This window comes from Coffea eugenioides, chromosome 10, assembly GCF_003713205.1.
Source record: "Coffea eugenioides isolate CCC68of chromosome 10, Ceug_1.0, whole genome shotgun sequence".
Taxonomy (NCBI): Eukaryota; Viridiplantae; Streptophyta; class Magnoliopsida; order Gentianales; family Rubiaceae; genus Coffea; species Coffea eugenioides.
Window position 1 is genome coordinate 33,119,635 of NC_040044.1, and position 72,089 is coordinate 33,191,723.

The window sequence follows — 72,089 nt, forward strand, 5'->3', positions numbered from 1 at the left end:
TTTCTGTAACACAGATGTTTGCAAGGGTAGAATGAGCGATGTTGTTCATTTTACTTTGTCATGGTCCCCAACGAGTTGACTCCGTAAATTGAAATTTACAAATTCGCCTGCTCAATCATTCAAAAAAAGTTTCATTATGCTCCTTAATTATCCAATTAACACGTCCTGTGCCCGGGATTGTATTGAAAATGAAAATAATAATTTGACATCTTTTTATATTGTGGTACGGAATAATAAATAAAATATATACAGAAAATTTGAAATAAGTGATGCATGACGCCCATAAAAAAATGTAATGTTAAATGATTTCGGGTCAACCCGTGGTGACCCGACATGACCGATTTACGAATTAAAACTAATTTAATAAACACATCTTCATTTCCTTCTTCGTTTATCATGGTACAACTCTCACTAAATATGCGAAGTTGGTTTGAAGTTGACAAGTGGAAGGGTAAATAATAGGAAAGCATTGTCAAACTTATTAGTAACACAAAAAACTTAGCTGTTAATATTTGTAGAAGTTAACTTAATCATCTTAAATAAAAGAATATTGTTTAACTAGCAAATAAAAGGGAAATAATGTCATGCATTTAAAAGATCAAGAAACATGGCAGTATTAAAATCCAAAGTAGTGCGTACAATAGTGTGATAAAACTAATATTGGTATGGAAAGAATTTTAAAATGGTACCATTAGAGAACATTATAGATCGGTACAGAGAGATTATACACTCCACATTCAAAAAAGAAACATTATACTTTAAGAGAAAGATTCATATTTCTTCTACTTTTAATGTCTCTTTTGGGATATATGCCCCTTTTGATAATTTTTTTGTCATTTTTTGCATATTCATCCGCAACATTTGCTTATTGGTTTTCTCACATATATCTTCTTCATCTGACTTTCTTTTTTGCCCAAAAGAGGTATGTGATGCTGTGAAAAATTTTCCCCAAATCTAAACAAACAATTTTGTACTGTTTTATTTTATATTTTTCCTGTCACTACTTCTTCATATTTTAATTTTTGGGAAAATAATAGACTAAGGTTGACAACAAGATGAGTGGTGATTACATGAACAATTTTTAGGCTAACAATGAAAGAATTGTAACTACTTTTCCCTCATAAAATAAATAACACCATTATGCAGATTACCAACCCTTTTTTTTAAAAATTTGTTATGTCATAATAGGGTGATAGTACTACAATAGAGGACAACAAAATCTAATAAATGAAAATCGAAGGTAAACGAGGATCAGGAAGAAAAAAATGATGCTTATTAAATTAAACAATAATCAGAGTCTCTTAATTTGTGGATAGGTAATTATATTTTAATTTATATACAGTTTATTAATTGTGAAAATTGCTTACAAAATGGAGATTGTGGATGACGTGTAAAATAATTGTTAGGGCTAGCGATTTCGAATTCGAAGATAATATTTTATATCTCTTCATTCAACATTTTGGATCACTAGCTTGTATCCATGATAGGTAGTTAATTTTCATGGTTTTACTTATAGCAAATGATAGCTTCGACATAAAGAAGTGCAAAATTAGATTTCAGAATCTTTTACTTAAACTGGTTCTATATGACTTACTCTTATCCCTTTGTATTGCCCATAATGATAGATAATGTAATTAGAGTTTGAGCTGATTGTTAGGCATTGGACCCGACACGTGCAAGGACTTTTTGGCTAAAGAAGTTAATCATATTTTGTTCATTTCACTAGCTAAAACAATTGCACTTTTCAAAGGAATGCATTTGGCGGTGGAAGTTAGTATTGAGGCTTTCAGCTTAGACTGTCACTCTACAAAATATTATTACAAAATTCAATTTTGATTAAGAACACATATTTGCAATCAAACTAATTGTTGGATTTCAAATTGCATATGTACATTTACAAATATGCCAATTCATGTTTTCATTTGAACTTGCTATACATATTCTATAACTATTTCGTTAGATAATGTTTTCATCTATTTCTAATGCTATTACACATGATTTAAATGGATAGATTAACTCGCTATTTCTCTCAAAAAACAAACAAAAATATGCAAGTTTGTAAATTTTTTTTTGGATGTTGGAGATAGTGACAGGTTTTTTGTGGCTTTCTATATAGTTTATAATTATTACAATTTTGGAAACATTAGCGCTACTCTTCATTTAATTACAACTACAACTATGCTACTATTAAACGGATAATGCACTCATAATGGATTCCCCATCTTTTCTGGGTTGGTATCATTACGTACAGATAATATTGGTTAAAATTTCTTTTTCCAAATATGATATACTTGGGTTAACTTTATATATGAAATTTCTTTTCACAGCAAATTGTAATTGTTTTTATACTTATTATTTTTCGTATATTTCTATTCATTATGTATTTTAACATTTGTTGCTATGTATTTAACTAATGTTGTACACGTCCCTGGCTGTGCGTTGCACAGCCGAGTACCTCTACTATGAAATATGTTGACGGGTTATTTTGATATCAAATATTAACCCGTGTCACATAGTAGTGTCATTGGAGCTGTGGCAACCCGTATTCGTTTATCGTCCGGACAATCCATTACAGGTTCCTTTTCAATTTTAGCTGTTAATGTCCCAAAATTGCGGTTTCTGTTTTTAAATTCAAAATTTTTCATCTTTTAGTCTAATCCCCAATTTCCCCCCTTGCCATAATGAAACGTTCGGAGACATTTTAATTGCTTACGACGCGCAGGTTGGCCACCTGTTTCCTTAGGCGTCCAAGTAAAACTGAAAGGCCAATGAAAACATGCTTAGCACACGCGCCGTCCGTCACTGTAACACATTTTTCCCAATGTGCAACCCTACTTAGAAAGTACAAGGGCATTGCACGCCCAACCTGGCCACAGCCGTTCAAATTTCTCGCGAAGAAAGACGCCTACGCACCTACAAGGCCGCAACACTTAACGGCAAAGCTGTTCATAATCGCGGGTGGGGCGACAGGGATTTTGTGATAGGCTGCGCCGTCACAATATTCGTCCAAAATCCAACTCCAACAGCCGTGCGATGGGCAGGCTCCATCGCTACCGGCCACCGCGTGATGAACAACACTCGCAAGAACTGCTGCTTGATCGGAAAACCCACATATCACACATTTTCCTTGCACAGGGGGTAAATGTTGCAGAATCAATTGCTGCAATTACTTGTGCTTATTTTGCCCTAACTCCTCATTTGGTTTATACGTACATATAAATGGCTGAATTGGTTGTACATTAATGCACAGGAAGTCTATTCAATTTATCCTAGAGGGTCGTCAGTCGAAATTATGGAGTGGTGGAAGAGGCTGCCTCGTAAGGTGGCCGCGAAAGTTGTTAGTGCTGGGTTTGGGGATTTTCTGAGCCACTTGCCCCTGGCCGATAGGGATAGGAAGTTGCCTGTCGCACTTGCGGAGCGATGGTGGGACTCAACAAACTCCTTCCACTTGCCTTTCGGAGAGATGACACTTACACCCTTGGACTTCACCTGTATAACCGGTGTTGCAGTGGGCGGCTTGCCCATTCCGTGGGATTACAATGTTAGGGAAAATGCCAATTACATCAAGGAGCAATTGGGTTGGGTGCCAGCTTTTGCTTCTGCCGGTGCCATCAGAGTTACCGATATATTGTCATTCTACAAAGACAAGGCGATTGACGAGAACGACGACGTCCAGCTGGCACATCTGACTAGAGCTTTCTTTCTACACATGCTTGGCCGCACTTTACTTAGCAACACGGCCGAAACAATTAACCTGTGCTGTCTGCCTGCGCTGGAGGACGTAGATCGTATAGGGGATTATAACTGGGGAGGGGCGGGGATGGCAACCTTGTACAGATTTATGTCCGCCGTCTCCCGACGCCTGACGAAAAGCCTTGGCGGCTTTTGCTTCGTTTGGGAGGTAAGTCCAGAATTGCCTTCACTCTGTGTCAATTCCACATTTCCATGTTCCGTTACATAAACTTTTCTGTCAGTTAGTGTTCATCTCGAACGGTGGACATAATTTGTACGACCACGTGTAGGTGTGGGCTTATGAAATTCTTCAGTTAAGTCCGTATAAACTCAAACAGGACGAGAGGGACGTATTGCCCACAATGTGGCGATGGCGCTCGTGTAATAGAGCCAACCGACAATCACCGTCTACGGTCGAACATTTTCGCCGCGCAATTGACACCATTAACCCGGAAGACGTTAGTTCCCGTACTTAGAACATCCATTAGTTTCTACCGCTGAAGTGTTATTTTAATGTTATGAATTTGTTCCGCCTGTTGAACAAACCAAATGTACTTACGCAAGTATCGAATTGTGTGTCATAGGTCAACTGGCTGCCCTTCCCTGCAATGGCATTGCCGAGTCGGTATCTCAAATCCAAGGAACTAACTGCAACGAGATTGCTTTTGGATGGCCCCATGGGAAGATTTTACTATCTGGGCGAGAGGGTTATTAGGCAGGTGTATGCAGGTGTATGTGCAAAGCAACCTCCCCATCGGCCATCAGATATGTACAGCACTGATACAATTTCGGGAAACAGGCTACATGATGTGCTTCATGGACTGCCCATTGCAAGCCTATACCCTGATCCCCCTCCATATGCTACGTATGACGAGTTTGTGCGCAGCAGGCTAATGAAACCAATGACTTCCTCCACGTTGGCACCCAGTGGGAAGGAGTGCGTAATTCATATGTGTGACCAGTTGCCACTAAGTGAGGCTACAACACCGTCACTGAAACATCCAATTAATTACCCTCCCTGGTCTGTTTTGTGCATACAAACTGATGGATCACTGGAGCAAGAGGGCATTCACAGAGTTGGTGGCGATGTAATAGGGTTGCCTCTTCCATGTGCTGTTGGTGATGTGGTATGGCATTCTTCGTATTGTACTTCACCCGCCATTTAATTTGCGCAATTTGTGTTAATACACCCATTTGTTCCCGCTTAGGTGCCTAGACACTGGTACGAGGACCTGCTTGTTCAGTGCATGGGCCTGAGAAAGAAAGTCTTAGAAAAAAGTGCAGAAATATTTCGTTTGGCATCCAATGTGTCGGACAACTCACAAGTGCTGGACCAAAGGCTACGTCAAATACAGGTAATTTTGGAAACTGCATTCAAGCTCCAAAAGGCGACAGGGAAACGGTGCCTTCGCGGTGGAGTTGGTGGACGGGAATCATGTGTTTGTAAGCGTCCGAACACAAGTGCCGGGACGCAGACATTTACGGATGAGCTTGGTAGAGGCAAAGCTCACGAATGTCAGCGAATTCATAATGCCAAAGGCTGAGCACCCATGGCCCCTCCCCGCAAACAAGGATGTGTAGCCGGAGGAATGAGTATGCAAACTACTTGGGAGTCCCCACCAACAAAGCCAAGCTGTGAGCAATCGCCACGTGTGTTGTGTAACTCTGACAATTTTAAACTTTAACACAGAATATGTTAACAGTTATACCCACAACTAACTAATTTAGTCCTGTTCTTATTTTTCGTCTGTCCCAGATTGTTCTTCACCTGCAATTGAAGTTTGCAGTGAAATTAAATATTGGGTTAATCGCACTTTATCCCCTTTAAGTATAGGCCGTTTCTCACTTTACCCCCCAACGTTTGTTTTTCCTCAGTCTACCCCAAAAACTAACAGTCAACTCTAATGCACATAACGGAATATTGAATAGACAATAATATCCTTATGAAAACACTAAACAACCCAAAATACCCATATATGCTGGTTTATGAAATGCAAGTTTCCAAAATTACCCCGGAATAATAGAGGGAAATTTCCCTCCATCTGGCACGGGACCAAAAAAAAAAAAAAAGACCAACTCTTTATATACCCATTATTGAATAAAAAACCAGCTCTTTATAACTTTCGTCCATTATACTCACAGAGTACCCATTTTTCTTAAATACTAATTTATTTGTCGGATAACATAAAAATAAACCCGTTGTTGAATAAAAGAGCCCCACTTTTCAAAGCTTTTGTTCATTATAAGAACAGAGTACCCATTTTTCTTAAACAAAAATTTAGTTATCGGATATAATAAAAATTAACTCGTTGTTGAATAAAAAACCAGTTCTTTATGGCTTTCCTCCATTACAACAGCATAGTACCCAAGGTGCCATAAATATAAATTTATTTATCGGATAAAATAAAAATAAATCCATTATTGAATAAAAGACCAACTCTTTATACTTTTCATCCATTATACTCACAGAATACCCAAGGTGCCTTAAATAGAAATTTACTTGTCGGTTAAAAATAAATTTAAATCCATTGTTGAAAAGTGCCCACATGCATGTCGGTTCTAAATAAAAAAAAATAGTTGTTTAAACTCTTTCTAACTTATTCAGGTATAGAACCAAATTAAAGACAATATTAACAAATTATTAATGAAAAATTCTTACATTGTAATTTGAGTAGCCGTAAAATCTTCTTTCCGGATTTTCAAGTGTCCAAGAGGTGCACAATGGTGCCTCTTTACCACATCCCCACATTTTTTGGGGTGATCTTTCAACATTATTTGAAACACTTTGTGACATTTTATGATGCTTTTGGTTGACAAAGAGAAATTTTAGGAACTTTGGAGAGAAATTTTAGGAACTTTGGAATTTGCTAAAATTTATGAGAAAAATTGGCTGCACAATACCACATTTTATAGAACCCAACCAACGGCTAATACCAACCAACGGCTCTTTGAGGGAAAAAGTAGGCTAAAAGCATCAGACACCATTGAGGGGCATTTTTGTCAGCTAAAACCAACGGCCCTTTTCGTATGGCAATTTTGAAATCTTGAAGTTTTTAACGGTGCAATTGCTGACGGAGGGGGTAAACTGAGGAAAAACAAACGTTGGGGGGTAAAGTGAGAAACAGCTTATACTTAAAGGGGATAAAGTGCGATTAACCCTTAAATATTTACAACAAAACAATTTAAATGAAACTTGTTGTTACTATAAATCTTCACATTTAATGCATTACATTTTTCCAGCTTATTTATATCATGACACAAAAGCCTTTTGTATCAATGCAACACGATATATAAGCAGGGTTTCAATTCACTGCGCTAGTTAACCAATTTCTCATATACAAACAAATTTACTAAAATTAAAATAGCGTATTTCAAAGTTGCGCTTCTGTTTCGAAGTCAATTACTCTTAAACAGCTAGTCCTTAACTCATATAATGGAACAAACCCGTAAAGAACTAGTATATTATAGCAAACAATTTATTTTGTTTACTTTAAAATGTTTCATTTATATTAAATATTTCAAAAAATGCTAGTTTTCCTTTCGTAAACATCTCTCATTCCATATATTTGAATTGTATTTGCAAATTTTTAAGTATTTAACAAAATACTTCAAATATTTATAATGAAATGTTCATACAAAACGTGGTACTTCATTCATGTAATACACAAAAGCCATAAAGAGTTGGTACTTTATGGGACATTTCCTTTTTAAACTATTTTTGACTTATATTACGTAGATAACCTACCATTTTTTTGTTTCATAACAAAAAAACTGTACCATTTTCTAAAAATGGTGCCTTACTCCCTAATCCAGCTTTACTTCATGTATTACTCTCTAAGTTTGTGACATTGTTGTTAGGCTTCAGTAATCACTGTAGATGCCTTTTTCCCCAACTAAATGGTAAATAATAATCCCCAACATCACTAATAAATCCCAACTTCATACCATATATTTGTAATTTTCGCCTTCATGATGTCAGCTAAGGGACCCAATAACTCAAAGGCAACGGAGGTCAGTCAAATTTTTACAACCTCAGGGGGTGCCACTGAAAGTGTCACAAATCTCAGGGGAGGTTTCTTAAATTATCCCTAATAAATATATTACAAACCACATCGTAATTGATAGTTATTGGCTAATTAAATATATTAGTACAAATGTATTAGTAAAGTTACTCGAACTAATTAATAATTTCTATTAGTACATTTGTATAATTAGTAGTATAATTTATAATATTAATTATATTACATAAATTAATATACATATATACATATAACTGATAATACCATTGTTATTGGTGCACTGAAGAGACGCATAAGCATTGTGAGCAATGAAAGTAGATCGGGAGAAACAGATGTTACTGTTCCTACACCTGAATGGAACGATGGGCAAGAGAAAAGGCGTTGGGCCTTTTCGGTCATTGGTTTGGATAGCAATGAGAGGAACAAACAGCCCATATCGTAAAAACAGTTTATAGCAGCAGCGTAAGGCACCAGTTTACAAAAGCTGGGCAACTGAAGCTGATTCCCAAGTACCCACTAAGGAAACGTCTATCCCACCAAGAGATTTTGCGCAACATACGCTTCCACTTAATTTCCTATTTACAAAAAAGGAACAACTTTGGTTCCTCTAATAAACAATTTGTCAACTACTTACTCTCCTATTAACCTATAAACAACAGTTACCTGCTTCTGAGGGTTGCTCGGGATTAAGGTTCGTATAAACTGTCAAAAAGGCTTACTGGCTTGACAGAAAGAATATTACCCAAGTGCAGTAGCACTATTTGCTACTGCACTGCTTACGACGCAACCTTCGGTGGAACTACAATGACTTACCCATGGCCTAGCAACCTTGAATACTCTTCACCCCACCGATACATAACAAAAGACAATCCCTCAAGCCGGTGTTGCTCTGTAACCTGTCTGTCGTCACGGCTGCTACTTCCATGCACAACCATACCATCTCTTTCAACCTCTGCATTTCACACATTGTATAAGAATATATAATAGGATTTACACACGCAACAGCAGTGAAATAAGAACAACAATGCCATTTACCAACAGGTACTGCATCAGTACAATGACTGTTTACTACCTTTCAGTGGCTGTCGTCATAACACCTTACAATGGCCCATGACACATTCAAACTTACATTATTTACACTTCAATGGTAACGGAATCACATTTTTTTAAACACCACCACAACCTGTACCCAGCATACCCCCACATTCACGAATACCTTGTAGCCTTCTCATGCTCAAAACAAATTAATGCGAAGGAAAGATACAAACCGTTCCCCTTCTACAGTTTCGTACTTGTTTCATGGAAACACTACTCTTGCACCTCTACTCACCAAAACCTGCCTTATTTATTGCGTAACTGCAAACCGAAGCAAGGCCTCCAGTAGTGCCTCATCTTTCTCCTGGACTTCTTTGTTGGCCAACTGTGCCCCTTCCACCGCTACCCTGTGGTTGTGGTACAACCACAGGTCCTCTCCATTCGCCTGAGTCGCTCCAGCCCGTACCAATTTCAAATGATTTTTCCAGCGAGTCATCCAAACAATTTTCCATATAATCATCATGAACTGCTGTGTTGTGCGAATTCTTTTTGTATGGGCATGTTCGTTGGTTGTGCCCTGCCTGCAATCTTCAACCCATATATCACATGTCAAATAATTTGTGACTACAAGTAATCACGTCAACTAAGCACAATGCTAACATTACACCACTTCAACTTTCTTGCATTGCCAACAACTTTGGATGCACATTTAATTATGTTTTTATTTGCTACTGTTGATAATAAGAACGAAAAATACCCACTTCTTCATTATTACCTTCACTGTCCACTTCATGTATTATATCAATTAACTACTGTATAACTACGTATGCAATTCCGATAGTACCTGCAATGACCACACTTTCTTTTCTTCTTTGCTTCTGCATGCTTGTGATCACCTTTACACCGTGACACCCTGGGATCTAACAGCCCGAATGTTCTTCTACTTCTATCGTTCCTCACTCTTGAATCCATTGCAAATCCGTCTCCCCCATATCCCCTGTCAATCCACTTCTCCTTTAGGTCCACGGAATGCTTGTCAAACATCTGCTGCAGGTCATTAAACGCGTCATCCATGTAGGAGGCATAGTAACACATAGTATTACAGCTGGACTTTAAAGTGCCATATCTGGCCATTTGTGTCAGTTGTTCGTCTGCAACAAATGCTTTCATTCCATTATTACTACAGTAAACTCCCTTTGTCCACCGCTTCGAAATGCATGCTTCTGGGATCCTGTTCATTCCTTCTACCACCATCACGCGAAACATGTGAGCACAAGGAATCCCCTTTGACTCGAATTTCATGCAAGAGCAGATTAGATTCTCCATTGACCTATCATAATCCACCCTCCAACTTATTCCGTGTCCACCATATTTCGAGTAATAATACGTACGACTCCCTCCATCCTCGCTCCAGCCCTCAGAAATTAGAAGTCCTTGCCTGTTCAAATGCTTCCTCACCATGAAGAACACATTCCTTGTAAACACCTCCGCTGCGCTCCACTCTAATTCGGGCAGGATTGTGGTTAAGACTGGTTTTGTGTTTTCGCTTGTGTGAATTGCTTTGCTCTCAGTATGTCGAAGCCACGCTATTGCCAAATCAAAACTTCTAACGAATTCATATAGTCGCATTTTTTCATTCAAGTACTCATTCAAAAAAGCATTCATTTTCTCACACCTTTGAGTACTTCTCATACCTGCAAAAAAATTACCGCGTAAATAGGCCTCTGCCCATAACCTTCTCCTACGGTATAACTCCTTCACCCACTCATTCTCTACCACCCCACATTCATTAACCAACCTAGCCCACCGATCCTCAAACTCAAGAGTGCTACACTTTCTCTCCATCAGGTTATACAACCTGTTATTAAACTCCTCGCAGCGAATATTACTCCGTGCATTTCTATGCAAGTGCCACGAACATAGCCTGTGACAAGCATCTGGGAGAAGATTCTTTATGGCTCTTCGCATTGCACTGTCCCCATCTGTCATCACTGCTACTGGCTTTCTACCTTTCATAGCCTCTACAAATGTACTTAGCACCCATTCATATGTTTCAATCCTCTCATCTGATAGCAGGGCACAGCCAAAAATAGTACTGTTCAAATGGTTGTTTACCCCTGCAAGTACAACTAGTGGCTTGCGGTATTTATTTGTTTTGTATGTTGTATCAAACACCAATACATCTCCAAATACACTGAAGTCCGCACGAGATTTAGAATCTGCCCAAAACAACCTTGCCAATCTTCCTTCGTTATCCACATCATATTTATAAAAGAACATCTCATCGGCATCCTTCTTCGCTGCCAAGAACCCAAGTGCCCCTTCTGCATCGCCATTAAAAATATCTTTTCTACGTTCCTCGTCCATTCGGTTATACAGATCCTTAATGCAAAATCCCACGTTACTATACCCTCCAGCTTTGATAACAAAATGTTTCATTATCTGGCATATTCTGGCCCCAACCAACTTTAGACTTTTTGCCTGCGCATATTCTGCATCGCTCACTTTTCTATGCGACCTAATGTGTTGCACACTTGCCTCTGATGCCAGCGGGTGATTGTGCTCCATAATGAAGCGTGTCACCACATACTTTACCGATTCTATGTCATATTTCACGCGAAAGCAAGCCCCACACCCGGTTCTTGTGATTGGTTTTGCTTCTCTTTTCCGGTCTTCATAATTAAACCACTTTTCATTCCTATAACCTTCACAGCAACATACCCATTTTCTAAATCTTGAAATGCCATCTGCATCTCGTTTGCCATTACTTTTACGAATCCCAAATCCGCTTAGTTTCGCATACAAATTATAGAATTCCCCAGCTTCTTCTTCCGTGTCAAATGTTAATTTCATTACGTCATCCACGCCTATTGCGCCCACCAATTCATTGGCCTCCTCATCTTCGTGTCCTCCTATTGAACCACCGCTTTCTTCAATGAATGTGTGTCGGTCACACTCAGGTTCTTGGTTAAGGTCAAATGACCTTAACCTGCCGCAACCATCCATCCCCATTCTTCCGTTCTCTGTTTCCTGCACCATGTCATGAGTTTCAAAGTTATGGACAAAAGTACTCACCTTTGATTTCTCTACTTCTGTTCCACGCCGCTGCATTCTTTCACCACAGCTTCGGAAGGGCCTTCCTCAGATATATGTACCGTCACCGCCTGCGCCTGAATTTACGCCAGTAGACACCACCTCTGTCTATTCCGCCTTGACTTCTTCTTTACCAAATTTTTGCCTTCGTCCGACCTCACCACCTGTCTGCAAACACACCCATCACTGCGGGCCCCAACATGGCTGTGTGTTTAGTACCTATTACGCTTCCTCTTCGGTGGCCCCACCATGGCTTTGTTTAGTACACAAAGCTTCGTCTTCGATGTTTTATACAACAAAACCGGCACCGGCGTGTTAATTTTTATGCTTTCCGATAAATAATTTTGTATTCAACGAAATTGGGGTCTCCTGACTGTCTGATGGACGAATGCCGTAAAGCGCTGGTCGTTTATAAGACAACCGTTTTAACTACATTTTATCCCATAACCCAACATTTGTATTTAAGGCACGTTGGCAACTCTGTCACTGTAATGGTTGACAGGCACAAAGAGCTGGTCTTTTACTCACCAACGGGTTTTGTTTCATTTTATCCGATAAATCAGTCTGTCTATATGGCACCGTCGGTATTATGTTGTTGTAATGGAAGAAAGCCAAGGGGAGCTCAAACTTTTAAACTGACACACCCGTTTCAATATAATAATGGTCCTCAAAATGGATTTAATCTTTAGTTGTAGTGCAGGAAAGCCATAAAGAGTTGGCTCTTTATTCAAAAATGCATTTGTATTTAAAATTTTCTATTCGCTAACATTTGTATTCGACGAAAATGGGTAGTCCGTTGTTATTATGGACGAAAGTGTTCAAAATTGGGGTTGTTTTAATAAAGTTAACGGGTTCATTTTTACTACTTAGGCCATTATATTTATGTTAATTCCATTTCATCCCAATGCATTTTCAGCTTGTGCTGTACGCTACATTTCCAATGTCCAAACCGCGGTTATAGGTCATCACTTCCTTTTCTACAATTATTCCCTTTTGCGTCCGTACTTGTCAGATTGCAACGTGGAGGCTTCTTTGCCATATTTTTTGCTTTCCACACCTGTTTTCTGAAGTTGCGAATGCACTACAGAAATTACCCATATATGATATATATATATATATATATGTAATAAGCGAAAATTACCGAATCTGCAGGATCAGAAAAAGGAAAAAGAATAAGCAAAGAACCACCATGACTGGATGGATCCTAACACAAGAAGCCAATTACAACCCACAAGTCCACCTTCAAACAGCAGCCCCTGCAGTCGCCCGGTCAAGGCCGTTCACAGCCGACAAGAACCAGGCCAGCCGTGCGCGGACATCAAAGCTAAGGTAAAAACACGTACTACTACTATTCTAAAGTCCCTTGACGAAAACTATGTCCAGAGACATGCAGAGCTGACCTCACAACGTACAGGTCACCAATATGACCCTCTCCAAAGTGATTGGATTAGTGCTATGAAGCTACAAATTTAAGATTAAAAGTGTTCATCTACGTACATGGCAGGCATTTCCTCCTTATTGGCAACGCAGCTTCCTTGTGACTTCAAACTCGCTAAAATTGAACTGCGATGGCCACACAGATCATACGGCCGTGTCATTATAGGACCACCACGTAGTTAGGTTATTAGCGCACAAGCCAAACTTAAATCATCGATCTAACATTTGCTCTATCTATTATTTGTTTGCATGCTGACCCCTCGACTTCATGCGCACAGGTGGTGCAAGCATTGTCATTCGAAATTTTACAAAAATTGGCACGAAACACTCGAATTGTAGAATCTAATAAAGCATTACCCCCAAAAGGTATAGCCTGCCATGCACAGTTTCACTCTTGCACGACCAAAAATAAGGATACAATATACAGCAGTGATGCACAAAGTGCAACAGATATGTATATATACACATATATATATATATAACGTTAAGGGTCAAAAAAGAAGACTCAAAGAGACAGCAATCAGCTGCCAACAGAATTTGGAAAGAAACTACACAACGAAGAAGAGACAATGCTTGACAACTTTAAGCCAAAGTGCTTCACAAAGGTCTCATTGGCATCCACAATGACCAACATAATAACTTCAATCCCTGTTCCCCCTGAATGATAAATGTTGCATGCTCCAAAAATTTACATCCAGCATCCGACCACATGCAAAGAGATCAATGAGGATCAGAGAGAACGTCATTTGTTACTATTGGTGCAGAGTTGTATTTCAGTAAATAGTGCAATTTGGCTAGTATTCCATTGTTGTAATATTTAAGAGTGGAGCGAGGGAGAGTATCTACAGGAATGCAAGAGTGGACTTTTCAACTATTGGAAGTGCTCGTTACACTTGCACTTGAGATAGGATGCTGCTAGCTCTGTGTGCACTCGAATGGATGCAAGCTGCCTTCTGCAAATTCATGCATCCGAAATCTTTCCAAGATTTCAAAGGGCCTGCCAAGTACCAAGGCAAAGGTAGACAGTCAGAAATCTTGTGGAAAGAACGATATTAAAATAGCCAAGAATATTTGACATGAGGACGGCAAAACAAAGAGAAATTGTTTGCTTAGCGTAATTCTTGGACATAGATCCAATTCTTCAATTTTTTTTGCATTCCTTGGAACTTCGTTTTCCCAGGAACTCAGAAATTATAAAGTACGATTTGATTATGGCTATTTTGAGAAGACAGCAATGCAGAAATATTAGGCACGACGACTAGGACAGAAACATCATTAGTGGCTTATGTTTGTGTACTTCTAAGACTGCTACCACTAATCTTTCCAAATGTCTGTATGACCATGCTTTTCTATATCATTTCTTTGGCGAGAAAGAGAGCGAGCGAGACAGAGGCCTTACAAGATTGCTTCCCGACTCTGACTTAACCTTCGCTGATTGTTTTCCATTGCATCTAGAACATCTGAAGTCTCTGGCCCAGCCGCTCCACCAGCTACACTGGAAGGAACTGAAGCACTAGGTGTCCAAATCTGCATCAACACAACAGATGACAAACAAATTAAATCCTCACAGATACATGAAACAAATATGCCTGTTGTTTCTCATTCTAACCTTTATTGTATTGTCAATTCCACTAGTAGCCACAACACAATCAAATGGATGACACTGGATGCAATTCACAACTGTAGATCCACAAGGAGAAGATTCAGATCAAATATACATCAAATCTACATATATATAAATTTTAATGGGAAAAAGACAAGTATTATAGAGCAGATCAATTGCCAATTGTCATTTAGTTTGAGCAAGTAATAGTTACCCGCATCATCTCCATGTAGTATTTTTACTAATCTACCAGTTCTCTTCTCCCATATGAACCATCTGCCATCGTCACTTCCACTAGCAATATATTCACCTGATTTGCAAAGAAAAGGCTGAGAAAAAATTTCACTGAGCATAAACATGACTCCATGATCTAAAATCAGATAGTAGCAGCTAACGCATGTCAAATGCACTCAAGAACCTCAAACTAAATAAACCTCACTTTACTCTCTTCAACAACATTGCACCCATTGCTTTATACCAAACCACTTCCAATACCAAATCGATTACAATAAACAATGAGAGGAGAATCTGTGTGAAAAAAAAACTGTTGCATACATAAGACTGACAAAACAGCAACAAAATGAATCAAATGTATACAGCACCTATGAAAAGATAATTTTAAAAAAGAAATCTTATGTTCCTTAAAATACAATTTCTAGTTTTAGCATGACGAGAATTTATATACACAAGATCAAAGAAGTCCAAGGAAAGTGCATTGAGATTACAATTTAGTCTAAAGCTTATAAAAGGCATATGCCTTATCCAATATATATATATATATATATTATATTTATATATGTATGTATGTATGTATAATATTCCTATTTCCACTCAAATTAATTAAACATGTTATGCTCAAAGATCTTCTAAGTTAGATTCAGCAATTACCTCTTTGCCCAAGAAAACTGGCCTGTTTTATATCAGTGCCAACATTACAGTGGCCAACATATCTTTGCTTCATGTCTGTGACTGCCTCAGGCTGCAAGGAAAAGACAACAAATGAATTACAGAGAAAACAAGACAAGGATAGGTTCTGTCAATAACAGCAAATTGTGATAGTAAGGATATAACTATTGACTCTAATCTGAATCCAAACATGAGAAGATTCCTATATAATCTATTTAGAATGTGTGCATATGTCTGTGAGAGGAGACTACTATCAGATTTGTCCATGATAAATCCTGCACAAGACATTGCCAATGGGATTCAGAAAGCAAAAAAAATATGACGAAGTCCACAGAACATAAATTGAAGATATTAGTTTCTGCACAAAAATTGTGGAGTTAGTATATGCCCAGATAAAGAAAAGAGGTATCCTGGATATAGGATCCACATTATTGTACAAATATTTCCTCGGAAAATGGGGGAGATGGCAGATGCTAAACAGAAGACAATGACAACAACAACAATAAAAAAAAATAGTAAAACCACTATTCACGACCTCATAAGGTGCTTTATCATTTTGACACGATGATGCAGGTGATTCACAAGAACCATTTGCACGTCCAGTCTCCATATTTGCATCATCTCTCCTATGGATCCTTAAATTTAAACTCCCATGAAGAACATTGGACTCAATATCCCGTCCTTCATCTTCTGGTAATGCTGTCTCAAAATCCAGCTCTAATTCCTCATCATAATCTGAATCTTCTCTTTCAGACCTTGGACCATCTTGTGAAGCATCACTATTAGCCTCAGAACGATAAAGTATGTCACTCAACGACAGTAACCTTGCAGATCGAGGTTCAGAATTAGATCCTCCATTGGTAGTCTTGTTTTTCTCAGCTTCAGCTGTCAATTAAATATGTCACGCAACAGGTGAACACATCATTAGGCCTCAATGAAATAGCTACTATGATTACTGTATATGACATATAGATGGCATACTTGAAGCCTCTCAAAAATTAAAATTCAACAGTCCAGCAATACCATGGTAATAAAGCCTTAAACACTTCAAACACGACAAAGTTCAAGTTTTCTTCTGGTTAAGCATGACAGCTTCACCATACGATGATGGAGTACATGCTTTTAAAGCATTAGGGCACTATGGAAACGGGCTACAAAGGTAGCTACAAATGAGATAACAATGGCACATACCATAGCAAATGGAGTTATTGGTGGATAGCAGAAGTAATTGTTTTACAAATATGTGAGGGTTGAAAATGGGCAACATGTCAAAGAGAATTGAGATGGACTGGTACTTCAAGGGCAATCACCTGACAGCTATATAATATTATAATCAGTATCGAGCTATTAGCCACTTACAAATAGTATTTAGTCCACCAAAATTAATAGCGAATCAGGTCACTTCAAAGTGGGCCCCCTTTCCAAGGCGTCCACAACACCCCCCCCCCCCCCCCCCAAAAAAAAAAAACTCCAGAAGAAGAGGAGCGAAGACAGATGTGATTGTAATGCAATCTTGTTTTAGTCCTTTAGAGTAAAACAGTGAAACATGACAAGCAATACACACAGAGAGAGTCCCTTGCCAACGTTTTAAACTTATGACTATATTTTCCATCCACAATATATTCAGTGAAATGCATCTTCTTGCACTTTTACTAGGAACTAAAACTCACCTGCAGCTATGAGATTCTTTATATTCTCAACCTTTTCTAGAACTTCAGAATCAGATGGAGCCAATGTTTGGGCAGCAAAAGCAAAGTCAAGCGCTTCTTTATGCTTCCCCAACTGCTAGATAAGAACAGAAAGACCTTGCAGAATTAAACATAGAGCTACATACCAATGTTCAAGGTTTGCATTTTGAAGAATATTTAAATGCCAAAAAAAAAAGACGCACGTGTCTGCATATGTTATTAGTCTGTCTGTAATAAAAATAGAACAAATGATCCCGATATACCAAACTAATTGAAGCAACATGCACAAAGGACAGCTTATTTAAAGTTAAACATCAAAAAAAGATATGACAATAAACAGACTAACAACTACATCTTAAAGAGTTTCACATAAATTCCATAAAAGAACTCCAGAGAAAATTCGCATATGCTAGAAGTCTATCTGTTCCATATAGCAGCCAAAAATCACAAACCAAGTGCGACCATGAAAATTTAGCCACAACTTCAATCTTATCACTTGTCTCAGATTTAAAAAAAAAAAAATTAAAGCATAAACAGTGCCATCAGTTTCAACCCTTGTCTAGATCAATATTAATCAATGCCCATTCCAAAAATATCAAAGTTCACTTGCCTGAAATAAAGCTTCAGACATACAAAGCAGTGCCTTCAAAGAAGAAGAATTGATTTTCCTAGCTCTATAGCAATCTCTTATTGCCATATGAACATCATTTTTCCATTTCCGCTGAAAAACAGTGACATATATGTTAATCTAAGCAACATTATTAGCAAGTAAAACATTAAATTCTTGGACAATGATTTTTTAATAACCTTAAGCAACAAAGCTGCACGTATACACAAACACTCGAGCATTAATGAAGGTCCAATCTCATGACCGTGGCCATCCAAAACTTCATTACAAGCCTCAATTCCATCATAAGAGCTTGTTTCACCCTTCAGTGATTTTCCAGCAAACTGGATCAGTTTTCTGCACTTGTCAAGCTGGGGAAAACCCAAAAGGGAAAGAAAATTAAGTTCCCATCTCTTAAAGGAAATGACACAAGGCTTTAACAGACCGTACAAACAGAATAAAAATGGAGAACACACAGAAGCACACCCTAGCAGCAACATGGCCTTTACTAGATCCATTAGAGCAGACACGAGGAAATGACTGTTGCAATTCCACTCCATTGAGTATGGGAGTAAAGCTTGTCAGTTTTGTGATATCTCCTACCGTGTACCGCATACTACTTCCAGTTGCTGCAAACACAATGTAGCATCAATAATCTGGTATCCTGTTTTTCATATAATAAAATCAGACCAACAAAAGAAGCTCGACGAAGTTGAGCAGCACGTTGAATGAAAATTTCTAATTCCCAATTTTCCAAATGAAGTGCCCTTAGTAGTTTGCTAAGCAAAGCATAATATACAAAATCAATTTAACATGGATATAAAGGTCTTAAATATGCATATTTTCAATATGTTGTTTTTTTAATTGTCAATACGTGTTATAGTTGACTTGCCATTACAAGGTATTTAACCCTTTTTTTTGTTCAAGGTATTCAAGCCATTTTTCTAAAACCATCAATAATGTAAGCTTGAAGCCCTACTCCACCGATAAAACGATCATCTCTCTTTCAACTTGAGGAATCAGAGCATTTGAAAGAATAGACGAGCAATTGTGCCTAAAAAATGAGGTGCCAGTTTTTCTATAATAATTATATTTTATCCAGGCATTAGTAGTCCTTCCTTTATTTGTTGACATGTTGGACTCAAATTTCAAGTAAAGGTTATCCTCAATTACCGAGGAACATTTTAGATCACTAAAACATAAATCAGAAGACAAAAGCCAGAGTAGAAAAGCTTTTCTAGTACAGAGCACCATCATAAATTAAACAACATGTGAATATATACATACATATGAGTTCCAGTGAAAACTATACCGGGATTTACATCCATCAGGTATACATGCTCCCCACTATAACTGAGAAGAACCTCCTCAGAATTGGGGCTAAAGGCGACGTGGGTTAGATGTATGCTAGAACGCCCCTGGACAAAAACGAGTAAATCAGAATTCGCAGGTATAGACCGATAAGACTCTTAACCCAAAACATAGTGCAATAACTGTCCCCCCAAAAAAAAACTATCAAAATATTACTTTCGTCTATGAATAGATCTAGAAACATCAATCCTGTGGATAAAAAAAATCTAAACACAAGTTTATCATAATGCCAATATTTGTCAAAAACAACCAAAAAATGATCTAAGCCGCTTTTGATCAACTTGAGTTCTTTCTACTAATTAAATCATTCATGTCTCTTCAGGTGAAGAACCAGGATTCTGCTAGAGTTTCTGCTTCTCAAAGAAAAGCCAAACAAGAACCATATTCTTCAAAAATCAAGTTGATTGTCAAGATAACTCAGCTTACAGTTATTTAAAAAGATAAACAATTAAAACACCTATTTCTGTTCACCTATTTCGTTACAACTAAACTCAATCAGTCCGATTTAGACAAGCTATGGTATGGTAAGCCTACAAAACACACTATATCTATCCTGTAAAAATAATTGGATATTACAATTATGGACAAATCACAACCAGCAGAATAGTAACTTACAAGATTCAATGGAAATACAACCAAGATAGTTGTGCTTTTCTTATCATTATACCTTAAGTGAGAAACTTTTTTTTCTTTTATTCCTAGTAATTTGTGCATTACTATACCAAAGTTCTTCAGTATATTTTGCAATTCTATGCGTCACTACAAGAGCACAAGAGCTCACTTAAACAAGGTACTGCAAGGTAATTTTCAATGACTAGGAATAAAAGAGAGCAAGAATTAAAAACCTCAAATGCACCTTCCTGCAACAAAAGATCAACGCAAAGTTTATCCAATATAACAATGTAAATAGTCCGGTGCAAATCTCTATCAACAAGCATAAACAGTAGTTCCGAGCATAATAACAGTGCATACAAGCCAAGTAGAGCTCAGCTGATTTAGCATCAACACCCATAAAATACTAATACAAACTCATAGCGAGACTAATGAAAATCTTAGACAGATATAGAGTTAGGAAATAGCATAAATTGGGCACTATAAACATATAATTATTTGAAAAGGCCAGACTAACACGATCAGAAAGATGCATTGGACAAAAGTAGCTGACACAAGGAGGTGGCGGCAACTTCTTTTCACTGGATGATAATGGTGGCAGCATTCTTCTATCATACAAACGGGCAAATGCATCGCTGCAATTTTAATTGTGGAGATTAGTTTTAGCAGTAACACCTGGAAAACCACATATTCAATTACCATTAACTACAAAGTTTACCTCCCACCAACAAGGAGCAAATGCGGCCTCGTAAAACTGAGATCACAAGACTTCAGTGCAAGAGATTGCTTGGGAGGATCAGCTAATGACTTCTTGGCTCCCCAACGCAAGTCAAGCTGCCATGAATGTCAAACTTTATCATGAATTTGATAACTTTAAACAAACAAAGTTCAAGCACCATAGAGCTAAAAGAACACTAAGGGAAATGCAAATAGAGGCAAAAAGACTGGGTAAGATCAAGATTTAAACTTACTAGATTAAATTCTCAAATAACAAAGCAAAATAAGGATATTTACACTAAAAATAATTAGTTCAAGCTCAAAGCTTGATCAACTAAGAGCAGATATAGATACAACCACCAAATTCAAAAAGAATCTAGGGGAAATACTGTAAAGAAAGGAACCAAAAAGATCATTCTTGATCTCTTAATCACAAGCCTGAAAGGCCCATAGTTTTTGGGACCAATAGAATGAAATGCCACATGACCTAACCCACACTATCTCAGAAAACTTCTACAGAATGCGTTTAGTCCCATCTCAAGTAAACTACAGCATTGAAAAATCCAAGATTGCATCTCAAGAAATATTGGGATAATGGGAACAAAGTGATAGTAGAAACAAAGTGCCTGCAGGAAGGAAAAATCAGGGAGTAGGTGCATGAGGGTTAAGAACTAACTAGAATATTGCGACATTCTTGGTGAGAAGATCCTGCTGGGGGGCATGAAGCACCTTCCCGAAAATCGTGCTGCCTCAAAGTCCCATCTTCACTAGCACTCCACACAACATTTGGGTTTCCAACTTCTACCTGGCAATGAATATGTAATTAAACATAACAGCCGAGGAACAAGATTGCGAACTGTAATTGAACTTTTTCACTTAAACAATACATGACAAAGAATTGGAAATAAAGACCAACACCTTAGGGAGTTACAGTGAGATCTTACAGCTAATTTTTTAACCCTCCTGGTGTGACATTGAAAAATTGCCGAAGGAGTAATCATGTTTTCATCAAGTCCTCTACCACTCAATCGAGACAAATTAAAGAGCCGAACCTGACATACAAGAATATACACTAAGTGAAAATTTCATCCACCCAACTCTTCACAAGTTATCAATATCAATATATAATTACTTCAGCATCTCCGGCCCCAGAAACCACAAGCTCATCTGAAGTCTCAGGAACAAATTTTGTACAGAATATATTAGTAGAATGCCCAGTCTCAATAGAGTGCAAAAGCTTCCGGCTTGAATAACTCCAAATGTTAATCTGCAACAGATAAAAGCATGTATGAAGTAAAACTTGGAAATTTTAAAAAAGGGAAAGTAAAAAGAACGTACAACTAAAATACAAGAAACCAAAATCATCACACCAACTTACAAGCAAGGAGTATTCTTTCATCATGGGAAAAACAGTGCAACACAAGAAGTAGAAAGTTGGCATCAACAATGCACAGTAAGCAAGATAGTAAAACACATCACATGTAAACCAATTCTAGATGACGTGCAAAAGTACTGCAGTGGCACCACATCATTTGTGCATTCATTTATCAGACTAGACATATCACATCACAGCTAATAAATCCAAAATAGATACGTTCACTAATATATTTCAATGGAAGAATCTTAAAAATCCAATTTGAAGAACACAATTCAGAGGAGGAGGTATTCCTCTGATCCAGATAATTATTTTGAGTACAAACCTCATCATCATGATCACAAGTTAAAATTTGAAGCAATCCATAACCATTCTCCTTAAAGGCAGCCAAACCAGCACTAAATCCCTCCAGCATGCCATTTAAAGGCTATATTACCGATTGCTACACAATAATCAAGCAGCAAATACATGGACTGAACAATTATTCAACAATCTCTTCTTAATGCCTATCTAAACAGGTGACCATCATGTAGCCTCAGAATCTTCAGTTTAAAAACTCAAATCCTGTCAATGAGGTAAAAAAAAAAAAAAAAAAAAAAATCTTCCTGTCACAATCAAATAATAGTATTTTTGTGTAATTTTCAGCAATTTTTTTCAAAAAGACCACAACAAAGTTGCATCCGCCCTTTTTCAGCTTAAATCCAATCTTCATCTCAAGAATTCCATCGTGGTACTGTTATTATAAGGCCCATCACTGGCTGACACTACTTTTCATCAGCATAGACAAAACTCCTAAATTGTAACATCCTATCTTTTATCACATATGCACTAAGACACAACTATTAAATACCTTTCTGGTAACAAATTCATACAATTAATACAACGCAAAAATTTTTTCCCCACCAAAAACAGCAACAGCCAACCCAGAATTGAGTAATTTCATGTGCCTTGGCACAAAATTTTGAGCTAAGTTATGCTAAGATGAGTCACATTCAATATTTTTATGCATATCCACATCATGTTCTAATATAGAACAAAGCATCTCCAGAGTTAAGAGCTTCATACTTTTCCTTGTAAACTATGGAGAAAGGGAACAAAAAACTGACTAAAAAAGTATACGAACTAACGAAGAAATGCGATCCTTCATATAATTCCTGAGACATCCAGCTTCAAATTTTAAACAAATGTCTCTACTTTGGGTTATTCATCACATTTTCAATCCAAAGTGCTTCAACTTGTCCTCGTTATGTATGCCATACAAGAGAGAAGTACTTTGTTCAAATTCACACCAAGAGTAACAATTGAACAAAAGCCTCCAACAGTGAATTTGCAAAAGCATGCATCACGGACAATAAATGAAAAAGCCACAAATTCATACCTGTGTATCATCAGATCCAGATATTAAAAGTGAGCCTTCTGAATTCCAAGCCACAGCATTCACACAACCCCTATGCCCCTGACAAAAATATGGAAAAAGTGAATTAGAAACATCATCTAGAACATACCAAAATAAACCCAACATTGTTCTCATAAAAACTTAAAGAGCATAGATTGGCAAGAAGTGTAGCTTCCAATTAAATAAGCAATAATACTCAGGAAATTAGATGTTTAACAAACAAGAAAAATTAGCATTCAGGAATTGGCATCTTTCAGGTGGAGAACTAATGGAAATAATTAAGAGGAAACACAAAGGGACCATAATTTGGCTATCCAAATATATGCATGTTGGCCAGAAACACGACATGAAGAAGCAATATTTTTCTTTTTGTCAAGTTTCTACCAGTAGCAGAGTATCTGTTTAACATTTACACACCTCCAATTCTCTCTCCAAGAACAACCTTCGCACCATTGAGGAGTGCACTTGCAAACTGTGAGTAATGTCCTATTAAGCAACAAAAGCATCAGAAGAGCAAAGATATATATATATATATATTAGAAACATATGTTGTGCAAGAATTTTTTTTTTTTGGGGGGGGGGGGGGGGGGGGGAGACAACAAATGAAACAACCAACACAATTGAATAAAAAAAAGAGTATATACGAATAAAAAAATCAAACCAAAAGGCAAGAGTTCATATTGCTAGCTTGCATGACCTTTTCAAGCTGGAGATATATATATACAGATGTGTACATATACATACATACATACATACATACATATACTGGATATGGAATTATAAAACTTTTGTGATAGAACAGGGATGTATGTAGTTATTATGTGATACAGAATTTCCGTTTAAGCCATTTTGAGCATGAAAAAGTCATGAGTAGACAAGAACCCAAGCATCGTGCTTGGATGAAATTTATCAAGTCTTCAAGAAGCAGCTCAAATATCAGATGGGCCATTCTCAGGAAGCACAAATATCAGATGGAAAACTTTGACAACTCTAAAGGATGATGCATGACTCACTCAAAAAGAATTTGCTTCGTCAAAAAATGACTCTAAGGAAAGTACGAACCAAAATGGGAAATGACAAAACAGCCCATAACCAGTGATGATGTTATCAGAGCTCATCAAAAGTCAATGTGAACAGAAAATACGTATGTTTTAATGTTTTCTCTCCAGCATGCAAATAATGATGATAGTCACGTTTAGATCACATCATCCATGCATGGTGCACACGACTTGCAAAGCAAGTAAAAGGGTTTCCAGGATATAGGTCACTCATCACCTAATCAGCTGATTGAGCCAACTCCTTATTCACTTTATTACACCTCCAACAGGCCAATCTCTCTCAACCTACCTCTTTGTTACAGACCCTCACAAATTCAGCAATTCCACCTTTGAGCCACTTCTTGCTGTCTACTTTTTTATCATCGAGATGGACTCTGGCTATGAAGCTTGTTGAGGACACCTCGACCATGCTTTATGAGGAAATGTAAAGTAGCTCACTTCCATTATGAATGAAAAGATAAAAATACCACTAACACTTAAAATTCATTACTTGTCTCTACAGCATGAACAGTCATTGACCCAAAGAATCTTTTGTAAACACTCCTATTAAACTAATCAAGAATCACTATTGTCCAATTGCTGTATAAAAACAGACGCCAATTCCGCTCCACATTAATTTTCACTAAGCACATTTTAGTCCGAATGCCAGCAATAGCTTTACAAGAAAAACAATCACAACAATCAGCAACTAACTTGATTTAATTATACTCGATCACATTATGACGCAATCAAGGCAGTACAAAAATCCAGTATATCAGAAAAAAAAAAACCAGAATACTACGTCACATTACCACCTGAAATACAAATAACTTCCAACACCAGAAACAAATAAAAATTGAAATTAAAGAGAGAGAGAGATTCCATAATATTCCTATTACAACCAAATTCTAATGCACCATAGCAAATTGAGGAAAAAGCATTGATGAATAATGATCATCAACCAAAAAACAGAGAGAGAGAGAGAGAGAGAGAGAGAGAGAGCATGGATAACGTACGGAACGAAGGCCGAGAATACGAGAATCGATCAAGTCGGTGATGTTACCGTCGTGAAAACGCAGCGACTCCATTTCCGGAACCTTCCAATAATGGAACTTTAGACAGAACTAATTTACTTAAACAGCCCAAAAAAAGGGAGAAAAAAAAAGACGTTTAATTAAAGACGAGAGAAAACAAAAACTCAAGCCCTAACATAGCTCAATTTACAGTAATTGGAATCGAAGATGGTGTTGATGATGATAATTATGGAAAAAAAAAAAAAAGTTTACACTGATGATCAAAATAGACTTGAAGAGCTGGGTGACGGAAGTAAAAAAATGCAGTGAGTCGGCTGGACTGGGCTGGGCTCGGCAGGCCTGGCCTGGGTTGGCGTAATAGCAATACACTGAGAGTGACGACGCCTTTGCTTTAACAACGTCATCTTCGTGGTTTTTCCCGTCCATTTTATGTTTTTTTTTGTTTGTGATATTTTTGCCCCGGCTGGCTTTTCGAGCGTTACGGGAACACGGGTGCAAGGTGCGTGCCTCGTGTGCTAATCAGCTTTGCTTATGGACCACATTAACAGTATACATCAAGTTTCTTTGAATTTTGTAGCCCTGTTTGCCAAATGAATTTTTTGAAAATTTACCTAAAACAATTTATTATAACTTATTGTATTTTTCTTATCAATCGCCATCATCTACTACTATTTTAATCTATTCTAACGGAGTGATTTAATTAGATCGAGGGGAACCGACGGGAACTGAATCACCATCGGATTGCGCACCCTATGAATATAAGAGAATCCACATTAGTGGTAATATGATGGAAGGCAAGGTTTAAACTCTTGATTTCCCATCTCACGAAAACATATGGTGGCAAACTATTCTAGTGGTAGTTGGTTTCCAATAACTTATTGTAGAATTTGTAAAAAAAAAATTTTAAGATGGAAAACTCTTTTTTCTTTTTCTTTTCTCTCCTCTCCTTCTCCCTTACCTCACCACTCACCCACCGTCGGCACCGCAGCAGCAGGCTTTCTTTTTTTCTTTTTCTTTTTTCTTTCTTTCTTTCTCTTCTCCTTCTCCCTTTCCCTCCCCTCTCACCCACCGCCTCTCTCCCCCATCCCTCCCGTGCCACCTTTCCCCTTTCCCTTGGAAGGGTGGCAGGGGAGGGATGGGAGGGAGAGAGCCAGAAGGTGAGAAGGAGGAAGGAAAATGGAAGATAATAGAAAAAAATTTCTCTGTCGGCACCAAAAGAGGTGCCAACTGGTGTTGGCGGGCGACGGAGGTAATGATGGGTTGAAGTGAGGAAAGAAGAAAAAAAAGGGAAGAAGGAAAATTTTTAATTTTTTTGGGTATTTTGAAGTGTATATTTTACAAATTTTGAGAAGTTTTTTAGATTACTGTAACTAAAATTATTAAAAAACTTATAAGAGAAACTAGACAAAAAACCTAGCAGACAAACAGGACCTATGTAATTCTTGCGGCTATTAATATTAGAATTAATCTTCTATACAATGAAAATATATACACTTTTACTATTAGATGCATGACACATAGTCCGAATTTAAATTTAAATCTCAAATTTTGCAGATGTATCGTGTATCCAACCATGATAGTGTATACACCGTCAGTGTATATAATATTTACTCTTAATATAAAATCGTATGTTGAGTATAAATTTAAATAATGAAAACTCAAGTCCCATTTGAATTGCTATTTTTAGGAGTTTTTATAAAAAAAAAAAAAAAATGTACTGTAGCGATTTGATATATGCGACATAAAATATAATTGAAAATTGGGTTTACAAAAAACATGAAATTTTTTACGAAAAATCACAATCCAAACTAAGTTAAATCGATATTGGTTGACATGGTGTTATACTATTGAGTAACAAGCCTTCGACTTTCTATTTATAAAGAATTTGTGTGCTTGGGAGTCCCTGATGATTTAATAATTAAATAAACTGAGATTTTACCATGATTGCAATTTTAGAGAGACGCGAAAGTGAAAGCCTATGGATCGCTTCCGTAATTGGATAACCAGCACTGAAAACCATCTTTACAATGGATGGTTATATTTTTCATAAATACATTTTTCAATCATATTTTGATCTCATAGATATCAAATCGTTACAGTACATCTTTGTTATATAAATTTTAAAAATACCAATCCAAATAGGACCTGAGTTTTATTTATTTAAATCTATACTCAATATAGGAGTTTATATTCAAAGTCGCAAGAATATTGCGTCTTGCAACTTTTAATATAAACCCATATGTCGAGTATAAATTTAAAGAAAACTCAATTCTTTACAACACGATAGATGTAATTCTTACAGCTTTTAATATAAACTTGTATGTTTGGATACAAATATAAATAAACTCAATCTATAGATGTAATTCTTACGACTTTTAATATAAACTCGTATGCTTGAGTGTAAATTTAAAAAAAAATTCTATTCTGTGTCCTTAATGCACAGGATAAACATACAAAATATAAGGGTGGACAAACTTTAAATTTTAAACATTATCATCCCCACCGATTTCAAGAAACTTTAGCCAACTAACACTTGCAACTAACACTTGGTTCCACGGAATTAATTTACAATCACAATCAAAAAGATCATTATGCCTCTAATAAGATTTAAAGCACGAGATTCATTGAAATTAATTTGAATAGAACACGGTTCAGGGTTTTGTCTATAAAAAAGAGAAAATGAAGTCCTTATTTTTTATTTATATATGAACAAGGGATTAATTAGGACGGGTGATTTCATCCAAAAGTTCCCACTAGTAAAAAGTGCTCCATCTTTTTCACAACGTACTTGATTCGAGGTTACAATCAATTTTATCCGAGTGTGGAAATGGAATTTAAAACTCATAATACTATTAAAATGTTTGCATGGTCAAATTGCTTTACTTCCCTCGAGTTTGAGAAATTACATATTTTGTAGCTAGAGTTTAACTTGTATTTGTTCCTTTTCGTCATGGCATAATGAATAATTTCTGTCGCAAAGTTTCGAATTAAATGCTTTAGGTATTTTTGTTGTAAAATAATAATCACAACAGTAGTTCAATAGTATTACATACAACCCCAATTGGGCTTTTTTTTTTTAAGTAATATTTTTACTTTTGTTAGAGTATTTTTAAAATTTTATTTGTTAGAGTACGTTAGTGATGTTGTAGTTTGTTACAAAAAAAGGAACAAACTTTTTTCAAGATGAGTATTGCATGTGCAAAATACTTCTGCATAATTTAGGAAACCACTAAGTTGGATAAGCAAATATGCACACGGTTTGCGAAACTGAAAGTTCCTTAAAACTCTACAAAAAGGGAAAGGAAAAAAGATTTATATGATGTCGAATTCTTCTCATGTGTTTATTCACGAAAACAATAAGAGAATAATGCATGGTGAAATGCAAATCGTGGCTTCAATGTGATATCCTGTTTGATAATCCAATTCAACACTTAAATTTAATGAGTTCAAATCTTAATATGTTCAGACACGTTTGATAATCGAAAATAGAACAACATTTGAATTAATTAATTAAGTGACATTAAATTTTTTAAACAAAACTTGCTCAAAATTAAGTGATAAACTATTCCACTTAATGTATATACACTCAAATGTATCAAATTCAGTACTTATCAATTTAATAACTTAATGGATTTAATGGATTCATATTTGAAATTTCAATTTTCAGACTTCATTTTATTAAATGCACCATACATTTCCAACCAACAATTAAGAAATCTTATATACACTAACAAGCAGTGTATATATGATTTATGAGCTAACGAGACATTGGTCTAATGGGTAAGGTTGAAACTCCAAGTAATATATTATCGTGATTCAAATCTCCTCACTCCCTCGCTACATTTTAAGTCCCATCCATTCCTTACTAGAAAAAAATTAAAAAAAGGATTTATAACACATGTACAAAAAATGCATTTTAAATTCAATTTTTTTTATAATTGTTACCCCCTCCCTACTTTCTAAGTCCCATCCCTTCCTTATTTGGAAAAATTAAAAAAAAAGATTTATAACACATGTACAAAAATTACATTTGAAATTCAAATTTTTTATAATTGTTATTCATCCAATACTAATAGTGCATACAGTCAAAATTAATTAATCTAACAGTTAAAGTAGACTAGATATATGCAGAGTCTTTCTAAGCAATTAAACTTGAATTTTTTTTAGAATAACTAGACTATATGTTATGACATAGTAGATGTTATGATATAGTTTAAGTGTCAACATTTTGAATGAAAAAAGGTTCATAAATATAAGGTAAGATAGTAAAATAATACAAATTATTAGTGTATGTACTCACATAGTCAATAATGTGGGAAAATATTATATGAATTTGGAGCAACTACTTGTCATGTTTAGTAATTTTTGTCATGAGCCGATGAGACATTGATTTAGTGGGTAAGGTTGTGACTCCAGATATTAGAGATCATGATTCAAATCTCCCTACTCCTTTCCTACTTTCTAAGTCCTACCTGTTATTTACTGGACAATAATTTAAAAAATATTTATTACACATGTACAAAAATTATATTTTAAATTCAAATTTTTTATAACTTTTATTGATCCAACGCTAATAGTGTATATACTCAAAATTAATTTATCTAATAGTTAAAGTAAACTAGATATATGTAGAGTCTTTCTAAGCAATTAAACTCAATTTTTTTTTTTATAATATGTAGACTAGATGTTATGATATAGTTTAGGGTAAAATACACTAAACCCCCCTGTGGTTTGGGTTATTATCATAAAGCCTCTTCATTGTTTGAAAACCCCCAAAGAACCCCTTCATGGTTTGGACTAATTTGGACAATGAACGGAAAGATTATTTCGTATTTCAAAAAAAAAAAATTTCCAAGTGAAGCGTTTCAAAACACTAAAAAATTATTTTAAAAGAAGGAATAGAGAGAATGTGGAAAGGAAATTCTAACACTTGGCAGACACTTCTCTTTAATAGTCATTCCTCTGGTTACTTCTGTTTAATCGTCTTTCCTCCAGTTATTACTTCCCATATCCCTTTCCGTTCTTTGAGGCCTTGCGAAAATTGAAATTTTCATAATGTCATCGGATTCAGACCGTATAACTGATGCGGATGATTATGCAGATTTAACTCCAGTTGGGCGTTTCCAGATTGTTTAACTCCAGTTGGACGTTTTCGGCAGTTTCCAGATTGTTTAACTCCAGTTGCTAATCAAGTGAGATTGACTCTTGTTGGGCGTTTCCAATCACTGACATAATCGCAGCTTTTTACTATATTGAACAGGAGGAACACGGAACAAAATTTTAGTGGCTGTCGAGGCAATAGCTCGTAGATAAGGTCCCGGAGATGCTGAAGAAGAATAGGAAATGAGAGATACATGAAGAGAGTTACGCAAATAGTTTAGAAAATGTATTTGAATACGTTCAAAGGAATGGAGTATATCCCCAAAATGCGTATCTAAGTTACGGCTATAGGGAGGTACTAGATCCAGATATATGATGATTGTCGAAAATATACAGTGTCTAGATATATGATGATTTCTAGGGACGAGGCATATTGGAGAATGAAAGACCGACTGGTTGTGGCTAATTTAAGATATGCGACGGTGTTTCAGCTTTGGAAATATTTTATAGAGTATGGAAAGGGGACTGCTTGGCAAGGAGGCAAAGAATTAATGGTTGTTCCAAGTTTCAAGCAAGCGAAAAGAAAGGGATGCATCATCAAATCAGAAGAAAGCCAATAAAAAAATATGTATGTTGTTACTAATTTTTGGTTTAAAATATAATTAGCTCGGTTTTGGTTACTAATTTTGGTTGAAAATTGAAATTGATTTCTTTACTTTCAGGATACATTAGTTATGGATTTGGTCTCCGTCAAACACCATTATCAATAGGTGGCAACAACAATGAGGGTGAGACTGGTTCTTTTAAATCAAAGCACTCTTGAGTTTTTGTAGAATTTTTCTGCTTGCATTTAGACCAAGTGCTTGCCTATTACTCCAAATGGTGACTACACAAGACTAGTGCTAAATGTACTAAAAAATGATAAAAATTTTAGTTAACTTTAGGAATCATTTTTATGTGCTAAATGTACTAAAATATGATAAAAAATTTTAGTTAACTTTAGGAATCATTTGTATGTTCATTGCTTTTGGTCACGCCGAAGTTTGCTGCCCATAGTGGTTTTACCATTGTCTTCAGTCCAGCCTGTCATCAAAGTTCAGAGAAGGCCCAAGGACATAAACACTGAGATTAAAAGGAATAAAATGGACCATCAATTTGAGAAAATGCGCCGTGAAACTTGAAAGCCTACTTCAACCAATGTGGAGGTTTTTTTTTTAAATCTGATTTATTTTTCGGATCACCCCTACTCCTCACGGCCCTCAACCCAGATGTTATGGTAACGAGCGAAAATTTTGAAACCAATAGACAAATACATTAATAGTGGCTTTTTTTTAAGAGTTTATCTTGTATGATGCATTGATAGTACATACACTTGTTACTTTTAAATGCATGCCACATACGCAAAAAAATGATATTCAAATTCAAATTGGGTTTAAGTGGCATACATGCAAGGGTAAAAGTGTATACAAAATTAATATTTTTTCTTATAAGCGTTCAAGAGAGAGTGATTAATAAATAATTTATAGTTAATTCACTATTTAAATATATATATAATATAATATACACATACACATTTGCCATTATTGGCCCTATTTTCTTGTAATTAGTCAATTTAATTTTAGTTTTTGCAAAAGAATTTATAAATCATGAGGTCATTTTTTTATTTTCGCTTAGAAGACAAACCCTTAATAATTGTCTTAGCCAATAATAATGACTGCTGAAGTGCTAGTAAGTGTTACTCCCTTGCCATTTTCTTGAAACCTAAACCCAATCAATCACTTTAACAAGTCCTTGATTTGTCAAAGTGTCTAAATATGAGAAGATATTAAAAAAAAAAAGGCCATATCATGTAAACCCAACCAAAGAAGAAAAAGACACTAACTTATTTTCGAGTCGTGTTCGGGTTGATATGTTGTTTAGGATACCTGAGTCTCAACCTGACTTGCAAACCTACGACTTGATCCAATTGCCACCCCTAGCCCCATGGCCCCCCAACCAACGTGTTACAGTAATGAATGAAAATTTTTAAACCAATAGACATAGAAATTTTTTTAAGAGTTTATCTTGTATATATTGACAATATATACACTTGTTACTTTTAGATACATGCCACATATGTAAAAAATGATATTAAAATTCAAATTGGGATTTAGCAGCAGAAATGCAAGGCAAAAGTGTATATACTATTAGTGTATACAAAATTAATCTTTTTTCTTATGGGCGTTCAAGGGAGTGTGATTATTAAATAAAGTATAGTTAATTCAATATATATATACACATTTACCTTTATTGTCCCTATTTTCTTGTAATTAGTCAATTTAATTTTAGTTTTTACAAAAGAATTTAAAAATCATGAGGTCGGTTTTTATTTTCACTCGCAAGACAAACCCTTCATAATTGTCGTAGCCAATAATAATGACTGCTGAAGTGCTAGTGTTACTTGCCATTTTGATATCCCTAATTTTATCAAATCATTCGTCTTATTGTTGCATCTGGCCCTAGGACGACGTACGTACCTGTCATGGTGCTTCATTTGCATATTCAAACTGCAGATATGAAAAAATAGATAATTAACCACATATACAAAAAAATCTTCCTCTACCTATGAATTTCATTAGATCCAAAAATGATACATTGGAAGAATCCGTTGGGTTTTTCAATATCAATAGGTTAGATTGTTTCACTTCCAAAAGGAAAAAAGACGTGAGAGGTAAGCTGTAGACACCAAATTTTTATCAATTTTAATATTTTCTTGAATTTTATCTATTTAATGAGTTATTTATTTTCTTGTATTTTAATATGCATTTTTTTCTTTTTTCTCTCAAAATGGAGGTTGGTTTAAAAAAAGAGAAAAAAAAATCAAGAAATCAAAAATCATCCCAATCATTTTGTTTCACCAAATGCACTATTAACCCATTTTTGTACTTCATGTTGCTATTTACCTTTCTTTTCATTTTTGGTGAAAAACCGTCATTTGACAAAACCAAGACATCACATTATTCTTTTGGCTCTCTCCCGCTCTTTCTTTTTTCCCTCAAGAAGGGAAGACACAAGAAAAAAACAAAGAAGGACTCCAACTCCCAACTCCTCTCTCGGCCATCTCCCCCTCTCTCAATTTTTCCACCATCACATTCTCAAAAAAAAAACTCTCTCTCGATTCACTTTCCATACACAAGCACACTAAGCATAAAAACCCTTTCAATCTCAACCACTCACAAAGCCAAAAAAAAAAAAAGAGAGAAAAAAAGAAGAAACACTCTTCACTCCCCAACTCACACTTTCGGCCCTTCACCCCAAAATTTCCAACAGAACTCCACACACATTTCTCCCACAATTCAAGTACAAGTGGAGAAGCAAGCAAGATATGGCCAAGGTTCAAAAGTTTTACCATAAGCATCAATCGAAGGATTGCCATATTTATTGAGGTATATTTTCAGTTTTTTTTTATCATATTAAATCCATGCTTCATTGCTTAATTTTCTTTTGCTTTCATTGGTTTCCTTTGTTGATTGAGTTGCTGAAATTTGGGATAAGCCATGAATAAAAGTTAAGAAAAGTGAAATGACCTTGTAAATGCCTTGTTTGTGTTCGATAAAATACCACAATGAAAATATGAGTTAAGTTAGTGAATCTTTTGTGCATATTTTCATCAAAATAGATGATTGTAGCTGGCACAAGATCCGAAAATGTTGGATTATCTAAAAATTTTGGAGTTTTTGGAGCATTAAAAGTATTGGAATATTTTTTTTCCATTTGTGGGCTGTTTTGACTTAATGTATCATTTTGTTGTTGTTTTCTTGTCAAACTAGGAGTGTAGTTGTAATGTAGAAATTGTAAGAAGTGTTATAGTATAAATTTTATGATTTTTTATGAAGGTTTGAGTGCTTTAAAAAATAAAAATTAGGCTGTCTTTTTGCTATTTTTATCACTTTTGGTCCATTTTTTGTAAAAACTAAGTCTAAAAACGAATTCTACGCGAAAAATGGAGTGAGAGGGTATATTTTGATAATTTTTCACAACTGACCGCCGCCGACAACCCAACCTTTCTTTTTGCCAGCAGTGAGAAAGCTTCAGCTTCACCAAAGAGAAAGAAGAAAAATAAGAAGAAGAAGAAGAAAAAGATAAGAGAAAAAAGAAAAAAATAGAAAGAAAGGTTTGGTTGGTTTTTTTTTTTTTAATTTTCTGGTCCGCTTGTGGTCATTTTCATTGGGTTTAGGAATGGCAATGGGGGCGAGTGTCCGCGGGTGCCTGCCTTGCGGGGGGCTCTCGGGGCGGGGGCGTGAGGAAATTTTTTCCCCCCGTTTAGAAACGGGGCGAGGGGCGGGGGTGGGCGGGGGAGTATACCCCCGCCCCGCCACCGGCAAAAAAAAAGTATATATATAAATAAATATATATAATTATATATAATATGTAATTTAATTAGTTATAAACTTATGATAATGATATTATTAGTTAGATGTATTATATAATGTATATTAGTGTATGTAATATAATTGATATTATCAATTATACGAATAATTAGACATGTCTACTAATAGAATTTATTAATTAGTTATACTAAATTTATTAATACATTTATACTAAATTTCTAATTACATTTAATAGAATAACACTTTTTTCTCAAAAAAAACATAAACACAATAATGAATTAGTGATTGTATTTGTATCAAAAGTGAAAACTTGACTATTTTAGTTGTATTTATTTCATCATGTTGGATTGTATTCAAATAACTTTTGTTTGATTGTTTTTATGAGTTTCAATTGTAAAATTACAATGAATAATAACTTGATGATGTGTTGATATTTTAGTACTTGATTATTTATTAAAATTTAACTATAGTAAAATTTTATTAACCCCGCGGGGGATGCGGGGCCGGGGCGGGGGAGTGGGAGGCAGGGGATGGGGCGGGGGTGTAACGCCCCGAGGCAGAAGAAAAGGGAAAAAATTTCTGGTGAATAGAGTTTTGTGGGGAATCCGGCCAGAAGCCGTGCAAATTCCTTATATTTTTCTTAAAATTCCCTTTTCTTTGACAAATACCACTTTATAATGGCCCTACTACTCAATCACCCCACAATAAGTGCCAATGAACTTGGAAAATAGGGTTTCACGCTTCGGTTTCAAGTTTGGAGCAAAATTAGGGTTTTCGCGATTTTTCGCCGGATGAATTTTCGGTACAGAGTAAGGATTAATTTTGGAGATTAAAAGTGACTTTTAAGTGAGAAATAATATGTGACTTGTGGCAATGATATAAGGTTAGTGAATTGGAAGTAAAAACCCTAGTACGTGAGTTTTTAAGAAAAACGGCGCGAACCGGTGGGTCCCGCGCACTACCGATTGAACGCACCGCTGGACCACCATTTTTCTTACCAAACAAATTTATTGAACTTGAGCAAAATATCTTCTCTCTTGACAGCAAGCTTGACCGAATTTGTGGCTAGGAAATAACAAGAAAGAAAGAGAAAGTGTCGCCACCTTAAGGCTTCTTGACCAAGACTTAAGCTTTCCATTTAAACCCAATTTTCACATCTTATACACCTTATTTTTGTTGCTGCTGGCCGTGAGGAGCAAGAAGAAAAACACCAAAGGAAAACATTCCATTTCTTCTTCAATCCAACAACTAAGTGAGGAATCAAACAAAATAAACCGATTAAACTTGTTCTTGAGTGATTAACTAGTGGTTTGTGGTGAGACTTTGGAAGGAGAAAGCTTAGGCTACTCCTAGTGAACTCTAGTCAAGGTAAGAAAGCTTATCTCTCCAAATTATACTTTCAATTTTGTTAAATTAAGCTTAGCAACTTGATTTTGTGGTGGAATCATGGATGATTATCATGTTTTAGAAGTTTTCCCCTTTTTATTTCATGAACTAGGATTTGGGGAAATTCTGCCCAATTTGTTGTATGATGCTTATATATTGCAATTGAGGTTTTATAAGGTGTTTTGGTAGTGATTGGAGTGAGAAATTAAGGAAAGTTCCACTAAAAACTAGAAATTCCAGAATCTGGAAATTTTCCCCAACATTCTGTCTGAATTTGTAGCCCTATCTTAGAGGCCGAATTGGTCTTAGGTCAAAGAAGAAAAGTTGTAGAGAATGGTATTTTATAGGTGCCTACAAAATTTCAGCTCAATCGGAGTAACGTAGGTCATGAAAAGTCCAAAAATACCCTTACTGTTTTAAATATTTCGCCAGCAGTCCGTTTCATCAGTTAGTCCAGTTTATCACATTTTTTGACTAGGATACGTACTGATTTAGCTCTTGGCCAAAACATGAAAGTTGTAGTATTCTGAATTAGCTTTCAAATGCCTCTAAGAACACCTGATTCGGACTTGTGTACTCTGAGTTATGACCATTACAGTGTTCTGCGTTTAAACAGCCGATGAATTGGTTTCTGGTTTAGTAATTTGAGAATTTGACCAAGTTACATTAGAAACTGGACTCAGTGACCTTCATGAACATTGTAGCCCTGTGTCTTAGCTTCGAAACGGCATAAGTTGCACCTCAATCCGATAAGCGTAGCCCCGGATATGTTATTTCCGCTTTCATACGTCAAATCTGTTTTGTGCTAGATTGAATTTCTGCACTTGCTATCGCTGTGAATCTTATTATTATGATATTGTGAGCCTATGGAACGGCTCTTGTCATGAATTGCTGATATATGTGATGTTGGGTTTTGGTTGAGGAAAAATAATGAAGCCTAAATGGCTGAAAAATTAAGTAAACACAAAGGGCATGCTGCCCGAATTTTTACTCGAGAACTAGAAAACTATATTTGCAACTTGAGTGAAGGTTAAGTGATTACCACTTGAACTAGCGAGAACTTTTGCTACTTTGTTATCGATGGTTATACGTTAAAAACCTAAACGAACTTGTAATCTTGAGGAAAAGATATAATGGCCAATGTAAACTTGTATTTCCTTGTACTTTCAACTCAAGTATTGTTTCCAAGTATATATGCTACAAAAACCTTACGCTCAAGTAGTGTTTCACGAATGTCTTTCAAATGAATTTCAATTGGTTGATTCTTAATAAACGGAACGTTTAAGTTTCAAATCTTACTCGTGTTTCAAAGTTCTCAAATTGGATTTCTATCGCAGATCTGGACTCCAAACCTGGAGTATAATTGAACGTGACTACTTGAAGCACTATAGTTTGAGTGAGTGATCCCTCGACCGTTCCCAAAGTTACTTTTGAACTAATTCTTGCATTTATTACTCCATTGCATATCATTTGGGGTTCGGGTGTGTGCCATGACATAATTGGCTCCAATGAGTTCCTGGAAAGTCTTGTGCTTAGAACCAATGTCTCCACTATTGTTTACACATTCTTTGGAGCCCGATGGCTCCTTACTTCTGTTTCACGGTTACTTGATCTAAACGAGCATTGGATATTTAAGTACAAGAACTTCAATGGCTCACATGAGCAATAAATGAACATTTGATTACTGCATCATGACATCATATCAATGCTTTATTGTGAAATATACTTGACTGTTGATTTTACTGGTCACTCGCTGAGCTTCTAGCTCACCCCCTATTATCTTCTTCTCCCCACAGGGATCGAAGTAAAGGAAGAATTTGTTTTTGGATCTTTGTGTGGCTGGATGGCGTACATCTTGTATAGTTTAGTTTTGGTTTTGGTTTATGTACTTTTGGGCTTGTATAAATATTTGGAATTGAATCGGATGTAAATCTACATTTTACGCTTAGAATTGGTTTCCGTTTCGCTTAAGATATGTAATTTTGGAGAATTGGATGTATTATTTGAGTTGTACCTTGTAATTTATTTGAGGAATGTAGTAAGTGAGTGAGTCCCGACGAGAGTTGGGCAGGCGACCCGCTAAACCCTCTGGTACGCCTTAGGGGGAGGTGGGGTCGTTACAGGGGGTCGGGGGGAATTAATAGGCAACGGGCCCCTCCCCTTCCCCGCCCCAACCCCGCCCAGTTGCCATCCCTTGTTGGGTTTTGTGGTTGGGTTTTTGAATCTAAACCCAATGTTTTATTAGTTGGTTACTTGGATTTTTTAGGTGGGCTTTTCTTTGTTTGTTTTTTTTATTACAAGATAACTTTCATTTTCGTTGGGTTTAACCATTTCGGCCCAGGCCAAACAAATAAAAGAGAAAGAAGAAACCCAGATCAGATTTTTTATACCCAAATCAGAAATCGAAATTTACACTTTAGCCCCTAATCTTTTGAGTAGTTTTACTGTGGCTCAGAAGTTTTAAATGTTTTTACTTTGGTCCTCAATTTAATTACATTTTAGTCCCTGAATTTTATCTTAATTAAAAATTTTGACCCCTAAGCTTTTGAAAAATTATAATTTTGACCTAAAAAATTTTCTAATTTTTACAATTTAGTCCCTAGTGAATTTTTGACTCTTTCTATTATAATTGTTTCTTTTCTTTAATAGCTAATTATGTTATTTTTTAATATATTTAACTTGTAATTTTTAGATGTTATTAAATTTCTTTATGTTTGATGTATTAATGTGAATTTAGTATTTTTATCATTATTATTATTTTTAATTAAATTGGTGCCATGATTCTTTTGTTCATTTTGAGTATAAATAGGGTAATTTGACTCCATTTAGTCACCACTTCAAAAGGGAGGTACCCCTATTATTATTTTAATGTCAATTACATACTTTTATGTGCTCCTACGTGCTCCTATGTGTTTGTATATTTTTATATACTTTGTTATTTATTTGATTCAAATGTTCATTCAAATTTTCTTATATTTGTTTAGTTAATTTTTATAATTATTTGGGAGGTATTTAAATATTTCGAAATGTAATAGATACGTAATATTTTTTGAAAAATTGTAATTAGATAGACCAATGTAATAGATAGGATAAACAGGTTTATTTTATCATATTTTTCCTACTTTAGGTTGTAATTAGGTCCCCTATTGTAATAGATAGAATAGATAGATTTATTTTCTTATATTTCATCATTTTAGATTGTAGTTAAATTCACTGTTATAATAGATAGGTTTGTGTGTTTATGTGGCTTATGTGTTATATATTTTATCCGCTTTTCTTAGGATTTTTACATCTAAATATTATGCTTACGTGTTACGTGCTACGTGCTCTTATATGTTTATTGTTTTAATTTATGCCTTATTTGTTTACTATGTATTATTAATGCATGACGTCACCACACTAGTCCAACGCTAGTTGTGGCTTCTCCCTCCGCCTACTTACTAGTTCAACGCTATTAAGAACTTTTAGAAATTGGTTAGTCCAACGCTAAACCCTTAGATCGTTCATGCGTTAGATTCATCTCTTGCGTGATATTCATTACATTTTCATGCACATTTTTTTAGAATTTTTTTCTCATTTGTATGATATTTCCTATTATATTATCTTCTACCATCTATCCTCTACCCTCTACATGTGTTAATCGTCTCATTTAGAATTGCACCTCATTTAAGAAATTACAAAATAATTTAGTTCATTTGCTTGACTAGATTAGGAGAATTACTCTTCGAAAATAGGAAATGGGTGATTATAACTTTTTACTTTAAATACCCCATTAATCCCTATATAAAAAAATTATGTCACGAGTTTTTGCCTCCCTAACCCATTATATTGCATCCCTATTCTTTGGCCACTTATATCTAGATATATAATTTAATTTTCTTTTCTTTTCTTTGAATTTCATTTATGCATGCTCGTGACCTCTTTCAAGGGATTATTTTGGATTTCGCAATTAATGTGATTGACATCAATTAAATCCTTGAATGGATATTTTGTCCCTTCCAACATTTTCTAAATTTAGATTTGTATCAGTGTAGGAAACATCCAAACGTGATAAACTTAAGGGTTAGATTAGCAAAACTTTTTATTAAATCTCACAACTAGTTTAGATTAGGTTGAAAGTATGCCTTAGGTTTCACTCGATCGAACCTTTGCCTTCCCTTTCTTCAATCTTGATTTCCTAACTCATTTTCTCTTGTTTTCAAAGACCTGAAATTGTCGAAAATGGTTTCATTTTATTTTATTTTTATTAAAAATATTTTTTAGGTGACTTAATACACCCAAATTCAATACCAAGTGGCGACTCCTATTTTTTCTAAAAACTCTTTTAGACTAAATTTTGGACCTAAACTGTCACATTCTTTAAAGTCCCATTCTAGGTTCTTTTTCACTTATTTTTAAATAAAATAATATCTTTTGTAAATACGATTTTCATCGCGAAAAAATGGGGTGCAACATATAGGGATGGCTATATTTCTGGGAGCAAACTCCGGGCGAATATGAAGCACATGGATACAAGTTATGCCTTGGAATGAAAGATAATTTTGAATCCATTTTGGCTACGAACAAGGAAGCTATAATTAGTTTAGATAAAGGATTATTTCATATTTCTAAAAAAAGACAATGTTTTTGTTAAATACTTTCCAAGCGAAATGAAAAAATAAAATTCAAAACACTAAAAACTTATGTTAAAAAAAGGAAGGGCTTATATCGAGTTTGATTAGTACTTTTAAAACAATGTTTTTTGTTAAATCAAATCACGATTTTGTTAAATCCGATTTGGAACGAGAGAACGAGGAAACTCTGACACTTGGTTATTGACTGATAACAATTTGATATCTAAATCCAAAACGAGGGAATGAGGAAACTCTGACACTAAGGGGGCGCTTGGTTCAAGTTTAGGAATTGGAATTGTAATTGGAATCATACAAAAAAACTTAGTATGGGTTTTGGACAAAGGTATGATTATAAATGGGGGTGCTTGGTAAATATTGGTAAGGAATGGATATCAAATTTAATAATCAATTTTTTACCTTTAATTTCTTTTTTCTTTTCATATCTTTCTTCTTCCTCGTTCAAATGCTTATCCCACATACCCATCCACCATATATATATTCATATATAAATATTAATTTTCTGTTTAAAATATATTTATAAATATATTTATAAATATATTTATATATTTATATATTTATTTATATATATTTATATAAATTTATATTTTTGTCCTTTTAAAGATGTTTTGTTTTATAATGGTGCAACTAAATTATTTATATATTTATATTTATAAATATAAATATATTTATTTATATATATTTATATAAATTTATAAATATATTTATGTCAATGGTGCTACTAAATTTATATTAATTTATATATTTGTATAATGGTGCTACTAAATTATTTATATAAATATATAAATATATATTTCAATTTTTTTATAATGGTGCTACTAAATTATTTATATATTTATATTTATAAATATAAATATATTTATATTTATATAAATATATAAATATATTTAAAATATATTTATATATTAAATATATATATATATAAAATATATTATATAAATATATATATATAATATATTTATATATTAAATATATTTATTTCAATTTTGTTTTATAATATGTATATTAACATATATTAATATGTATATTTCAATAAATATTTATATTTTATTATATATATAAATTATATTAATATTAATATGTATATTAGATATATTATATCAATTGAAATGAATATATATATATTTATATATAAGTATAAATATTTTTATATTTTTATATATATTTCAATTTTTTTATAATATGTATATTAATATATATATTTATATATATTTATATATGTATATTAAATATATATTAAGATACATATTATAAAACAAAATTGAAATAAAAAATATTATATATATAAATAAATAAATATTAATATATAGAAACAGAGCTAGTAAATATTTTTTAAAAATCCCAAAAAATAATTTTTTTTTTAAGATTTTGGAATCAAATGTGGGATTCATCAAAACCCTCCAATCTACTTGGGTATTGAGAGTGGCTGATTTTTCATGAATCATTCCAAGATTTCAAAACCTATACCCACTAGCCAAGCAACAATTTTGGGGTTCAATCCAATTCTTGATTCCTATACCCTCCAACCAAGCACCCCCTAAGTTATCGAATGACAACAATCTAATAACTATAATCATGGTTCCTTTGGCTATCCCTTGATATTGGTGTTAAGTTTTGTGATATTGTTGTTAGGTTTTCCGTGGTCTTGCCAAATTCAAAACACTATCAAAATTTTGCTTCTATTTGTTCGAAATTTTTACAATAATGTTATCAAATCCCAACTATATAGCAGAAGGTGACGATTGTGCAGACAGTCCGCCACCGCATTTTAGTTACGAATTTTTTTAGGTGGGGAAGAGGTTACATTTTTTTTTGAACTTATTCGTATTTTTCATTGCAGACAAATATTGAAAATAGTATTCTCAAGGAGTTTTCAACTTGTTTAATCCCAGTCCATAATCAAGGTCATATTGACACTTGTCACTTCTTGGGCATTCTCGATCTTCGATGCAATTATAGCGTATTACTATATGAAACAGGAACATGAGAACAAGATATTAGTTCCGTTGTCAAGGCAACATCTTGTAGGTATGGCGCCGGAGATGCCGAATAAGAGGAAGGAATTGCCCATAAAGAGGAAGGAAAAACACGAGGAAAGTTATGCCAAGAGTTTAGAAATTATATTTGAATATGTTGAAAGGCATGGAATATATCCCAATGTGCGTATTTGAATTATGGTTAGTATAGAGATCAAAATAGGTAGTCACTAGATCTAAGGCCTTGTTTGGAAGACTAGTTTTTTGTCAAGTTTGTCTTTTACAAGTTTTTTAAAAACTTTAACTACAGTAACCTCCAAAAACTTTTCAAAGTTTTTAAACTATACATTTCAAAATATTCAAAAAAACACATTTCAAAAAATTTTTTAAAAACTTTTACAGTAAGTTACAGTAAAATTTTAGACAAACACCCAAAAAACTCACTTGCCAAACGGGGCCTAATTCTCGAAAATACATAGTGTCTGGCTATAGGAAGATTTCAAGGAATGAGGCATATTGGAAGATAACTTGGATGATGGTGTTAATGATGCGGAGTTGGAAAGGGATGCATCATCAAATCAGAAGAAATCCAATAAAAAAATTGTATGTTGTTACTAATTTTTGGTTTAAAATATAATTAGCTCGGCTTTGATTACTAATTTTGGTTGAAAATTGAAATTGATTTCTTTACTTTCAGGATACGCTAGTTACCAATTTGGTCTCCGCCAAACACCACCATCGGCAGCTGGCAACAACAATGAGGATGAGACTGGTTCTTTTAAATCAAAGCACTCTTTGAGTTTTTGTAGAATTTTTCTGCTTGCATTTAGAGCAAGTGCTTGCCTATTACTCCAAATGGCGACGACACAAGACTAGTGCTAAATGTAGTAAAAATGATAAAAAAAATTTAGTTACTTTAGGAACCATTTTTGTGTTCATTGCTTTTGGTCAGGGCGAAGTCTGCTGCCCACAGTTGGTTTACCACTTTCTCCAGTCCAGCCTGCCATCAAAGTTCAGAGGAGGCCCAAGGACATAAATACTCTGTGGACCACCAGAGACATGACATGAGACCAAAAGGAATAAAATGGACCATCAATTTGGGAATATGTGATGCGAATGAAGGGTCTTTTTTTCTTAATCCGATTGTATTCTTCTGAGAAAATGTGCCCAAGGCCCCCAACCCAGGTGTTATGGTAATGAACGAAAATTTTGAAACCAATAGACATATACATTAATAGTGGGTTTTTTTTAAGTGTTTATCTTGTATGCATTGATAGTATATATACTTGTTACTTTTACATATGTAAAAAATGATATTTAAATTCAAATTGGGATTAAGTGACATACATGCAAGGGTAAAAGTATGTACAAAATTAATATTTTTTCTTATGAGCGCTCAAGAGAGAGTGATTAATAAATAATTTATAGTTAATTCAATATTTAAATTTATACACACACATTTTTTTATTTCCACTCACAAGACAAACCCTTAATAATTGTCTCAGCCAATAATAATGACTGCTGAAGTGCCAGAGAGTGTTACTCCTTTGCCATTTTGATAGCCCTATTATTTTCACATCATTCATCTTATTGCTGCATCTGGCCCTAGGACAACCTACATACCTGTCATGGTGCTCCATTTGCATATTTAAACTCATTAGAATTCCAAAATTTTCCCTATTAATTGGCTTGAGAAAGACTTATTTGCGCTGCCATCTTTGTCAACTTTGCTCGAAGGGGGACACAGGTCTTTTCTTCCCACTATGGGTTGAGACAACGTAGCCAACTACTACAAAATTGTCAAGAGCAAAAGTAATGCTGAAGATTAGGCGCAGAATGACTTACGGAACACACCCTTTTGCATCAAAATCAATTTCTTTGGACAGAAAATTTTCAGCACGTTCTGTCAAAGGTATTAGATGGAGGTTAACAAAAAAAGGATTAACTACAATTTGCCCCCTTAAACTTGATCCTTTATAATACTTTGCCCCCTTAAACTTGACCATTTATAACACTTTGCCCCTTGAACCTTAAATATATACACTTTGCCCCCTTCATTGAATAGGTCAAACATTAATGATCAAATTTTCTGTCCAAAATTTTAACAAAATGTCATTAATGCCCTTACATAATAGTTCTAGAATAATGCTATACTTTAAATCAGAATATGAAACATTTTATTAGAAAAACACAAAGCCATATGATTTTTAAAAAATTTAAAAAAAATAAAAGATGGTATAATATCAAAGAATTGAAAAATTGTATTGTGGAGAAAAAAGAATTTAAAAATTCCTAAAGCATTTGCACAAGTTGTCCATTGCTTATCTTTCTTCCTCTAAATTGTAAACGGATTAGTTTTAATAATTTTCATTTACTTTGCAACTTTCACAAGATTTTTATAGGTCAATAAAATGCTATTTGGTAATTTTACACTACATTCATACCTTGCTTTGTATTTTGTTTGCATTCTATGTTTAAAAAAAAATAAAAATTCTCTAAATATATATATTTTTTTCTAATCATGTTTTTATCTCATATAAAACACATTAAAAAGTGCTACAATAAAAAAATATAAGCAAATAATTTTCATTCCAAATGCACTAATTAATTTTATATTATTTAAAATAAGTATTGCCATCGACATTGAGATGAACACATTGATTTGCTTAGACTTTTTTTTTGTGAATTATCTAATTCATTTCAGAGCTAAAAAATCGAAATGTATAGTGTAATTGTGTTTAAATGCATTTAGCAGCTATTAAAAAAATAGCTATTTAGTATGTTACAATTATTATGTGTGTTTAATAATTAGTCAGGCATATTTTGGTCATAAAAAATATAATTTCATCATAACCCCGTCAAAGAGTTGACCACAAGGATAAAGTGTATATATTTAGAGTTTAGGGGGTAAAGTGTTTCAAGAATCCAAGTTCAGAGAGGGGGCAAAGTGTAATTAACCCAAAAAATAAACAAAAAAGCAGCAACGCCGGTGAAAACGGGACAGTTGTTTTCATTCTCAATCCTCAGAGAGAAGACGTGGTCAATTTTCTTGAAACCTAAGCCCAATCAATCACTTTTAACAAGTCCTCGATTTGTCGAAGTGTCTGAATATGAGAAGATATTAAAAAAACCATATCATGTAAACCCAAGCAACGAAGGAAGAAAAAGGGCACTAACTTATTATTATTCTATACTAAGTTGTACGACCAGATTTGGCTTTCCTCAGGGTGCTCAAGAAAACAATCGCCAAACTATTACAACAACAAACCAAGAGAAAAAAGGCAGATGCAGAAATCAGCATGAGGCCCCCCCTCCCCTCCCCTCCCCTCCCGCATGCAGATGAACAATTCTTCTCCTCCTAAATAATGCAAACATGTGGTCCCTTCCCTTTGGTTACATATGCCGTCACATTTGCACAATTCCAACAAAAAAAATTCAAAAAAGAGTAGTAGTTATTAAATAAAACAAAAGCAATCAACAAATGCGTCGAATTTATACGTCCATATCACTTTCTTTTTTAAGGGTGAAAAAACAAATGCGTGCATGCGACGTAAGAACATAGGCGTCGAGACAACAGTAACACCAAACAAAAGTTAAAATTAAGCAGAAAGAACAGCAGCCATCGTCCAACTACAGAAACAGAACAAGCTTTCATAAAGTTGCGTTATCTATCTATCTCCACAAGTCAAAACACACTACTATATTACAGGAACCATTAAAGTAAAAAAAAGAAGAAAAATTACACCATACAGAAAACCCACTGAAGTCACCAGAAAGGCTAGCAATTTTGGTGCTGACACGTGAAGAACAGAAGAGGCTTTAATTGAAAGATGGTGAATGTGTTGAGGAAGCAGCAGCAGCAGCATGAGCAGGAGGAGGTGGCGGTGGCGGTCCTCCAATGATGATGGTTCAACAGAGGCTTTCATACGGCACTTGATGAAGCAGCCAGCCAAAGCGGCTGTGGCATTGGCTTGGGAGGGAGGGCCAGGCAAGCATCGGCACAGCAAATCTCCATCCCATCAAGATTGCAGATAGGGAAAAACCCACAGAATATAATGGTGACAAGGTCACAAGAAGGAAAAAAAAAAAGGGCCAAGAAAGTGAGGGTTGGGACCCAATTCACCCACCAGGCGTGCAATCTCACTTTCTTGGGGGCCTACCAAGGGGTTATTAAGTCTACTCCTCCCATCCCAGGCGGCAAGATGGATGAGGATTTTTGGCAATTGAGGCATGTTTAACCTTTTTCTCGTATGCGTCAAGATACCAATTCATGATTTTCCACCTTTTCATTGAAGCATGATACACAAATTCAGCTCCCCGCTGTTACCATCTCCATTGGCACGACAGAGACACAAACACACAGATTTCAAAAACCAAACTCACTGGTTCCTACTCAATCATTGAAGTACAAGGCTTGAAAGAGTGGTTCAAGCAGGCTCCAGCTGCTTTGTGACTTCAATCTTCACTCGCAACGATATCAAACATCTTATCTTTGCCCCTGAAGCAACCCCACTTCATAAAAACCTGGACTCCAGCATCATGCTCTTATTCTTGAAATTCGTCGACAAACCTCTTAATAGAAACTAATAATAATATACTACTTCACAAAACAAGCTAAATGAGGATATGCCAGTGTAACTAATGCCCACTTGACAATCCATGCTACTGATCTGGTCGCCAAGAACAAATTTTATAGTGCATCAAGTCCCAGGGACTTGGCTTTGACTTTCAAGGATTTCAAGTAATGGATTGCCTCGTCAATGACAACAACTGCGTCCTTTCCCTTCCCACCAGGGATTATGCTCTGCAGAATGCTAACCGTCTCACGTATCTTCTCTTTCCTCCATCTTTTCTTGCCAGATAAAGAATCTGATTCTTCCGATACTTGATTATCAAAATTGCCACAACTAGATTCTGCATCATCCTCGATCTCAGAGAGCTTACGAGGTTTCCCAGAGCTTAAAGCATTCACCGGAGATGGTACTTCATAATCTCCAGATAACAGTTTACGCCTCTTTGTTGGACTGGCAGAACTGGCTACTTCTTCACCTCTTTCCTCAAACCACTCCTGTATACCATGTTCCGTCATAGTGCTGGGAGAATGACCAGTGCTCGTTACCTCATCGTCATCATTATCTGAATACTCATTCTCGTCATCAGAGTACAGCAAAGCATTCAATTCTTCAGTATCTTCATGCATTTCGGTTTCTACATCATCTCCATGGTTGTCTTCATGATGTTCATAACTTGTAAAAGGGGCAAAGTTGGAAAACATGTCCTTTTTCACACCGAAATCTTCCATCAGAGGGTCATAGGCAGCGGGAACCTTTGGATTCCAAGATGTCAGGCGCTGCATGGGAGCCCCAACTCCGGAATTGTAAATTAAGGTGGTTTGACCATCACACTGATCAAAAACAAGAAATTTCTTCTGCGCACAGCCAGTGCTAGCAGTTGGAATTCCAGTTCTACCACATTTTTCAGTCAGGTCAGAAGGAAGCTTCTCCTTTTGCAGAGAGTTCAGTCCAGGAGCAGACTGCCAGAAACGTGGCAGACAATCAAACCAATTACATGGTCCATTTGGTTGGCTTGCCTTGGACTGCGGCAGCCCAGAAGACGTGAACGGGGGAAAAGTCCCGTCGATATAGAGCTCATTCAAGTAGGGGTTCATACAGGCAGCAGAATTCTGTTTCCCCACGTCACCTGGAGCACCCAAGTAATTAAGGCAGGGTGCTTCCCGTCCAGAATCTGGGTGATGGAACCAGGATCCAAAGTCCTTTTCCATTCAACCACACAATCACCTAAAGAACATCAGAACAATAAACACTCAGGAAATCCAAATTCTAGAAAATAATAGATTTCAATAAATATATCTAAACAAAAAAAAATTTCCCCACGACGTACCACTTTCAAGAACTTCAGTAATAGGAAAGCTGATTACTTCTGTAGCTTTGACAAATGTTGGAAAAACTAAAAAAGAGATCCTGCTTAATTTGAACGCTCTAATACAGTAAATATATCTACGTGACAGGCTTGAGCAAGTGACGGAAATATTCAGCCTGCAGCAAATTCCACAGACAGATTAGTTTTACACGCATACACATGGAGGAGGCATCTTGAAAAGCTAACGCTACAAATAGACAAAAATTAATAGGAATCTCAATATGCAAAGCAAGGACACGTATCCTGACCTGGCAATCTTGAAGAGGTTGAAAGCATGCTATAACTCTAACAATTATGGTGGCACACCCAGCAACTCCATTTTCGTGTTTCAATGCCCGGAATCTTGTTTGACTCGCTGCTTGGCACACCATAACTACTTCTTCCCTACCCTTTCACCCAATCAACACCACAATCTTCCAGCAGAGAATGATCAAAAAACTAAACTATTGGCACTTCCCTTTGGCCTTCAATAAGCACTACACCAAATCTTCCAACAGAAAAAGATAGGAGTATCCAACTGATGGCAACACTTCAACTCGAAGTGAACTAGTACTACTGTATTACTGGCGACAAAGATTTCCGAAGATGATAGAGAAAAGCTAGCAAACAAATTAAGACAGTTTGACTGAATGATGGAAATGATGAAAATACACCACTGATTGAATGCTGAAAAAAGGGAGAGAAATTCGAGTGTCTAGAGGCAGATTCAGCTAATCCTGCGGACGTAGCAGGGAATGACAATAAAACGAGTAGATCCCATGGAAGTTATCTAAGAAGCAGGTTCTTGAATATACTGAGGCAGCAAAAAAGGGACTGGTTGAAAAACTTTGGGATGTACTACAGAATCACACGACAGTACAAGTTCAAGGAGATAACTTTGCGAAACACATCAATGGAAAGACTATACCACCGCATACTGTTCTTCACTAAATTCGATCGCCACGGCTGTTCCTTATATTCTACAACTCAATAATCCTGTTGAATATTAAGATTAATCAGATACAGATCAACAAAGATGGATAAAATCACTGCTATTATAAACCTTAAAAAAGCAATCTTTCCCAGCTAAGAAAATCTTAGAAAAATTTCAAGATGAATGTAATCATAAAAACGCGACCTTTACGTTGTTCCGGCCAAAGAAAGGCTACCGGGGAAGAACCTATGACAACTGATGCTGGAAAGTCTGAAAACCCATTTTTTTCTATCAATATGTAATCTAGTTGTGTCCAAGCTCCAGAAAAAAGAAAAGGGTAAATGATCTCAGACCAGAAAATTGTTACAAGGCCAAATCATAACAGATTTCCGCCATTTGGATTTCTGTTAATTAAAGAATTTGTCTTAAAAATGCCCATCCAAGTGCTGCCCTCAGCTCAAACAAACTAAAAAGAGGGATCTTGCCGTTGAAATTTTCTACTGTATAGCATTTTCACCTTTTGTTTTTAAAATATCCAAAGCAAGTAAAGGTCATAAATTTAGTCCAGAATTACAAAAACCTACAGCAAGCAGCTAAATTAGAAACAGCCCATAAAACATTAGTACCAGGAAAATCACTAAAACGCTAAAAAAAAAACCCAAGAATCACATCGAAACAGAAGAAAAGGCGCAGCCTTTGAACTTACTGTGAGAAAACCAGAAGCCCAAGATCCAAATCGCTTATCCTTGAAGCCACCAGAAAGGAGAAGCAGAGAAAAAGATTGAAATCCACCAGAAGCAACTAGCAAGCTGTAAGTTCCCCCAAAGGCCAAAAGGCAACAGCAGAGCGGAGCAGAGCAGAGCACAGAGAAGAGCAGTGCGTGCTGTGTGTGAGAGAGAAAGTGAGTGAATGAGAGAGAGAGATATTACACAGTCAAATGTGAGGAGTGCACGAAGGGTGAGACTATATAGACAAAATAATTGACATCGGCGCTCGCGGTGGGGTTGGGGGGAAGGGGAGTGGGAGGGCGTGGTCTGGGGGGAGGGGGGGGGGGCAGGTGTTTGTGTTTGTGATGTCTTTCTTTCTTCTTTTGGTGCGTGTGAATTTGGCTTCTTTCATACGTGTGAACCGCACGCTTGGGTGGTGTATATTATTATTGTTTACAACAGCCATAATAATATTGGATATTATTAACGTTATTATGACAATTTTGGAAATAAAAATAAATAAATATATACTTGGAAGAAGAAATCATTCATGGCCATATCTTATTATGGGTTTTGGGTTGGTTGTGGAAAATTGGTGTAAATAAATTGCAATTGCCTGCTACTCATGATGGTCCGTGGAGAGGAAGGGTGGGGGCCTCTATGGGTGGACCCATGGCCCATGGGTGGTTGTATTATGATGATTCTCCACAATTGCAGATGACCAATCGAGTCTGGGTTGGGTTTGTTGACTAGGCCCTCAGGTTTAGGTTTGGTTTGGTTTAGGTGTTCTTGGTACTTTTATTATTTCCTTTTTTTTTTTTTTTGGTTTTCAATTTGGGTTGAGTGATGACTATATCTATTTGTTATTATTTGTATCTTTCTCATAGACGAGGATTTTATGGAATCTTCCTCACTTCTTAATTCTTTTACTTGAAATGTCCAAATCACCCTTAAGATTTGGCTACAAAAGAGACAAAACAGAGAGATGAAAAATACTTTAAAGTAATACTCCCCATAATGCATGTAATCTTCTTGATCTCACACTTTCTTTCGTATGGCAAAAAATAGAGGGTGATTTTTTTTTTTTTTACGTGGTTTCAATTGTTATAGTGTAATATTTTTTATTTTATAACTCCATTAAATCTATTGATTTTTCATGTCAAATATATTCGTGACGTGTTTTGTGTATTTTCTGTCACGAGCGCGACAGCAGTAGCATTTTTTTGTCAAACAAATCATGCTGAACGACTTTCAACTGATTTATTTATTAATAAAATTGGCTTCTGTTTTATTTATATATATAAAAAAAAAGATTAGCATTTTGGCCACCTTTTGATTAGATGCTTTTAATTGATTACAGTGTTTTAGAAATTTCATGACAAATTTCATGATCTGATAAGCTTTAAAAGAATACTATTTAAGCAGTAAGTACTAGCTGCTAGTATTAGGTTTTTGTCACTGTACTACACTACTTGCTGACCAAAAGAAAAAGGAAAATTGATGTGGCACTGCAACCGTGATTGAGTTAGATTTGCTTCTTGGACTAATAATAGGCTCTCAGAACAGAATAAATATTTGGCCACCCAAAAAAACAAAAGAAAAAGAAGAAGGACATGAATCAATAGGAGGTCATCGTATTCTTCTTCTTCTACAAAATGGATCCACTGCTAGTGACAGTAGTGGATACTGCTGCTACTAACTCTTCAGCTACCACGTATGGTAGTACTACCAAAATATAAGCTCAATGAGGAGCTGGTCATCTAATGCTCAACTGGTTCCCTTACGTCTTCTCAATTCTCTTTTCTACTAACTTCCTGCCATAGCTATCATTGATTTTATTTTTTTTCCCCCAATAAATATGTATTAGATTTCACCAAATATTTATGACCAAATTCCAAGAAACCAACTTCCACTTGACCATCTAGCTGATTAAGGTGATTAGGCATCTCGAATATAACGAATTTTAATTGCGTTATTTGGTGACTTCATGATTATGTATGGTATGGTATGGTATGTCCATTCTCTACCAACTAAACATTTATGGCTAATTCTTTGGATGCAACTTGATCAGATTCCTTCTTGATTGTTTAGATTTGCATCACATATTAACTGAATAAGTTCAACAATTATGATTGTAATTATAACTAGTTTATACCTTCTTGAAAAACTAGACATGAACATATATGTAGGCATACATATATCTAGTACTAGGTGTGCAAGCTTTAATACATCTTAAATGTGTATCATGAAATAAAACCAGCTAAACCATGCAAATTTAGTAACTAAATTCTACACCATTAGAAGATGTATAATGAATGCAGATCTTCTTTTTAGGCACTAATCTTTTTTATAGCAATCGATTAATCTCTATGAACATCAGCATATGGATTTGTAGGCATAGAATAGGAGAAGAAGAGAAGACGAATGAAATCAAAGTTATAAAGGAATGGCATCCGATGTCTAACATGAAGACCAATGATTTGAAGCTTGACCGTTCAAACTCAGAATCATATAAACACAACTGTGGCCCCAGATACCAGCTATGGTATATGATATCTAAAACTTACATCCACCACCACACCCACCCGACACTTCGAGCTCTCAAGTTATCCAACCATATTCACCCGGTAGCCCTACTTTAGACTGGGGTTTTTTAAGAGAAAAAAAGAAGGCCACAGCCCACTGCCTTTTTTTTTGGTAATAAAAGGGACTATATATTAAAAAAAAACTTAAGTTATAGGTACAAAACGAGGGAAGCAAATTCCCTTAAGATCTGCATCTGCTAGATTTTTCAAAGCACGAGGGATACTATCATAGCATACAAAATTCACGTCTTGTTGAGCACCCAGTTTCGCCAATTTGTCAGCACACTGGTTTAGGTAATTCTCGGTAAGCATGTCTAAGTGTGACTTTCGGCAAAGCAGAGATTAGGAATTGAAGCATACTCATGAGTTGAGGTATCTGCAAATTCAAGCAAGTGTAGAGCAGTTTTAGCATCAACTTCTAATTCAACATTATGCAAGTTTAGAGAGGAAGCTAAGGATAGTCCATCCCTTATCCCCCACAACTCAGCAAGGATAGTACAGCCCAGTGCCTTTGAAGGCTCTACTCTTTTCCTTTTTTTTTTGACACTCGATAAATATATTTATCTATCTTACATCTACTTTTACTCTTATTAATATTCTATTTTGTTATAGAGGGGGATCCAATTGAACTTATGGAGAGACCGACGGGGGGACTGAATCACCATCAGACCAGATAAGTGCACTACACACCCTTCTACATTTGGAGAGCCACACCGGACGGACCTTTGAAGGCTCTACTCTACACATAAAAAAGTTAAAGGGAGTAGAATAATACTTTTCATTGATGTGATTTACGGCCGTGTTTGATCCATCAAGAAAAGCCATCAATGGTTGCCCTGAAACCAGGGAGAGAGAGACAGACACCATTTACTCGACTTTATTCGTATTACTTATGATAATAATATATTACTTCGAGTAGTATTTCATCACTACTGCTTCTTACCTTTTTCCCTTTTACATATATACATTTCTTTTTCTTCTCACTTTTTCAACTTTTGAAAGAGATTATGATAGGGAATGCGCAATTATATGGTAGCATTTAGGCTATTATATGTCATGCGCGGACCGAATTCGACTTTTCATCCTTTTTCCTTTACTTTGGGTTAATTTTCCACGAGCCACCTGTCTTTGGCATACATACGTTAATTATAGGCTGATTAAGATTACAATTAATTAATACACCATTTGTAGTCATGACGGGGTTGCATCAACATCATCCAGCTCACACATGATACAAATGGTGGTGGCCTAAACAAGACATCAAAATTTGAGACTAAAGAAATCAAATTTGCTCAGCTGAATTCTGGAATCAAATTAATTTGACGTATTTATTTTCTTTGGATGCTCGGAATCGATTGACGATCGTGTATGAAGGGAATAGATTCCGGCGATCAAAATCTTGTTTTTTCTCGGGGACAAAATTATCATATTGTGGTAGGTGTTTTGTGACAATGATAGTCAAATATCGAAATTTGACCAGTGCTCTAATCATATTAGGTTGAACGCAAACGCCACTATATGTCACATAAACGTACACCCATGCATGTGGAGCAGTGTCTTGCAGCTTTATTTAAGCACAATTAGTTTGGATTTAGAGGCTGTGGGATAATACTCTATTGTTTGTATAATTAATAAAGAATTAAGGGACCCTGTTGAGTGATACAATTGAAAACGAAAACATATTAGTTGAGAAATAATTCAGACTAATTAAGCAAAAGCTAACCAGATGGGACAAGACATCCACTAGCGAACGAATTTTGCTCAAGAAAGCAAACTCTGTGGTTGTTACAAGGAACTCATAGTGCACTTAATTACCACGTTAAGAGGTCGAGGGTTATTGAGACTAACTAGTAGTACTACTAATTCTTCTATATATCACCGTGAATGGTGGTAACCATTCTTTTTTTAAAAAAAAAAAAAAAAAATTTTTTAAGCAAGCTTCAAGTTACACAAGGAAAACAGGAGAAAATTAAAAGGGTTTGAGAGATTAAATCAAGAACCTTCTAGCTAGCGTCTCTAATTATTTTTTTTAAGATAAGACATTAATTAAAAATTTAGATGAATTGATATGGCGAGAGATTTTAAATACAGCAAAGTTTGTTTTTTATTTTCACTCGTCACCCTAGCATAAAACTCATCAAAAGCTTTTCATATCCATAGAGATGCGAATTGGTGCAAGTTTTCTTCTTACAAACGTGGAGAATTAGTGATGTTACGATCTGTTTGAGAAAGAAAGAAAAAAGAAGCTCAGTTGTCCAGATTGACGTTTGATGAGGCCAAGGGGGTTGGCCAGTGGCCACTAATAAAATAAGAAGATGGCCATGATTTAATCACCTGAAACAAATCTTGCGCACAGCAAAGAGGGATCCTGCGGCAGGCAGGCAGGCAAACCAATTGTTTATCAAGTCTCATACAAACTGAGGTTAATAAAAATGCATAGATTCATGCCCTATTGTTTGGAGTGGAGGGAACAATAAACACGCCCCAATCAAGTTCACACCCTTTCTAATTTCTTCCGCATCCCATTGGGTCTACCCTTTTGGTGGCACTTAACACACGAACCATCTGCATATTTAGATGAGATGTAAAGCAAAGGATTCCTCCAGGCACGTCTTAGCAACCATCTTCTTATTTAATTACCAACTTAACAAGTCTCCTTAATCATATATATATATATGTTCCTTTTTTTGTGAATGTGCGTTTTGTTTTTAATACCGACAGCAATTCAACGCAATACGCGTCAGGAAAAGAAGTGAAAAATGGTAATGGTCATAAATTGGACCACCTTCAAATGGTAGTCTTCGGACATATTTATCTCAAAGGCACAGAAAAAAACACATGATTGGAGAGGGAGGAAGAACAAATATACTTAAATGATAACGTCTAGACAAAGAACTTACCATTTTTCGAAAAAGGGAAATGTGGATAGCAAGCTGGAATTGGTCCATATTTATATATCTACATTCACAATTGTGGTTGATATTCATCTGCACTTTTAAAAGCATAAACATGACATAATATTATGTGTTGGAATGGAAGGTATGATAAAACAAATGTAGCACACATGCGGGCATCAACGTTCAATCTTTATGTCATGATCAAAATCAAATTGGCATTTCATGCTCAGAATACGATCCAAGGATTCAAGTTGTGGCAAATTATGGTTTGGGACCTAGGGTGTCTTCATGATTAATCAACTCCTGCAAGTTATGTTCTCTGGATTGAGACTTGAGAGCTTTAGTAATATTAATATTGCCATATGTATGTGGCCGATATTTTGCTGACCTAGAGTTGCTTTCTCAATTTTTGCTGTGAATGTAAGATGAAAGTGTCAGATTCTCATTTTTGGGGAGCACTGGGAAAAGAGAAAATCCCTTTGTCGACAAAAACCAGAATCTATATAGCCCACATTCTATTCTTTCCAATCGACACAAAACTTGAGCTGTAGATATTCGTCCGAAGTTTTGGTTCAACTACCAGAAACAGATTAACCAACAAAAAAAAAAAGAAAAATGAATTTTTCAGGCATGACCCGATGTTTATCTTCATGATATTTTACACACTAACAATGCATAAAATGTAAAATCTTCAATGTAATCCTTTTGATTAATGTTAGACAAAGGAAACATTCAAAAAGAACCAAAAACAAAAATGCTCGGAGGAAAGGAATCGATCAGGGGCTATGTCTATTTTTCTTGCATGCGTATCCTAAAGGGAGCTTTTGAGAAGGTTATATTTTTCTTTTTCGTTTGATGAAAAGGAAAGAGGTTACAACTTTTGTTAATTTTTCATTTATGTAGTATTAGTTGTTTTTCAAATTTATCATATCTGTATATGTCTGATATAATTTTTGTCATTAATATAGATTTAATTGATATATATATATATATAAATAAAGGAAAGGGGGTTTTGTGTTGCTTGTTAGTGCCATATTGGCATATGGAAGGGGCAATCAAAGAAAAGTGTGTAAGTTTGGTGGGGAGGGTGGGACATGAGACCATGGAGCCATTTGGTTGTGGATTCTCCAACAAAAAACTCCACGCTTCGAAAGCTAAACAATACCCTCTCCACTCCATCAGGCCGCACTAAAAAGGATTACTACTACTCCTCCTCCTTGTGCCCTCCTTTAAAAAAACTATACCCTCAACCAATACAAAAGCAGCGCAAAAGCAGGAATCCATGCTCTCACCTCCCCAGTATTATATTTGTTACATACCACCCACTTTCTTAGACTTTTTTCCCACCCCTTACACTTTATTTCCAATTGTTTAATTGTTATCCCTATTCACACAATTAAAGAAAAAAGTTCCACCAGAAACTGTCAACCCTCATGAGCCCACTTCTTCCTTTGCTTGAGGAAGGACGCATTGGGAAAATTAATGCGCTGCGCAGCTAAATTAATTGATTTTCTTTTTCTGATCATCCTCCTCTTGCTAAGCTAAGCTAAGCTAAGCTAGGGCTAGCAGCTGATGCCTTTTAAGATATGGAGAATAGGGTTGTGTTAGGTTTGAAATTCCATCATCAAACACGTGTGGTGGACATGGTTATGACGCCACGGCGGGATTTAAGTATCCCGGTTGAGAGTTTTGAGGCCCCCTGTGCTGATGTGCATGAAAAGGATATAAATCCCTTTTCTTTCCATTTTCTTTTGAATATTTGAGGCCTAAATTTCTGCTTATTAATTATTATACAATATTAATGAACATAATTAGATGTTGAAATCCATCGGTAGTAGACTAGTGTCATGCACGTTATTGGCTCACTCTTCCATTTTTTTTTTTCTGTTTCAGAGGGTAATTAGAGGTAGTCGATCATATCCTTGGCTATGCATCTTCTTCTTGTCTTTCTTTCTATCTCTCTCTTTTTTTTCCCCATTTCCTAAGAAAATATCATCATTTTGGAACAGGTTGTTGCACGTTTCCGTCCCTTGAACATCAAGCAATCAGATTCAGGATCCATCTGCTTATCATGGTTTCTTAGACTAGATGTGATACGTGAAGATATAACCTTGCATCCTTCTCTTTCCGCAACGACGGACAAAAGTGTCGCATGCAATAGAGTTAGAAGAAAAAGAAGCAAGCTCCATTTGAAGTTTTGTGAGCAAAGCTTCTAGAAATCATAAGGAAAAAGAGTAGCAGTAGTTATTTTCTTTCTCAATTGTCAACCCAAGATAGTTGGATTCAACAAACTTGGTGGGAACTGGAATGCGTGATGCCACTACACTCCCACTCCTAGTCCTAGTTAATGTATTGGTTTTCTACCTCATTAATGGAATATAACTCGCATAGATTAAGATGAGGGTTATGACTTTTGTGGTAGCACGATAATTTGTAATCTTTTTCTTGCTGTGAAAATAAAGCAGAAGCTTAAATTTCATTCTACAATATCAAGATATAGTTACAAGACCAAGCAAGCTCATCGCTTGTGTTCTCTCTCTCCCTCTATCCTTGTTTTTTTCCATTTTTTTTATCTTAATCGCTTCATTTGTGTGATTTTGTAACCATTTTTCACTTGAATAAATGGTAGACATATACAAACTAGTCTACAACCATCTAAAAGTGTTTCTCTTCTTCCCTCCTTTATGTGTTGAATGAGTGTGCGTCTTGTGGAGGCGAAATGAGGTCTTAGTTTTATCCTAGAGTCTTGTTAACGACATGAGCTTTTAGCTGGATTAGCAAATATTCTCTTCATCGGAAGCAACATAATGCTTATCAATGTAGAAAAGAGTGCGATTTCTCATGGGTTATTCCTCTTCTCTGCATGTTCGGGGAGTTGCAGCATATGACATTCGCGACTCCAAAGAATACTGAAGCTTGGCATTGGGGTAGGATGCCATGAGAGCTGTATGGGATTGGAAACATAACCCCTCCGGCCCTCCCAAAAAAAAACAAAAAAAATCACAATCATATGCGTATACCACCAACGAATACAAATTTACACTGCGAGATTTCAACCCGTATAAGATCTCTTTCTCTTTTGTTGTCATCCAGCGGGGTGCTTCACCATTTTTAGATGTTCATTTATGGGAGATTTTTCGGTCTGTTTTGAGTATCATCATAACTTCAAGTTAAGTTCAATATTGGATGGCGAAATAAATGTTTTGAATCCTTAAATTGAATTAGTTTTAATCATTTAAAATTTAAATCACTATAATCAGTAAAAAAAATAAAAAGAAAGATATCGATCGAGTAAATGATTCCCTAAAGGGACTATAGAATATTTCACATGTTAGTGCCTAAAATGTCAGTGGTCTTTGACGGGAGGGTGAACATGCATGCCATCGAATGAGGTGCGCCAGCTAATTAATCTTGCATTATGAGTTAGGCGGATTTTACGGCATTTCGTCTTGATCAGTTTCTATAGAGAATAGCTCTCATACAAAGACACCTTTTTTTTCTTGTTTATTTTTTTTTTGCTGCTGCTGTTCTCTTTTCTTCCTAAGTTTTCAAAAGTTTTGGATGGGACATCATTGGGGTTGGTCATTTTTCAATTGTTCTTCATGAAAGCAGTGCAAAATATTTCATTACTTGTTGAATGTGCTTCATTCTTGAGTTTCCATGAACTACCTTAAAGGTCAAATAATGATCCAATAGCTATTGCATTAGGGTTACTTTAATTTTGCACAAAGAAAACATTAAGCCCCTTTCCCACGCAAGAATCATGAGTGGTAGTTCTAGTGCGATCCGTACTTCAGATGGTAAGTCATGTTAAAGATGCATTAATCCAATCAAGTACTTAGGAGCAATTCACCATTATGGTTTTAAGTAATTAAATATTACTGTTAACAATTATAGCAAGCGTCACCCCATTAAAGATTTGGTAAAAGAACTGTCAAGACCAATGATGCCCCGAGAGATTCAATTAGGCATGAAAAGTGGCTTTGAAATCATTGTTACTGATCAATTCTGTGAATTTGTTCAAATGAGGAATAGTCATCAAAATCAGCGGCTCAGTTAAGATGCAAGAGACTTGGGGACAAATGATGACGGAACCAGAAACTAAGGGCTAGGAGCCAAAAATTTGGGTGGCATTTGGTACGGGTCGGATTTGAATTCAAAATCATTCATCCTACATTTGGAATGAGATCAATCATTTCAATATATCTATTTGATTTTGTACCTGAAATGTATATTTTTACTATATCTGATGTTTGACATGTTGATTCTTTCAGAACGGAAAAGAACAAAATTCCAACTTACACCAACTATGTTATACAATTAAAACTGAAATATTAGACGTGAACATGCTGTATAATACAAATTCTTCCGTGATTGAAGTTGAAATTAATGAATTTAAACCAAGAAAAGGTGATACAAGAGAAGAGGGGGGGAGGGAGGGGAGAAAGGTGCGAGGGGGGCGGGGAAGTGAGAAAATGGGGGAGAGGAAAAGAATGAAAGGAAGCGAGAAAATGAGGAAGAGGGAGAAAGGAGACAAAGAGAGAAAAGAGAGGAGAAGAGGATAAAGAGAGGAGGAGGATGGTATTGGAGAGGAAGGAGGGGGTGACGGCGACAATGACGGAGAAGATGGTGGATAAGAAGGATAGAGTGTGTTTTTGTAAGTTTTAATAAAAATTAAATTTGAATTTTGTCCAAAATCCTCCACCCTACTTAGGTTTTGAGGAATTCTAGATTTTAGGAGATGATTCCAAAATCTCTATTTCAACAATATTAATCCAAACAATACATGGGATTCATTTCAAATGTTGATTACAAAACACTCTTACCATATGCCATCTCAATGCATAAGACTTTAGGGATAATCTTATAAAAATTCTGGGAGGAAAATTTTGGAACGGGTGTTATCCGTATGTTACTATTATTTATTTGTTTGTTTTTCAACGTAACAAGCCCTCCTTAAAAGCAATAATTTCTATTATAATCGTGTCTAATTTTTTTCAAGCATAACTACTTATTAAAAATTGGCTTTTTCTATCTAATTATTCTTTTTAAACGATTAAAATATTGCAAATGGGAGATCATTTTTCGTTTTATAGGAGAGTAGCTGACCGATCTAAACTCTAAAAAAGAAACTCTAAAAAAGAAGTCTTCAAACACACAGTACTACTGTCTTGAGATGGTTGGTTTGACTTGGGATTACAATAAACTAGTCAAACTCCCAATGCTTTTTCTCTCTGGATTTGGGCTGAATTGCGGAGCAGCCATTTATCTCCCTTATTTTGGAAGACCAAGCTTTAGAATAAAATTCTTTTCCGGTCTTTGCTGGAAAAGTTTTTGATTCATTAAAATGCATTTGACAATGGTAGAATATGACAAGAATTTTGGACTATTACACCTACTAAAAGAATTCCTGCTACAATTAATTGCTGCCGCCGAGCTAAAAAAAAGCATAGCCACATTATTTTATTTTTATTCGCATGGAAGTATGCCCATTACTTGTACGGTTGTACTCTATAATTTTCCGGATTTCTTTGTTTTTTTTTATCTTTTTTGGATTTAAATTGTTCGGGCCTTCTTTGTGAAATGCCAAAATTGTATTTATGCTTTTGGTGTTCTAGAAACAAATGTAGCTAGGCCTCGAGTTATTCCATTTAACCCACAATATTTGACTTTATTTGAAACGTTTTTGATTTGTGTACCTGATGCGCATGCTTGTGAGTAGTCTTTCGCAGCAACAAAGTCAAACAATGAGAAAGACTGAAGAAACGAAAACTGTGCTGCTGTTATTCTCAAGGCGTCCACCACCGAGCGCGTATTTTTGTCCGTACGCCCACTTCACATTATTGTCTCTATTCGTGCTTCAAAGTATAAATGTTCATACGAGTTAATCTCATAACCATCATGATGTACTTGTCCATAGCTTTTTTTTTTTCTTTCTTTTTTTTTGGAAAATCGTCCAAAACGTCCCTCATATTTTATAAAATAACTTTTTTCGTCCCTCACTTTTAAAAGTGTAATTTTATGTCCCTTACATATTCACATCGGTCAAATTTAGTCCCTAACTAGGTTTTCGATCATTTTTTGGCCGAAATCCATCATGTGCAAGGCACGTGATCATTTTTTAAGGGTAAATTTGTCAAATTATATTTTACATAATCTGATTTATAGTCCTCCACATTTTATAAAATAAATTTTTTCGTCCCTCACATTTTATAAAATGATTTTTTCATCCCTCACATTTCACAAAATGAATTTCTTCATCCCTCACATTTCAAAAAATGAATTTTTCATTTCTCACTAATTATATGTGTGAATACATTTTTTTTAAATACATGTATATGTCTATTTGATTTTGTTTAATAATAATAGCATAAACACATGTATGTAATTGGGCCCAACTTGTGAGTTATCTTCTCTTTTTGTATGATTATGACTAATATGTACCAATAGAACCTTAATTTGCATATTCTTATTGTATTTTGACCGAAAATAGCTTTATTGGCCAACTTGACAATAAATGCCATATTTTTTACTAGCTAATACCAGATGAAATCAAATGATCACGTATAATATATGGTATTCGTATTGTTAAGTGAAATCAAATAGACACATACATATATTTATGCTATTCGTATTATTAAGCAAAATCAAATAGACATATACATGTGTTTAAACAAAATGTATTCACACACATATAAATTTTTTTTAGGGTTTCCCTCACACACATAATTAGTGAGGGATGAAAATATTCATTTTTTGAAATGTGAGGGATGGAGAAATTCATTTTGTGAAGTGTGAGAGATGAAAAAATTATTTTATAAAATATGAGGGACGAAAAAATTTGTTTTATAAAATGTGGAGGACTATAGATTAGATTATGTAAAATATAATTTGACAAATTTACCCTTCAAAAATGATCACGTGCCTTGCACGTGATGGATTCCGGCCAAAAAATGATCGGAAATCTAGTTAGGGACTAAATTTGACCGATGTGAATATGTAAGGGACATAAAATTACACTTTTAAAAGTGAGGGACGAAAAAAGTCATTTTACAAAATGTGATGGACGTTTTGGACGATTTTCCCTTTTTTTTTTTTGCCATTCAGCAAATTGATCATATTGAGATTAATTTAACTCGAGCAACCTTAATCCCAAGAGTAACGTAGTGCGTTTGTCTGATTTGGAGATTCACGCACCTCACACACTGTATAAGTCGAGTTGGGCTTCCTCTCCCCTATAATGTAGGAATAACGTAGATTGTTACCATGATTGAGGAAAAAAGTAACCTTAATCATCCCAACATTTTCTTTAAAAAAAAAAAGGATAATTTTTTTTAATATATTGTTAGTGTATAATTTGTTTTAACACTAGAAGTTTAAATCATGTCACATAATATGAATTCAAATTTAAAATTCAAATCATGCATATGAAATGCATATTCAGAGTTGCTACTGTAAAAAAAAAAATCACTATACTGTCAATGCATAAAAAGTTAATTATATATAAAAAAAAATCATCCCAACCTTTTAACTCCACTAGTATCAACAAATTGAAGTCACTCTAATTACGTAAGTTGATCTTTGCATTGAGTGCATATTGCCAGGGAAAAAATGAAATTCATAAAACCCAAAAGGAGTGAGATAACACTAGGCATAATATGTGAATGCTCGAACATAAAAAGCATTTAGCAATGACAATTTTGTTCTACTTGGTATTTAAGCCATAACTCACGGAGTAATTAAGTACCCTTCGAACCAGAGTCCATATGGGCTTTGTTGCCTGTCGGCATGTGAAAATAAAAGAAAAAGTAAATTGGTCAAGTCCACAGGGTTCCAAGGACTAAACTACAGGAAGAGTCCACGTCGTCCGGGACTGGGAGGGCCGCATGACCTTCGTAACAGGAAAAGGACAGCGTGGAAATTGTCAAACCCATCAATTTTTATAAGCGTCCCTTCCTATAAAAATAATAATAATGGCACTGAACTAATCAAGACTAACCAAAGTCCAAACTCATGTTTCCCCAAATCAAACAATTTAAAAAAAAAAAAAACAAAAGCACTAAACAAATGCCAAGAAAATCTTGGAATTCCGACCAGCAAATCTCAGGTACAGTAAGCAACTTCAGACTTTAGCTAGAAAAAAAAAAAGAAAAAGAAAAAGGACTCACGCGTGTCATGCACCTTTTTAATACCACGCCGTTTGCCGTTTCTCTTTCTACGACACGAGGGCTGAGGAGCAGCAATTCGCAATTATGTCACTCTCTCTCACGTGTATATTCTACCCTCAATCATCACTATCCATTTTCAATCAATTAAGTTAATTATTAAGTATTTGGCAAAGTAATTAGGTCAATTATTTCCCTTTGAAGAGGTGGAGAAAGGAAACAAACCAAAGTGAAATTCACGAGGCAGGAAGGAGAGAAAGGACGAAAGATATCTTGCACGTTCTATTATTATTATTATTTTTTGTTGAATTGATACTGCATGATTTCGTTAGGGTTTCGTAGATAATTTTGCATTGAAGTTTTTATAGCAATTATGAAGCCCACAAGAACTATCCTAAAATTATTCAATCAATGTGCATAAAAATTAGGGCCGAAAGATGAATTGAGTTATCTGATACTCGAATCGAACTCTACTTGGTAAGAGCTCATTCGAGTTTGATTCACGTACAAGTTAAGTCAAATTTGAATAATATTTTATGTTCGATAACGTTTGTTCAATCTCGATTCAGTAAATAAATAGGTTAAATTTGAATAAAATTTTAAACTTATAAATTAATTAAATAAATTTAAATATTAGAGTGTCCGGTTCGATTAAACTTATTTACGTCTCTACAGAAAATCTGAGGAACCAAATTGTTCTCTTCACCGGCCAGAAAAATGGAACCAGGATATAACAAACAGTGCGAATTGCATCTCAAATTAAAAATTAAAAAAGAAAAATTTCTTACCTACGGTAGTTGTACTCTAATAATAATAAAAAAAAATTAAAAATTTCAAAAAGCAATTTAAAGAGAAGAGTGGTACACTTGTACACAAGGGCATACCTTTGTGAATTTTTGCAACTGTAAAGTTCATTGGACCTTTGACCAACAGCTTCTAATGGATTATAAGTAAACACTTTTATTTTAGCAAGTAAAAATTTTTCAATTTTTTATTCTCTACATTGTGCTAATAGACAAAAATAACGGCGCAAAAAAAATAATAAAATAAAATAAAAAAGGAAAAGGGTGATCCAGGTGGCAAAAAGAGAGGCACGCCTCGGTGACAGATGAGTAGCACAGTGAGGAAACAGTAAAAAAGAAGATGCAAACAATCATAAGCGCGAAAAGAGGATCTTGTTTTCACAGTTCGTGCAATGCGAATCACCGTCGGGATTTGACAAAAAAAAAAAAAAGAAAAAGAATCACCGTCGGGATCTATATATATATATATAATTCTACAAATACATTACGAATTCGAACCCAATGCATCTGTCTCTCCATGCAGATGCAGATGCAGATGCAGTCAGTCCCTATAATATTTTCCCATTTTTCCATAGCCCCCTCGCATGCATTAGCGCACGCTTCGGCGCTTTTACCCATGACTGTAAAAATTCAATGCTCTTCAAGAAAGGCTACCATACCATACCCAAAATTAGATGCAGTACCCATGTGGATTCATCTTTTAGCTTATGAAGAATATTTATATTAGCCTCATAGACAATTTATTTGAAAAAATAAAAAAGGAGAGGAAGCATTGGCAAAAAACTGCTGAGAAGGTCACACATGAATTGCCAGTGTTCTCAAGACTCAATTTAGCTTATAGGAATATTAATTAGCCAAGTGACAGTGAGATCTCTAGTTTTATTCTCAAGCCTTTTCCCTTTTCTACTGTCCCTTATAAGGGTTGGAACCTGCCTTCAGACTAAAAAAGATAGATGGATTGCGAGAGTCTGTTCTGACAATTATTTTTAAATTTTCTTGTAATAATATGTATTATAACACTTTTTTATAACGTGATGTATTTAAATAAATAAAAAATATAACTGAAAACATAAAAAGATAAGTTGAAAAATGTATTGATGATGTCAGTAAAAAAAATCTAGTATCGAGATTTATTCACAATTTTATCATAAGTGAACCTTTCTTACGCTGTACATATATTTATCTATATAGTAGCAGTGTGGATGCAACAAGTATAAATTTATTTGTTCATGTAACGTAACCATGAGAATATTCATCTTCACAGTAAAAAGCATTACTCCCGTAAAAACTCTTTTTGCCAATCAATAACGATTGCTCTAGCAACGCCAATAATATTTAGAGCACGCAAACAGTGGCGGAGCCAAATAAAATTTTTAGTGGGGGCAAAAATAACACTAAAATTTTTTACCTACTCTTTTTCTAATTTTTAAAGCGAAAAAAAAAATTCACCAACAAGTACAAATGATGCATATATTCCATGAAAAACATAAAAAGACAAATTCAAAATTATTAATGTAATAATAATTTTATTTAAAAAACAAACTAAACTATTTACAATTGCTCACTGCGAGTCTTTATATTTTGATAACCAACTTGATTGTGGAAGTAAGAATGGCTCTCGGTTGTGGATAGGCCTGACAACGGGTCGGGTCTAGACCCGGATCAGGACCGGATCCGTGAAATTATTGCGGGTATGGGTAGGGATTTAATTCCGTTTTCCGGATCCGGATCCAGATCCGTTTTGTCCAACAAAAAAACGGGTCGGATACGGAATATAGTATTCCGGCCCGTATTAGACCCGGATCCGGATATAAATGAATTAATAATTTAAAAAATATATATTTATCAATATAATTTGATTAGGGTGATGTATTTGAATAAAGTCAATTTGATTTCTTTTCTTATTTGGGTTTTTCTTTGCATTAGTTAGAAATTAGTTTACAAATATTTTTTTTTCTCATTTTTATTAGAAATTATAAATTTTACTAAATTTGTTCGGGTAGACCCGATCTGGATCCGGGACCCGTCGGATCCGGATCCGGAACATAGAATAAAAGACCCGTCGGGTAAACGGGTCGGATCCGAGTCCGGTATAGTAATTCGGGTCCGGGTCCGGAATAATGAATTCCGGCCCGGACCCGACCCTTTGACAGCCCTAGTTGTGGAGGGAAAATGGGGGACCAGTGGAGGGAAGGGAAATTGGGAAGTGAGGACAAAGGAAGTGAATGATATGATTGGATGAATTGATCAAGAGAAAGAGTAACTAGCTGCTTGGTTGTGGAAAGCAGTGGCTCTCGGTTGTGGGGGAAAAATGGGGAACCAGAAGAGGGAAGGGAAATTGGAGAGTGGGGCCCAAAGAAAGTGAATGATATAATTGGTACTTGCTAGTTAAAATGAAAAGACTTTTTTTTTATCTTATTTCAAATGAAATTTGTGCCCCACGTATCTTTTTAGAATTTAGTTTATGAACTAACTTAAAAAATTACTCTCTCCGTCCCACTTTGATAGTCCTATTTTCCTTTTTCGTCTGTCCCAAATTGTAGTCCACTTTCCAATTGAAGAATGTAGTTGTATTTTAATTTTTGTAAAATACCCTTATTCAATGTAAATTGTTGTTACTATAAACCTACTCCATTTAATGAGAGTTTATTCTTTTTTTACCATCAATTCAAGTTCCCATAAAATTGTACTCTAATTAATGTGAGGGTATTTTAGAAAAATAGCTACCTAAATTGATTGTTCCAACAAAGTTAACTACTTTTTCTTAAACTGTGTGAAAAAAGAATCAGAACTATCAAAGTGGGACGGAGGGAGTACGTAATTTTTTCTCATCCTTTCTAAGAAAACTCTGGGGGCACACTTAAAATTATATCAAAATTGTATAAGTATTATAAGAATTTAAGGGGAGCAGTGGGGGCTGTGCCCCCAGTGCTGCCCCCACCTTAAATACGCCCGTGCACGCAAACCCTTAAATTCATTTCTCAAAAAAAAAAATCATTCGAAAATATTGCATGGAACCGCTAAGCATGCATTTTGTTGTACACTGTATACATGAGATGAGACTACGTGTGTGTGTGTGAATACAGAAAACTGCACATAGGGGTGTGAGTGTGAGTGACTTTGTGAGTGTGTGAAATGTAATGGTCAAATGATAGTTTAATTGGGTTGTGAGCGAGTGTCCGCAGGCAATGCACGCGGAGAGCGAAGGAAGAAAAGGAATGAAAGCAGAGGGTAAAGATTTTGTGCGGATGTGATCAGAGGATTTTAATAATATAACTGATGAAGAGGAAGTCATAAGTCATAAGTGGGATCCCGGCTACTGCAGACGAGTAAGCCGCCGGCGCCAGTGGCGTGCTTTCTTCCTTCTTCTGGCGTGTTTTTAACTGTAGTTTTCACCCTTTTTCTTTTCTTTTCTTCCTTTCGGGATCACGCACACACTCTACTATTTACTGCTACTTGGTAACCTAATCTAATTGAATTCATTGACTTGATACTTCACGTTGTTCATATTTGCTCCCACTGCATGCATTTCTGCAGAAAATAGTTCATTTTCCCCCTTCTTTTTGAACACAAAATGAATGTATTTCTAATAGAGAGTCATCTTCTACATTTTTAATCACTTGCGTTACTGAATTTGCGTTCTGTCTTCAGAGTACAAGGGTTTCAAAATGTTTCATCCCTCAGACTAGCTTTTCGAGTCTAGTAAGGTCTGTATACTTATTATCCCCTAACACAAACATCTTTAGATTCTCCCTCTCCTGTAGTGTAGGATAAAATATGTTACACAATTATTATCGTCTTCGAACAAAAAAAAAAGACTAACTCTTCGAGTGGGGGAGCCCAGTGACAACTAACACCGGTATCAATGTCCAATCACACCAACTCTCAGTGAACTCTTAAATGAGAAGTTAGATGATCTTATCCAATCTAAGAGTCCGATACATGAGAGAGTGTGTGATAAAATAGTTCCTATATACACAACTTTGGTCTTTTATTCGTTACAAGTTAAACCTCAGCCAGCAATGTAATTACTGCAAATGCATGGATGAATATTAGTCCTCCTCAACTGATCGCTAAGAAGAAATTTATTGTAGATCCTAATTAGTAACTTTGTACCGTTTTTCTATATTAATGGATTATGGAAGGGTGGAGTGCTGAAAGAGGATTGGGATGACAGCTACAAGTCACTGTAATTCATGAGAAGCAACTACGCATGGGCAGTCAACCCTGACTCATAGGTGTAGAAAGACTAGAAATTAGAAAAGAACCGTTCTTTTTGTTTAAAGGAAAAAGTTTGAATGTATTCGACTTATACTGCCGTTACGATCAGGGTATATTCATCAATACATTTCTCAGATTGACAGTAAAATTTGAGTACACGATCTTTTGTGAAAAATATAATTCATTCTCATTAACTGGACCAACTTGTGTTAACAATGTGTCAGCAGAAGCAAAGCAGTGTACTACTTCTAGTACTCCATCATCCTGCAGGCAGCCATGACAGTATGAATATAGCATAGTGATACGCTGATAGGCTTTGGCAGTTGGGCTTGTGCTGTGCAGTACATCCATCAGCTTTAAGAGTAACCACGGGCATCGATTCTTGCAAAGGGCGTCAAGCCTTTTGAGTGCAACGATCACAAGATTGATATTACCACGGGGCTCCCTCGAAGGCACGACGTCTCATCATGTCTGCCATCCACTTCCTTCCCTCTTTTGCATGTTAAGGTCATGGGTACAAATACAATGGTGGATTTTTGCTTTCTGAGTAAGGGTAAAAATTCATTCATGGTTGTTCGTGTATAACTCATATATTTCCTTTTCATCAAATTTTCTTTCCCCAAAAACCTCCAAAATTTACTAGAAAATACAATTCAAATGGGACCTTAATCCCTCCAAAAATCGCAATAAAAGAATTGTCAGATAGTTCACAATTTTTCAAAAGATATAGTATGAAACTTCCAAATTATCATTTTATGTGTCTCAAGATGCCCCGATAAATTTATGAAACTGGTCGCTCTAGCAAAACTTTCCATCTTCGATTTTGGTGATCTAATACTCATCTTCACTGTATAATTAAGAGATCTTCACCATTAGAAGATGTACTATTTGTCAACCCAAACTAGTGCCAGTTCCATTCGTTCCAAGGAATTTCTAAAGCCGACCTCGTAATTTGAATGACATTTTACATGGACTTGGGCTGTTATGATTGTTGGTGTTTTACTTCTTGCTTCGTGTAAAAAAGGAAAGAAAACAACATCAAGGGATGGACTTGAAAATGGAGCAAAGATAAAGGTGCAGAGTGAAAAGTTCACCTCATTGAAGATTGACCATACATTTTTTTTTTCCGTTTCCATAAATAAAGAAACGAACAAGAATTTGTTGTCGTTGATCTGAATATTTCCAAGATCAAGGACAATTCCTTGAATTTTTTTCTTTAGTAGGGTTGGAGAAAGAGAATCTCGCCTCTAGATCAAAAGGACTCACTGTTACTACCGTGCACCCTTTGAATTATGAAATTAATATAGAGGTTTAAATCTTTGATCTCCAGTCAAATTTTATATCTCATGGCCTAAAAAGGATTAAAGGACAATTCCTTGATTGCTTCCATAGTTCCTTGATCAAAGACAGTATAGAGTAGGGTTAAAGGAAATTCAACCCAAAAACAGTACAGAAGCAATTGCTCCCTTCTTTCTTAGGAGGGAAAAAAGGTAAACAATTAACGGTAATTATGTATGTCTTTGCATATGTCTGTGCATGGGAGTAACTTGACACGGTGAATACTGAGCGAAAGGAAGTTGCATTATTCTTTTCTAAATAAATTATTTATTTCTATAATCTATTTATATTTTTTGTGTACTAGTTTGTTAATCATGCAAAGGAAGTTCCATTCAACCTCTCTTGATGAGGAGGACAGAGGAAGACATTACGTTATTGATTTTTTTTTTTGTGGTTATTTTGTCTATTATGTTTGTTTGTGGTTCAAAACTATTAGCTTGGTTTGGAGTAAAATTTTTCAAAAACTATTTTTAAAAAATTTTCTACTCAATTTTTCCAATAATTCCTTTAATTTGGCATACGTACTAATCTAACGATTGCTGGAGTAATATTTTCCGGAACTATTCTAAAAAATGCAAAAATTATGTGGCTCTCTTTGAAATCAACCGCCTAGCATGAGGCCACATATACTAAGCCAGGTTCAATCAATTCAATATCATTCCTTGGGTTGGGCTACAGCAGCCCACTGTGAAATTCTGCCCATATTTGGCATTAGGATTTGGAATTGGACACTAGACACCTAGGCCGAGACTGTCCCAATGGACTATCCAAATTATCTCTCGACTAGTCCATAACCCATTCGTCCAATTATGAAAAGGTTTAGAATAAATGGCAAAAAAAAAAAAAAAAAGTCACTCGACGATTAAAATTTTTTTAAGCTAAAAAGGTCACCGAACTCATAAAAGGGGTTTTTTTTTTTTGTCATTCCGTTGAATTTTGCTGTTAAGATAACTGAAAATATAATCACACAGACAGTACGCTTAGGTTTTCAACCGAAAAAATATCTCACAATATTTGGCACTCATTGGAAAAAAAAAAAAAAAAAAGACTAAGGAGTGTAAGTGAGGGGTCTGTAATTGCAGACCTCTCACTTACACAAAAAAAAAAGGCCCATATTAAATCCACTAGATTCATCTTAAATTGAAAGCCACTAAATTTACTCAAATCCAAATTTAGACCCAAGTCCTCATAAGTTTTAAAAAGAAAATTCTGATCCAAACCCAGAGCTTCATAGGTTTGGGTATCTAATTGGTATTTATGGATATTGTTATAATGTATAATTAAAATGAAAATTTTAAATATAATAAAATTATGAATTTCAAAAATAACATAAACATAATCTAATTACCCATTTCAAATAACATGAGCATGTTTGGATAGTTTCTTATTTACAAA

At 35.4% G+C, this 72,089-nt stretch overlaps 3 protein-coding genes across 4 annotated transcripts; all 3 read right to left on the reverse strand.

Annotated features, from left to right (window-relative positions):
* Nucleotides 1-9,096: 9,096 nt before the first annotated feature.
* Nucleotides 9,097-11,897, reverse strand: LOC113750711 (protein FAR1-RELATED SEQUENCE 5-like). Its single transcript, XM_027294658.1, has 3 exons — nt 11,862-11,897; nt 9,631-11,816; nt 9,097-9,367 (listed from the first exon to the last, which is right to left on the reverse strand). Exons 1-3 carry the CDS (start codon nt 11,895-11,897, stop codon nt 9,097-9,099), a joined length of 2,493 nt encoding a protein of 830 aa, XP_027150459.1.
* A 1,813-nt stretch (nt 11,898-13,710) lies between these two features.
* LOC113750221 (WD and tetratricopeptide repeats protein 1) lies at nt 13,711-25,952 on the reverse strand. 2 transcript variants are annotated; one of them, XM_027294201.1, is made up of 20 exons: nt 25,915-25,933; nt 25,645-25,740; nt 24,009-24,077; nt 23,574-23,651; nt 21,953-22,087; nt 21,765-21,872; nt 21,497-21,625; nt 20,822-20,937; nt 20,621-20,738; nt 19,433-19,538; nt 18,607-18,749; nt 18,321-18,491; nt 18,124-18,234; nt 17,496-17,607; nt 16,361-16,710; nt 15,808-15,898; nt 15,134-15,229; nt 14,926-14,996; nt 14,716-14,843; nt 13,711-14,313 (listed from the first exon to the last, which is right to left on the reverse strand). In XM_027294201.1, the coding sequence occupies exons 2-20, from the start codon at nt 25,714-25,716 to the stop codon at nt 14,232-14,234; spliced, it is 2,286 nt and encodes a 761-aa protein (XP_027150002.1). In that variant the 5' UTR covers nt 25,717-25,740; nt 25,915-25,933; the 3' UTR covers nt 13,711-14,231. The 2 variants fall into 2 exon arrangements, with proteins under 2 accessions (XP_027150002.1, XP_027150001.1); XM_027294200.1 differs by having other exon boundaries at nt 25,645-25,952.
* Nucleotides 25,953-46,692: 20,740 nt separating this feature from the next.
* LOC113750087 (transcription factor bHLH143-like) lies at nt 46,693-50,915 on the reverse strand. The gene is made up of 4 exons (XM_027294019.1): nt 50,685-50,915; nt 49,314-50,040; nt 49,027-49,181; nt 46,693-48,923 (listed from the first exon to the last, which is right to left on the reverse strand). The coding sequence occupies exon 4, from the start codon at nt 48,905-48,907 to the stop codon at nt 47,816-47,818; it is 1,092 nt and encodes a 363-aa protein (XP_027149820.1). The 5' UTR covers nt 48,908-48,923; nt 49,027-49,181; nt 49,314-50,040; nt 50,685-50,915; the 3' UTR covers nt 46,693-47,815.
* Between the last annotated feature and the right edge of the window lie 21,174 nt (nt 50,916-72,089).

Bases quoted from the DNA above. Each gene is read 5' to 3' on its own strand.
- LOC113750711 (XM_027294658.1), bottom strand. From the start codon at position 11,897: ATGCAGCGGCGTGGAACAGAAGTAGAGAAATCAAAG. The intron at 11,817-11,861 runs GTGAGTACTTTT...GACATGGTGCAG, and splicing joins CAGAAGTAGAGAAATCAAAG to GAAACAGAGAACGGAAGAAT. The intron at 9,368-9,630 runs GTACTATCGGAA...TGAAGATTGCAG, and splicing joins AGAAAGTGTGGTCATTGCAG to GCAGGGCACAACCAACGAAC.
- LOC113750221 (XM_027294200.1), bottom strand. From the start codon at position 25,716: ATGGAGTCGCTGCGTTTTCACGACGGTAACATCACCGACTTGATCGAT. The intron at 15,899-16,360 runs GTCGTGAATAGT...TTTTCCTTGCAG, and splicing joins ATGATAAAGCACCTTATGAG to CCTGAGGCAGTCACAGACAT. The intron at 15,230-15,807 runs GTAATTGCTGAA...TTTGCAAATCAG, and splicing joins CAGTTTTCTTGGGCAAAGAG to GTGAATATATTGCTAGTGGA.
- LOC113750087 (XM_027294019.1), bottom strand. From the start codon at position 48,907: ATGGAAAAGGACTTTGGATCCTGGTTCCATCACCCAGATTCTGGACGG.